The sequence below is a fragment of the Capsicum annuum genome, chromosome 7, assembly GCF_002878395.1.
Source record: "Capsicum annuum cultivar UCD-10X-F1 chromosome 7, UCD10Xv1.1, whole genome shotgun sequence".
Lineage (NCBI taxonomy): Eukaryota > Viridiplantae > Streptophyta > Magnoliopsida > Solanales > Solanaceae > Capsicum > Capsicum annuum.
Window position 1 is genome coordinate 179,984,597 of NC_061117.1, and position 72,089 is coordinate 180,056,685.

General features: G+C 35.4%; 1 protein-coding gene, 1 non-coding gene and 2 pseudogenes across 2 annotated transcripts; all 4 read left to right on the forward strand.

Moving 5' to 3' along the window:
• Nucleotides 1-19,140: 19,140 nt before the first annotated feature.
• LOC107876642 lies at nt 19,141-19,847 on the forward strand (annotated as a pseudogene).
• Nucleotides 19,848-20,347: 500 nt separating this feature from the next.
• On the forward strand, nt 20,348-21,371 carry LOC107876643 (annotated as a pseudogene).
• Nucleotides 21,372-42,059: 20,688 nt separating this feature from the next.
• Nucleotides 42,060-42,170, forward strand: LOC124886288. The gene has a single exon (XR_007043374.1). It is a non-coding gene; the product is annotated as a small nucleolar RNA R71 (small nucleolar RNA).
• A 16,936-nt stretch (nt 42,171-59,106) lies between these two features.
• LOC124885829 lies at nt 59,107-60,701 on the forward strand. Its single transcript, XM_047394072.1, has 3 exons — nt 59,107-59,148; nt 59,250-59,487; nt 60,541-60,701. Exons 1-3 carry the CDS (start codon nt 59,107-59,109, stop codon nt 60,699-60,701), a joined length of 441 nt encoding a protein of 146 aa, XP_047250028.1.
• Nucleotides 60,702-72,089: the final 11,388 nt, after the last annotated feature.

Sequence of the window (72,089 nt, forward strand, 5' to 3'; positions counted from 1 at the left end):
TAGACATGTTAGACAAGAAATCTTAAATTATTTACTTGGTATCATAGAACAACTGAATAGCCCAAAAGATAAATTGAAAGTCAAATCCTGAAAAACTCTAAAATTTACCATAGCTCCTCTTAGTGCTTGGTGATGATAGCAAAGACACGAATTAGGGTAAGAAAGCCATAAAGAAAAAAATATAAACAAAGAACACAAATGCATTCCAAGAAGAATAGTGAAATATCATAGAAGACAAATTAAAAAGAAAAACTTATACAAAAAAATAAAATATCTACAAAAAATTAAATAAATAACAATAAAAAGTCTAACGTAGATAACAATCAATTTCAAAGTCCCAGCAACTTCGCCAAAAACTTGTTGCATCCAAACACACACGCAGGTGTACACGATCAAAAAAGTAATATAGGATTTTTAAATCTGAATATCGTACCCGAAGGGACCTTGTCAATTAACTATTTCAATAAATTAGACTAATGCTAATTATTTATTCAAGAGGTGAATTTCAAGATATATTTATAAGTTAACTAAACTAAACTAAAAAATAAAATAATTAATTAATAATTAGCCAAGACAAGAGCAGATTCTTACATCATCAATGGATAAATCGATCTAGGATTATTATTTCGCTAACAATCATCTTTAGTATAAATGTCATCAACTTATTTGGTTATCTAGTTATTACTTTATGGGGTTGATTTTATGATTTGAGAATGATCATCCTCTAATCGTCTATTCAAACTAGCCTCACAACTACATCATTGTATATTTATGAGTGACAAATTCGTCACTTATTTTCATCCAAACTCTTGCACACTAGGATGAAATAATTGTGTATATGAGGCTAATTATCTAAAGTAAAGCACTAATTTCTAGTATTACTAATCTAGCAGGAAACTTAATGAAAACAAATTGATACAAAGTTAGAAGAGAGAACGAGAGACAACAAGAACCAAAGCTGAAAATCAAGCCCAAGAGTTGACCCCCAGGTCCCACAATCACAGCCTGAGGGTCATGATCGCGATCCATCAACAAAATAAAATGAAGGGCGATTGCAAGGTGACCACCACAATCACGGTGTTGCGATCACAGCTGAGGAATGTCGATCACGATAGGGCGGAGAAGTTTCAAGGGAAAAACTGTAATTTCACCGAGCTGAGTCTCAAATCATATAGGGAAAAAACCTCTCAAAATGGAGATTTTTCATCTAATTTCAGTTTTAGAGAAGAGAAAAACACTATAATTTTGAGTTGAGAACAGTTTGTTACTTGGTTTCCAAGAGATTTTAGTTATAAATTAAAATTGAATCTTGGGTTTACTCTTATTTGGATTATTATGGATCAAGTGTATGCCAATTTGAGTATATCTCTTCTCTTTAATTTCACGAGTAGCTAGATCAATATTTTGGGGTTATTCTTTATTAGGTAGTGAATTATGTGTGGGTGTTGATTGTTAGTCCAACTATTAGATTAATTGTTGTAGGTTTAGCTAATACTCTATTCTTGAATTGAGAATTGTGGGTGAAAACCCTAATTGCCTTGGATCTCATATCATCCTTGAAAGAGGGATATGGTTGAAAAGTGATTGCAACACTTTGAAATAGCTTGTTTGTTAGCACTATCTTAGAAATAAGGGTATTAAGTGAATTGGCTATATTTATATGATTCATCTTAAAATAAGGATGCTAAGTTGAGGTTATAGATTGGTAAGATTTTTACTCTCATGAGGTGTTCAAAAGAATTCATGAGTGAAATTTAGTGTTTTATTGACAGGTTAACACTAAGACCCTAAATTTAGCCTACCCAAAACCCCTAGCCAAACTTGGACTAACTCTTGGTTGCGAATGCATGAACACTATTTAGGAGAACATAACGCCAAGATCTTCTTAATTTAGTAATTTAACAATTGTTTGATCTCTTACCAGTGTGATTTTGTAAGTGTATTCAACAAACTTCTACATTCAACCTTCCCTCCAATTTACTTTCATGTTTAATTTTAGTTGCACATTACGAGTTAACACATAGTTAAATCTCAACACACATAGCTATTGAAAGCTAGCTTTCACTCCTAGAGGATTCGACCCTTACTTATGCTGGGTATATATTGATAATGACCTCCTTGCATCAAAATGATGGTGTAAGTCGAGCATTATCAAAAATGGCAATGTTGTCGGGGAGTGAAGCTTAGTTTTCACTAGTGTAGTGTTGTTAGTGAATGCGGGTTACTCTTAGTACTTTTATTTATGTTGTTTATTGTTTTTATTCTTTTGTTAGGTGATTTTCATTGTAATCATGACACCATGAGCCACAATGGGAGAAGTGGAGGCTTATTTGATGGACATCTCGAGGATGAGGATCATCTCCATAATGCGAGGTGTGCTAGTGCCATACACATCCCACTGGCCGAGGGTGTTCCATATCACAAGTATAATGCTACATATGTTACAAATAAAAGGTCTATTTGGGGGACAAGCACATAAAGATGGAAACCTACATGTAACCAACTTCATTAATGTGTGTGTCCCATTTGATATTGCCCATATTACTCAAGAGTCTATTCAGTTGAGACTTTTCGCATTCCCCTTAATGAGTGAAGCAATTTTGTGTTTGAGATCTCTACCCACCGGGTCTATTACATCTTGGGTTGATATTATGGAGGACATTTTGGATAGATATTTTCCTATACCTAGAATGCTACAACTAAGAGACGAACTCACAAATTTTTTATCAACTTAGTGGTGAGCTCCTATTTGAGGTGTGGCAAAGGTTTAATGACAAACTCATGCAATGCCGAAACCATGAAGTGCTGGATAAAATTCTTCTACAAATATTTTATCTGGCACTAGACCAATTGAATAAAATCGTTGTCGATAACGCATCTGAAGGGTCTCTTGTCAAGTTATCCTATGGGGTTGCATAAACTTTGCTCGACCAACATACAAAACAAAATAGAGGATGGCACACTCGGGACTCCGATGTATCCATAGGGTCCCCCACCGCATCTTATGTCAAAATATGGACAAAGTAATGACCCAATTAGATCTCCTCACCAAGCACGTGATGGGAACACCTTCTAAACTGTCAATATCGTTGCCTCTCAAGGTGCCAAAATTTATAGTGAGGATGAATCTAAGTCACTTGATGTAGAGATAATATTCTTGGTGAAAAATTTGGGGGGTTCCCGCCCCTCCTACCAAAGGCAAGATGGGAATTAAGGTTGGAATAATCGAGATAGAGATCGTGATTGGCATGATAGAGAGAGAGATAGAGATCGTGATTGAAGGGATAAAGAAAGAGGATATAATAGATATGTGCCCCCTCATTATCATGTTACGGACAAGGAATAAAGCTTAATGGATTCAAAAAAATTTAAAACCAAGGATGTGCTTGGATAAATCTTAATACGTGTTGAAGGTACTGACAAAATAGTAAGAGAGAGAAGAGCAACTTTTCTCAACTTAACCAAATGGTCATTTTATATTTGGATTTCATCAAGAAATTGACCATAAGTGGGGAAAATTTCAACCCAACTCAATGCTAGACCAAAAAAAGGCCTACCTAGTGACACAGTGGCAACTCTAAAGAACGATGCCCAAGTTATGGACATAGTTACTAGAAGTGGTAGAAATATTGGTAAGCATGTGGTCCAAGTTGAGGAAAAGCCTATTGATGATCAAATGAATGTGAAGAGGTAGCAGCTCAAAATGCCAAGTGAGGGTGTTTCAAAGTCTCTTGAAGTGGGTGATGAGTAACCAATCATAGTTGCAAAGAATGGTGATAAGGAGGAAACTCCTAAAGTAAATGATGGTGACAAGAAAATAGGGAATGAACCTAAAAGTGTTTCATTGCCACTAAGAGACGAACTCACAAATTTTTGTCAACTTAGTGGTGAGCTCCTATTTGAGGTGTGGCAAAGGTTTAATGACAAACTCATGCAATGTCAAAACCATGAAGTGCTGGAGAAAATGCTTCTCCAAATATTTTATCTGGCATTAGACCAATTGAATAAAATCGTTGTTGACAATGCATCTGAAAGGTCTCTTGTCAAGTTATCCTATAGGGTTGCATCAACTTTGCTCGACCAACTTGCAAATCAAAATAGAGGATGGCACACTCGGGACTCCGATGTAACCATAGGGTCCCCCACAACATCTTATATCAAAATATGGACAAAGTAATGACCCAATTAGATCTCCTCACCAAGAACATGATGGGAGCACCTTCTAAAGCGGTCAATACCATTGCCTCTCAAGGTGCCAAAATTTATAGTGAGGGTGAATATAAGGCACTTGATGTACAAATAATATTCTTGGTGAACCATTTGGGGGGTTCCGGCCCCGCCTACCAAAGGCAAAGGGGAATCAAGGTTGGAATAATCGAGATAGAGATCGTGATTGGCATGATAGAGAGAGGGATAGAGATCATGATTGGAGGGATAAAGAGAGAGGATATAATAGATATATTCCCCCTCATGATCGTGTTAAGGACAAGGAATCAAGATTAATGGATTCAAAAAAAATTAAAACCAAGGATGTGCTTGCCCAAATCTTGATAAGTGTTGAAGGTACTGACAAAATAGTAAGAGAGAGAAGAGGAACTTTTCTCAACTTAACCAAATGGTCATTTTACATTTGGATTTCATCAAGAAATTGACCACAAGTGGGGAAAATTTCAACCCAACTCAATGCTGGACCAAAAAAAGGCCTACCTAGTTACACAGTGGCAAATCTAAAGAACGATGCCCAAGTTATGGACATAGTTACTAGAAGTGGTAGAAATCTTGGTGAGCATGTGGTCCAAGTTGAGGAAAAGCCTATTGATGATCAAATGAATATGAAGAGAAAGCAGCTCAAAATGCCAAGTGAAGGTGTTTCAAAGTCTCTTGAAGCGGGTGATGAGTAACCAATCATAGTTGCAAAGAATGGTGATAAGGTGGAAACTCCTAAAGTAATTGATGGTGACAAGAAAATGGGGAATGAACCTAAAAGTGTTTCATTACCACTAAGAGGCGAACTCACAAATTTTTGTCAACTTAGTGGTGAGCTCCTATTTGAGGTGTGGCAAAGGTTTAATGACAAACTCATGCAATGCCGAAACCATGAAGTGCTGGAGAAAATGCTTCTCCAAATATTTTATCTGGCACTAGACCAATTGAATAAAATCGTTGTCGACAACGCATCTGAAGGGGCTCTTGTCAAGTTATCCTATGGGGTTGCATCAACTTTGCTCGACCAAGTTATAAATTAAAATAAAGAATGGCACACTCGGGACTTCGATGTAGCCATAGGGTCCCCCACCACATCTTATGTCAAAATATGGACAAAGTAATGACCCAATTAGATGTCCTCACCAAGAACGTGATGGGAGCTCCTTATAAAGCGGTCAATACCATTGCCTCTCAAGGTGCCAAAATTTATAGTGAGGGTGAATCTAAGGCACTTGATGTAGAGATAACATTCTTGGTGAACCATTTGAAAATATGATAAGAAACCACCATAATCAAGGAATTTCGTGAAACTGTTTGCACCAAAGGGATACAATTCTCAGTAAAATTTAAAAATAGGCTCAATCAATATGGGACAACCTAAAGGTGTACAACTGATTATAAATGAGCAGCAACTTGAAAATTTTCATAATACTAATGGATTAATGAGGTTTGGATGATGAACATGAAAAATAAGGCAATGACCTAAAAGAGATAGAAGCCATGGTGGATGTGGATTTAGAAAAAATTGCAGATGATGTTGGAGTTTCCATTTAAAGTTAAAAGATGAGTTGGTGATAAGGATTTGACAGTAGTAACACACAAGCAAGTCGTGGGCACTGTAGTTGACACTTTTGATCGTGAACAATGAGCCAAACTTTGAAATGGATCAAGGTGTTCTATCAAATTCCTTCAAAGGAAATTGTTTTTCCTAACTCTTTTGATGCTCTTTCAGTTAGAGGAACAACAACCTTGTCTGAAAGTCCTGTACTTCATGTTATACTAGCATGTTGCAGACATGCTAATACAACAACATGTTCCTGGTTTGGCTTGTCCCCTCCCCATTTTGAAGCACTTAATGGATACTTTGAACCATTCCACTTATGAGGTGCCAAAATGACCAAAATACAATGATGGCCTCAATTCCAATGCATTCAACACACTATGAGTGGGCAAAAAGGTGGTACAAGTGAGAAGAGTTGGGCAACATGGCAGAGGGGGAGGAGCAGTTTACATCCCCTCCAATGCGCAGCAAATTGAATCCAATAGCCTAGGAATTTTTGCCTAGTCGCGTATAGTAGTTCCATCGCTAGCCGTCGGATAGCCTATGGCTCAAAGGAGTGCTCTAAATAGTAATGTTACGGGCAGAGATCTTCATAATGACCTTGTAAGTAATAAAGTTAGATGTATCCACTCTCTTACTCATATAACACTAGTAAACAATTACAAGTTATTGGGAGTCTCACAAAATTCTCTTCCTAAACAAAACTCTCAAATTTCTTGAGACTACATTGTAGATGTTACTAAACTAGAATAAAGGAGACTATTTATAGAGTCATGAATCATTTCCTTCAAGAACAAAAATTAGCCAAATATGAAAAATCTGTGTTTTACTTTTCCGAAGAGGAAAATCCAATTATGATAATAAAGTCGAGTCAAACACCCAACAATCTGTTCAATCCACATGCAAAACTAGAAGCACCCTCTAGCCTGTGCGGGACAAAATTTTAGGATTTTTGTTCTAATTTTCTTACCAAATTTGAGTTTCTTTTCTTGAAGTAAAGTCAAAGTAATACCATAATTACTGTTACTTTTTCTATAGGAAAATATAATTCTCTTCTATATTTAGCTAACCTCTTACTTGGAGGAAAAATTTTGGACCTCTATAAATAGAAGGCCCCTCTTCTCGTACAATAACACAATAACATCCACAATGTAGTTGTTTAAAAGAGTTCTCGTACAATAACACAATAACATCCACAATGTAGTTGTTTAAAACAGTTTTGTTTAGGGGGAGATTTCTCCCACAATAATTTAGGTTTTATATTATTTTCTTATATATAGGTTGTCTGACCAAATCATTTTAATAATATGATTTTTCATTTATTTTTCTCTATCACTTGATTTATTGCATTCATGATTTGCAACTAGAAGCTTTCGCATGACACCCTCTCAATTTTGAACCCGACACAAAAACCACTTAGGTCAGAAAAAGGTCTCGTGTATCACAAAGAACCTGATAATCGGCTACATATTCAATGTGACGTTAACAAAAACAGCTTTCATCGACTACCCACTGCTGCAAAGCACGGGCCACTTCTGGAAGCCATGTTCAAATTTCCCCATCATCAACAAACTTCTCAAGGGCATCCAAAGGACCACATTTAGCTAAAGAAATGTAATGCATTAATATGTTTCACCAATATATTATGTTTCACCAATTTATTAATTCGTAGAAAAAAGAAAAGACTTCCCATTCATTGTTCACATCAAATCAGGTAGTACTGCAAGTTAGTTCTTCAAAACAAGTGTTAGTTATTATAATGTGCTATTTCCGCAATGATATTAGCTAGAATATCATAGCCTTAACAAATTTCAAGGTAAAACGAACAAACCAACTACAAATGCAAACTGATCCACATTTGGAGAAAACTTAAGAAGTTTTATTTCCAACAAATTAGATCAATTGAAATAGTTGGAGCTTTATGCCAACATGGAAAAGTTTTATTGGCTTTTCAAGTAGGTTCAATTTCATAATTGAATTTCTACACTTCTTTTAGAATTTCCAAAATGACAAAGAACATAAATTGCATCTAACCAGTTAAACAATAATTAACTCAGTAAATGAACTACACAATCAAAATTGTAGTGTTAGACGAAGTTCACAAATTTGAACTTTGAACTTCCAATTGTTGTCCGTGTAACTTCTTATTTGAATTGCCTAGAAGTTCCACAAAATCGTTGCCAGTAACCACTCTTGTAACTGCTCTTGATGGTTAAGCATTATAAGAGGATAACGCCGGTTGGTCCCTAATCATAAGAAATCTTCTCAAAACTTACACCATCTATAGTGAGACATTCTGAGTGTTTAGATGACTCACCGAAAGTGGAAAGTGGACGCCGATGGCGCCACACTCCGACAATGACAGGAGGTATGCCAATCTCTAATTTCGCTGTGCTATTGCTCTATATTTCTAATATACACCACTTGAACTGCTTATAGAAATATAAAACATAGAAGAAAAAGAAAAAAAAGCCATTTTAGTATAAAATCTAAGAAAAACAGAAAGAGCTGAACCCTATTCATCTAACAGCAAGAGCAAAAAAGTTTCAACTTTATCTCGCAAGAACCTTGTTTCATCCAATGGCCAATCGAGTTCTCCTAATTGCAGACTAATCACGTGGGAGGAGTGAGTATTGTATACGTATAGACTAATGAAATTGGAAAAAAGATGAAATTTCCTGCTGAAGAAAGTTGAACAAAACAATTCCTAAATTTGCTAAAATGCAGCTTCAAAAACAACCTGGAAAAGCAGCCTAAATGCAAAAAAAAAAAAAAAAAAAAAAAAAAAATGGCCAAAAGGTCACTTTGCCTTTGCCAAATTATATTTGACATTTAGACACCGTTTTGAACGTTATGTATCAATCTCACTTTCAAACCTACTGTTAAAATTGGTTTTGGGTCTAACTCACATCCTAAAAGCTAGCTCAAAAGGGGAGGATTGTTCAAGCCTTATAAGGAGACCACTCATCTCATTAACCACCAATGTGGGACTTTCTTCTCTTTCTTCTAGCATCCCCTCACGCCCAGAGCTTAACTGGACATGGAAAATCTCTCCCAAATCTCAATACGGAGGCCTAACATTAAATGAGATGGATCTGGCTCTAATACCATATTAAAAAGAAGAGTAGTCATCTTTTTTGAAAAGAGATTAAAAAGAAAAGTAGTCATCTTTTTTGAAACAAAAGGACTAACTAATACGAATAAATTCCTACCTCACTATGTTTTGAAAAAATACAAAACACCCTCACCCCAATCATCACCAAAAATGGTCTAATTAAATTGCCAAAAATTAAGAAAAACCCATCCAAAATAAGAACCCCCTTCCTATTTGCCTCCAAAACATCCCTTTTCTTCAACTATAAACTCCCTAATTTGAGCCAAATTACCATGTTTTCTGGCCCAAAATAAGACACTTTCATTATTAAAAGTTGAAATTCACCATTTTTACCCTTGAATCTTTCAAATTTTTGGCAAATAGATCTTGAAGTTGTTTTCTTTCTTCTTGTGAAATCTTTCATATTTCTAACTCATTTAGCTACATTAGAGGGTATTTTTGCACTGCTAAATACTACATTATATCAGTATCCATTGCGGTAGGTGCAATCGTAGTTGGTAAGCCCCAATTCACGATCCTTTTTTGTCTTATGAGTTTTAGCTACAATCATCGACCACTTACAATCCATTATATGCCACATTCCTAGTATAGGCATCGACTTGTGTTCGTTTATATGATGTCGATTGCAGAATATATTGTTGTTGCTGGGGATTATATGGTTGAATGAGAGGAGACTTCTAAATATTGAACTAGGAAATCGTGAAGCAAGGTTACAATTTTTATTGCCCTATGTTGCAATAGTTCGTATAATGACATGATTACGAGTGTTACGGAGAGTGGGGAGTTAACTTCTGATCCTAGCGATGTTAGCATTGACTATGTCATGAATGAATAGAGAAAATACATTCATCCTGGGATTTTACATGCTTGATACTACCTCTAATGGATATATGCCAATTATACGGATAAATATTATTGCAATGCCTAGAGGAGAAGCTTTAACATTAGCCACACTCTGATAGACCCCCGGCTTAGGACACACTGAAAACATAACATAGAAGAAATTAAATTTATTTTACCCCATTATATCCTGTAGACAACTAATATCTTTAACGACAACTACGAAGAAGCTACACGCGGACACATAATCATGGAAAGCTCAACTGACTCCATCTCAGAAACTAATGTTACCAGCTTTATAACATAGTGCTGAAGTATAAGATAAGACATGGGTCTCTTTTCCCCCAGATTCTTAAAATAACAGCCGAACACACATAGAAGTTAGAAATCACAGTAGAGAATTTCAAACAGAGCTACATCTTCAAAACAAATTTCTCTCCTCCATGTTCTAAGTTAGTTTGACAACAACTATATGGAATACAGGTTATCAAAAAACAACTGTATGGAGTACAACCCTTTTCGCATAGCGACAATGACAATTCATATACCCTATCAATTTTGAAAGTTCTGTTTCAACAAAGCATCTGGTCCTCTCGGATCATATATAAACCTCAAAAAACATGTTTATAAATATTCTAAATATGGTGTTGACTGTTCATCTATAGTATCCCATTGTCAATGTTGACTACAAGTTCTATTTCAACTTCAGAAAAATCACAAACATTCATACTATATGCTTCACAGACAGAAGAATGTGGTTACACTTGTCAACTCTCGTGTTCCAATTATGGTTGATTTTACCAAAACTCAGAAACTATCAAAAAGATTTCTTCCGCAGCCATTTCTAAGTTGCTGGAAGTTGTTATTTATTCTCAAATAGATTTTTAAAAAAATGATAATAAATAAAAATAAAAGAATAGCACTTAAATTTGAGGAAGCAGAATAGTTATCTTTCGTTGAAGTAGTTATGGAGGTTTCACTAGAGAGGACCAACCAAGGTGAAAAAGATAAATACGGTATGGAGGGGTCGTGGATGACTACACAAACTAACAAACCTCATGGATCCAGCGTCTGAAGATCCCTAAGGACCTTATGGCCATGTTGCTTTAACAAGTTGAGTTTCTCTCTAAAAGATGGTAGGAAGATCAAATTTATGGACGAAAGCTACTAGCAACTTTAAATAGAACTTCTCTAATATGATTTTGACTTGTGCCTATAACATGAAGCAACAATGCAGAAGCTATGGTCTACACAGGGCTAAAACATCACCTTTAGAAGAGCTTTCCATAACCTAGAATCACCTAGAATCACAGAATTCTTCAATACTCTAGAACTATGCTAAGGATTGCAAGAAGGGGAAAGGTCACACAGCTAGCAGAAACATAGCAGTGGGTTATTCACAACCAAATCAACTTATGAAGACATGAACCAGAATGGACAATAAACTATCTTATGGACATGGAAACACATCTGCAGAGTTAAAAATACCATATAAAAAGTGGCATGCTCCACCTGATTTTATGGCAATAGGAGTTAACCTAACACATGACAACCTAAGGGAAAAAGAAATTCCTATAGTATCAAAGTGTTGTCTATGTGGGCAAGAGGCATAGCCAGCCAACCACTTATTCTTTCATTGCATTCTCACTAGACAGCTGTGGGATTTGTTCATCAGTTTCGGGGGTATTAGCTCGATAATACCAGGAAGCACCCTTGAACTTCTGTCTTGCTGGAATACAGGGATAAACCGTAACACTAACAAGGACAGATGGAAAATTGTCCCAGCTGCTATTTAGTGGACAGTTTTGAAGGTACTCTAGATGCTTAGAAAATACAGTAACACTACCAATCAATAAGGTACAAGAGCGGAACCAAGAGGGTGCAACGGGCGGAAAAAATTACACTGTATATACGAAGTTGAAAATATTTTTTATGTATATATACTAGATTTTTAATCCCCTTGGCTTCTTGTTTACTTATTCATATTTTAAACCCCATAGTGAAAATCCGAGGGAACTCACATTATTTCTCATATTAATAGAGCAGTAATATCTTATTCAATCTGAGTTTACAAAAAAGGTCCACAATCAGAGAAATGAGATACAACCAGGGACGGGATCTTAGGTTCAGGAGAAATCTTAATGATTGGGAGATCAACAGAGTAACTAAATTATTTAACATTCTGGAGCAGCACAAAGATCTAAACTCAAGTGAGGATAATCTGTTTTGGTTACCAAACAAGCAAGGAAGGTTTACAGTTGGCTCGTCTTAAAGAAAATTAAGAGAGCAAGTTCACATGTCGATGGTTGGCCTTCGAAGATGATTTGGAAAGTCAAGGTTCTTTGAAGGTAGCATGCTTCACTTGGCTTCTAGCCAAACAAGCTTTATGATTATATTACAAAGTATTAGACATTTTTCCTTTTTGAATTTATACTTTCACTATTGACTATCAAGATGAGGATGTGGCTGAGATTGTGTGAAGGAAAGCATGAGCCATTATGTAGCCTAGGAGGACTTGGGAAGCAGTAGTAAGGTGTAAACTGTCTTTATGTAACGGTAAGCCCTTGGCATTAACAGCTACTACATTAGCAAGCTCAGGATTTATCTATGCTTCTCTAACTATCACTATGTAATGCTTTCCTCCTGAAGCTTGAGCCACCTACAGAAGTTGGATATGTCTCTTTTTTCTCCTGGTGTATGATCGAAATAAAAATAGGTTTTCTTGTCACAATTTGTGGTAATTTTGTTTAAGTTTGATGTTTTTAGGTTGCAAATATGCACTATGGGAATGGAATGGTAACTCGGGATAGATATGTTTTGGAGAGTGAGTTCAATTACTGTACCAACCTCAAAACTACTCAATTCTTGAGGAAAATTATTGACATTGAAAAGCCAGACTTGATTGTATTTACTGGTAACAATATTAACTTCCCCTTCTGTTATTATCGGAGTTCAAAACTACATGAAGTATCTATTAATTGTTCTTTCCTTTTTTGAACCATTGGAAACTATAATCAATATGTACATGGCACTATTTCATCACGGGTATGAGACAGAAAGAGAGTTAATATTTTGGCATTACAAGTGGTGTGGGTACAACATTCTGAGAGATGATTTCCGAAACATGCACAAAATCTTATCCCAGAAGGATTTGGCAATCCAATAAATTCAAAAGATACAAGGCGGAGAGGTTTTCTGGGACATGGATTCAAGAGGAATTTCCATAACTCGGAGGTGATTGAGTTCCAAAGATTGCTAGATTTGTTTCACAAACAATGTAATCAATCGAGAGCCATGATGGCCGGAGGTGGGTGTTGGGAAATAATTGAACTCTATTTGTTAATTCTTTTTATGAAAAACATTTTGAGTAGGGAGATGATCACATTTTCATATAATCTAAATGGACGGAGGGAGTGATATGGTATTAACTAACTATTACTACGGTTAAGCGTATATCATTTTCTTGTAAGGGCCGTTGATAACTATTACTATGTTGAGCTCTTTTGGTCTTTTTTGGCCTACATCTAGCTGTGTGTTCTCGCTCCCATTCAAATAAGAATCCTATGTGATGGCCTAGACATGAATACTGCATATGTAGTGCATCTGCTAAATAATAAAAAATGGATGTGAACATTAATCATACGGAAAAGGGTCAAAAATACCCCTAAACTATTTGAAATGGATCAAAAATATCCTTCATTTAATTTTTGGCTCAAAAATACCCTTCTGTTTGATTTTTTGGCTCAAAAATACCCCTCAATTAGTTTTTTGGTTCAAAAATACCCTTCTCTCTAACGGAATGCCACCAAACATGCCACGTGAATAAAAAAAGTCACTTGATCAGTCCACGTCAACATACACAAATGAAAAATCACGCCATTTAATCTATCTAACCATCAACCCATTTTTTTTTAATTTAAAAGACCCAACCCCACTCATATTTAAAAAAAATCTGGCCCAAGAGGAAAAAGATTGAAGAATTTGATTACTTCCATGTGATGGGTTCAAATATTTTGGATTGATCAAGGCGAAAGATGAGGAAACAATTAGGTCCTTAAATTGTTGATCCGAAAGAATCGGATTTTAACCGGGTCAACCCTATTTTCAGGAGCTCAGATTGCTACTGGATATCCTATCCGAATTTGTCTAATGAGAAACCTGATTGTAGTGAGAGGAATGGTAATTCAGAGATGAAATTGGAATCTGGAGAGTGAAAGTTTAGTGGCAATGTAGGACAAACCACAAGTTGATAAAGTCAAGAATAGCTCGAGCGAGTTTTGTAACTTTGAAAATGTAAAATAATAAAATATAAGGCGGTGAAAGGGATGATATGAGGAAAAAAATTGAAGAATTAAATTTTGCCTCTTGGTTCGGGTTTTTTGAATATGAATCGGATTGAATTTTTAAATAGAATAAAATTGGGTTGATTGTTAGGTAGATTAATTGGAGTGATTTTCCACGTGTATGCTGATGTGGGCTGATTAAGTGACTATTTTTTATCTACGTGGTGTGTTTGGTGGCATTTCATTAGAGAGAAGGGGTATTTTTGAGTCAAAAAATTAACGGGAGGGTATTTTTGAGCCAAAAAAAACAAACAGAGGGGTATTTTTGAGCCAAAAAATAAATGAAGGGTATTTTTGATCTATTTCGAATAGTTCAGGGGTATTTTTGACCCATTTTCATTAATCATATACTATAAACAAATATTGTATGTCGTTTAGCTAACAAGAGTGTTCCAACATTGGGCCCGTGCTAGTATGGGCCATCACTACAACAACAACAACAACAACAACATACCCAGTGTATTCCCACCTAGTGGGGTCTGGGGAGGGTAGAGTGTATGCAGACCATACCACTACCTCAAGATAAGTAGAGAGGTTGTTTCCGATAGACCCCCAGCTTAGGACCAACAACAGTATAACAAATACAAAAAGTAAGCGAATACAAACTAGTATGGTACACAAAACAAACTAACAGTATAACAAACACAAAAGATAAGTACATAATAAGCTAGTACGGGATGCAAAAAAGCCAACACCACTAACCCCAAAAACTACAGCCCCAACACTACGAACCAGAAACTCCAGACCCAAAGGAGCACTCCCCTATTACTACCGCTGCACTCCCACCCCTAACTCTCTACCCTAATCCGCGTCCTCCACACCTTCCTATTAAGGGTCATGTCCTCTGTAAGCTGTAATTGCTTCATATCATGCCTAATCACCTCCCCCAATATTTTTTTGGTCTACCTCTAGCTCGCCTAAAACCATCCATAGTCAGAGTCTCACACCTCCGCACTGGAGTATCAGGGCCCCTTCTCATCATATGCCCGAACCAACGTAGCCTCACTTTCGCAACTTATCCTCCACCGAGGAAACTCACACCTTCTCCCGAATAATCTCATTCCTCACCCTATCTTTCCTAGTATGTCCACACATCCATCGCAACATTCGCATCTCCGTCACCTTCAGCTTTTGGATATGGGAGTTCTTAACTGGCCAACACTCCACTCCATACAGCATAGCCGTCCAGACTACCACTCTGTAGAACTTACCTTTAAGCTTCGGGGGCATCTTCTTATCACAAAGGACTCCCGAAGCGAGCCTCCACTTCAACCACCCTGCCCCAATACGATGCGTGACATCCTCATTAATCTCACTATTACCCTGAATTATAGACCCCAGATACTTGAAACTCTCCCTCTTCTGGATGTCCTGAAAGCATCTTCTTGCGACATATTACTGAACTTACACTCCAAGTACTCCGTTTTTATTCTACTTAACCGAAACCTTTAGATTCAAGCGTCTGTCTCCAAACCTCCAACCTATCATTAACTCCACCCCGAGTCTCGTCGATCAGAACCACATCATCTCCAAATAACATACACCAAGGCACCTCTCCTTGAATATGTCACGTCAAAACATCCATCACCAAGGCAAATAGAAACAGGCTAAGAGTCGATCCCTAGTGAAACCCTATCATAACTGTGAAGTGCTCTAAATCTCCACCTACCGTCCTCACACGAGTCTTCGCACCATCCTACATATCCTGAATTGACCTAATGTACGCCACGGGCACCCCTCTAGCCTCCAAGCACCTCCACAGAATCTCCCTAAGAACTCTGTCATATGCCTTCTCTAGATTAATAAACACCATATGCAAGTCCTTCCTCTCTCAAAACTGCTCCACTAATCTCTTCACAAGGTGAATGGCCTCAGTGGTCGAGTGACCAAGTATGAAACCGAACTGATTCTCAGAGATCGTTACGATCCTCCTCATCCTCAACTCTACTACCCTTTCCCAAACCTTCATAGTATGACTCAACAACTTAATACCTCTATATTGTTACAACTCTGAATGTCTCCCTTGTTCTTATACACTGGAATCATCATGCTCCACCTCCATGCTTCAAGCATCTTAGCAGCTCTAAAAATAATGTTAAACAGCCTTGTCAACTACTCCAGACCTGCCTCGCTAGTGCTCTTCTAAAAGACTATTGGAATCTCGTCTGACCCCATCGCCCTACCCCACCGCATCCTGCAAATAGCTCCCTTGACCTCTTCAACCTCGATACACCTACAATAACTATAATCGCGAACCTCCTCAGATATCTCCAAGTCTCCCAACACAGAACCTTTGTCCCCCTCATCGTTCAAAAGCTTATGAAAATAGGATTGCCACCTCTCCCTAATGAGGGCATCCTTAACCAACACTATACCATCCTCTCCTTTGATGCACTTCACTTGGTCAAGGTCACGAGCCCTCCGCTTCTTGGCCTTGGCCATCCAATACAACTTATTATCTCTGCCTTTCTCCTCTAAAGCCGCATACAAACTCTCAAAAGCTGCTTTCTTAGCCACCGTAACCGCTAACTTAGCCTCTCTTCTAGTAACATTATACTCATCTTTATTCTTCTTTCTTTCCTCATCATCCTTGCTCCCAACCAACTTAGCATAAGCCACCTTCTTAGACTCCACCTTTTTTTTGACCTCTTTGTTCCACCACCAGTTTCCTCGATGTTTACCAGATCGACCTCTCGAGACACCCAACGCCTCTTTAGTGGTCTCCCTAATGCAACTGGAAGTCATCTCCCACATATTATCCACCCCCCTCTACTCTTCCAAGCCCTCCTACTCTTCAGTATGGGCCATCACTATCAAGTATAATATAAGTTACCTTTTTGAAAAAAAATATATAGTTGAGTTGAATGTATTACCAGTATTAACAATGAGAGTAGCGCTATTCGATTCATCTGGTGATTGAGTTGCTTGAATAGTCCCCCCGGTAAGTGTAGTTTGCCTAAGGACACCCCCTCCCGGTGCCATTGATTTGCTAAATTCCGCTCAAAGCATTATGAATGAGATTTTAAATAAGGAAAAACAAAGAAGCTATGTTCTAACATAAGTAAGACTATTATAGGAAAACAAAAAGTAATTGCAATATGATAAGTAGTTTAATTGAAAAAAGAAATATAACATAAAAGCAGAGAACTCCTAGAACCTCTTTAATCTTGAGTGCTTGACCTTATCCATTTACATTGTTGTTGGGAAACAGCAGAACAATAACAATAATTGATGAATTTATGTTTTTCAATTATGAGATTTGTTCTTGTTCTTATTTTTAAGATCTAAAAAGACTTTTTTTAATATTTTGTTAGACATATTGGAAGATATTCACATGATACCCTGCAGGCCGGCAAGAATAGAAATATTGCTAATATATTCCTCGCATACTATTTATCATCGTAGAGCAGTGATGTTCAGAACTAAGAAATTCACATGATATACTCCCTGCAGGTTGGTAGGTAAGAACAGAAACATTTCTAATATATTCCTCGCATACTATTTATCATCGTAGAGCAATGATGTTCAGAACTAAAGGGTTGAACCCACTAAATATAAATCGTGGACACAAGGGGAGATGTAATATAGACTCAATGGATTCGAGTGAATACATTATTTTCTACTCAGGTATAAATATACTATACATGCAAAAAACTACTTATTAAGTTACGAACCATAATTGTAGAAGTAATGTATTTAATTGCGGGAACACAAAAGTTGAACCTACTTTAATTTAAATTCTAAATCACTATATAATTTAATTTAGGAGTACAAAAAGTGGGTCATACAACGAAAATTGACAGCAATTGCAATGGAGGACTATGGATGGTCAGCTTTTGGAAATTGTGTGTGCTAGGAGTAGGACATTGGGAGCGTCTTTGAATTTCTCTACTAATGATAAGTCATTTCAGCATGTTAGATCAGCTTTGTTCTTTCAAAGAATGACAGGACGCGAAGGACAGAATATCCCCTACCTATATTCCTACAAACAATTGATTTGAGGGTGAATTTCTTCTCGTACTTGACTTTGCCAAGTACTATACAAAAGCTTCAAACTTGCAGAACTTATATTTGCCCCCTTCACATCAGAGCACATATAAAATAAAGAAGATCTGGGGTGTATTCGGTAGCATGGACACACTTGTAAAACTTGTTTCTATCTAGCACTACTTGATAAGTCATAACTTGGAAATGCTGAAGAACTTCGATATAGGAGATTTTCCTAACTAAATACAAGAGATCTTCGATAATAATTATGCTGCCAGCATAAGATACGAGTGAAGCTTCAATATGAGTGAAGCTTCCTACTGGAAAACAAAAAGTCATTACTGAAGTAAGGCACCATTACAGTCTATAATAAAGCGATACGGTGCCTTAAATAAGATAAGAATTCTTATGAGTAAATTAATCAATCAATCAGCTAAATCTCAACCCCAAACGAGTAAGGTCAGTTACACGGATCATGTGTACCCATTCTGCTCTATTACTGAGTCCAGAATCAAGATAGCAAAAACATATCTAGGAGTAAGAACAACAGTAGAAAAGCTATTATAATCAATACTTAGAACTAGTTGCTAATAAGAAATGAGCGTTAATGATTTACAACAAAAATTATGCATAAGTGCTATTGTTTTAATGGTCGTTCGATTGAAGGTCAGCAAAGAGTTATTATTAAAACTCGCATAGGTGCTTGCTGGACTTTTGGCTAGAAGACCAAAAATAGATGAAAGGACAAGAACGAGTCAAAACCTTAACGTAAACATGAGTGGTGAAAGTTTTAAATATGATGGAGGAATTCATAGTGTCTTGGCTTTAAGTTATTATGATTTACCATATCAATATAAGCCGTGTTTTCTGTACTTGGACAACTTTCTAGAGGATCAAAAGATTTCAGCGCGAAGGTTATATCAGCTATGGGCTGCTGAAGGTATTCTATCATTGAAAGGTAACCAAGGAGAGGAGACAACATTGATGGAGAGAGGAAAAAATTATCTGCACGAGTTAGCTATATCCAATGCTCTTTAGCCAACCCAATAAAGCTTACAGCTTCTCTTACACTGCTCAAATTCCTAATAATGGTTGTAGCTTTCTCAAATCTCCATACTAAATCTGGTGTCAAGTCTGTTAATGACCATCTTTCTAGAAAAACTTATGTCTCTGGAGATCAATTGACAAAGGATGATATTAAGGTGTATGGGGAAATCTTGGAGCTACCTAGTTCAGATATTTATCCCAATGCTAGTAAATGGTACCAAGCTATTACTGCTAAACTTGCATCAAGTTTTCCCAGGAAAGTTGTCGGTGTGAGATTTAGAAGCCAAGTTGCTCCTGCTATAGCTACACCAGCTAAGGAAGCTGCTAGCCTTCCAATGATAATGATGATGATTACATAGATCTTTTTGGAGAAGAGACAAAGGAATAAAAGAAGGCAGCATAAGTAAGAGAGGCTACTAAGGCATCTACCAAAAAGAAAGAGAGTGGAAAGTCATCCGTTTTTATGGACGTTAAGCCTTGGGATGACGAAACTGACAGGAAGAAACTTAAGGAGGCTGTTCGCAGTATTGAGGTGGAATGTCTTCTCTGGGGAGCATCTAAATTGGTCTCGGTTGGCTATGGGATTAAGAAAAAGCAGATCATACTTACCATCATTGATGAACTTGTCTCGGTGGATACTCTAATTGAGGAATGTCTAACGGTAGAGCCTATCAACAAAAACATGCAGAGCTATGCTATTATTGCCTTCCAACAAAATTTAAGGTCAATATACCAGGGAATTTTCTAAGTCTCGAGCCTTGTAAGGTTGTAATTTTACTAGTTTTCGAGTTATGATACTTTATTACTAGTGTTTTATCTTTCATCTTTTGTTCAAGTACGTTTAGTCATGAAAAATAGGCATTTAACTGTGAAAAAAACCTATATTTGAATGTCTCTGCAATAATTTCACAATGTTGAGGGTTTTGCAACTTGGAAATACTGAAGAACTACCTTTCCATGGATTTTCTATTTGATAGGGCTATCCAACTCAGCACCTAAAGCCAATAGCTTGGTCATTGAGTTATATAACACCAACTATAAAGGATAGGAGAGATGGTACCCCTTGTGTATAACAATGTCACTTAAAACTAAACTTAGCAGCTAACGGATTGTATGACATAACTAACCACATTTTCTATGCGATGCATTCAATGTTCATAGAGGTAGGAGATTTTTTTTATAGACCTCAGTTCTAGAAAAAAGATCATCCAAAGCAATATAGAAAAAAAAACGAAAAACGAATAAGTCATGGCAAAGTACTATAAAGTATAAACAACCTAACAAATTATCATGAAAAGTAATCACAACAAGATAATTTGATAAATGAAGTACAAAAATAACAGATAGTAATCAAACACAAAGGACAAGAAAGTACCAGAGTAATACAATGACAAGATAATCTTTCTATACAACTATATAACTTACAAGCTAAGGTAATTAAGGAGGACGATTCAGGTTGCTTCTCTTGTTGCTTTATGTGGTCTGCGACACAAAAACTAGAGCATTGCAATCCCTACCTATATCCAATGCTTTTTTGCCAACCCAATAAAGCTTACAGCCTCTCTCACACTATTCAAATTCCTAACAATAGTTGTAGCTTTCTCAAATCTCCACACTGAATCTAGTCTCAAGTCTGTTAATGACCATCTTTCTAGAAAAACTTATATCTCTGGAGATCAATTGACAAAGGATGATATTAAGGTGTATGGGGAAATCTTGGAGAAACCTAGTTCAGATATTTATCCCAATGCTAGTAAATCGTACCAAGCTGTTTTTGCTAAACTTGTATCAAGTATTCCCAGGAAAGTTGTTGGTGTGAGATTTGGAAGCTAAACTGCTCCTGCTATAGCTGCACCATCTAAGGAAGCTGCTAAGCCTTCTGATGATAATGATGATGATGATGATGATATCGATCACTTTGGAGAAAAGGTAAAGGAAGAAAAGAAGGCAGCTGAAGCAAGGGAGGTTGCTAAGGCATCTACCAAGAAGAAAGTGAGTGGAAAGCCATCCGTTTTTATGGACGTTAAGCCTTGGGATGACGAAACTGACATGAAGAAACCTTAGAAGGTTGTTCAGTATTGAGGTGGAAGATCTTCTCTGGGCAGCATCCAAATTGGTCCCAGTTGGCTATGGGATTAAGAAAAAACAGATCATGCTTACCATTATTGATGAACTTGTCTCGGTGGATACTCTAATTGAGAAATGTCTAACAGTATAGCCTATCAACGAATACGTGTAGAGTTGTGATATTGTTGCCTTCAGCAAAATTTAAGGTCAACATACTAGGGAATTTTCTACATCTCAAGCCTTGTAAGGCTATAATTTTACTAGTTTTCGAGATGTGATACTTTATTACTAGTGTTTTGTCTTTCCATTTTCTGTTCAAGTACGTTTAGTCATGAAAAATGGGTATTTAACTGTGAAAAAAAGCCTACATTCCAATGTCTCTGCAATAATTTCACAATGTTGAGGGTTTTGCAACTTGGAAATGCTGAATAACTTCGATACGCAAGTTTCTCCTTTTAAAGATCTCTTCAAGTTAAAAAAATCACAGAAACTAGGAACTAGCTACACATCTTTGGCTAATCCATTGCTAAGTAACTTGTAACTAATAGGATTTTCTGATAATCTGTTGCTAAATAAGATTCACTAGTATGTGTTAAGACACCAATTAACAAAGCATTCGATATATGATTGTTGCAAGCAATTATCTATCTAATTTTGTTCAAAGATAAAGTGTGAAGACAATTATACATACCTGGTCTTCTTGTTCGGGTTCAGAAATTTTGCTTCGGTTTGAAATGAAACTCCTTCGTTTGTTTTCTCATATATATGGTGGTTTTCCTAAAATTGTTTTGGAGCCAAAAATCTAAAAAAACAAGTGCCAAAAAATGGTTTTTTCTCTATTTTCCCTCTTTCTGTATTTCTCTTTGGCGCGATAGTGAAGGAAGTAGTGTCGTAGTGCCTCAAATCAATCCAGAAAACTGTGGAAGCTGACTAGTTCTTGACCAATTTTATCCTTCCCCGCCTAATTATAATTACACATAAATATATTACAAGTAAAAAATTCTATTCTAATCCTAAAAATACCTGAATAGGATTCCAAATATATTATTCAATCTCAATTCTTTCAACATTTCATGGATGTTGTATGAATTGTAGTAGCTACAATATCTATTGAAAATATTTAGAAATGTTGGGAAATTTTTTTGGGAGGTTGAATGTTTGGAAATGTTGAAGTTTCCAGCAAACTAACTTTTGTTTGTATGTACTTTGGTATGTACTTTGGGTTTAAAAAATAAATTTACTCGTATATATTTGGTATATACTTTGGGTTAAAAAAGTATTTATATTTTTTTTATGTATTTTGTGGTTCACATCTAAAAACAATTTATATATATATAAGTAAAAATTTATTTTTGCACCAAATGATTACACCAATTTAATAAACATACTACAGTGTATTCACAAATAAATTATCATAAAATTATAATTAATTAAGATACACAAATTTTTATTTAATTATAATTAAATATGATTAGCTATAAATAAATATTTTTAAAAAAGAAACTATAGGTAAATTAAGGGGTTCTTTGGCAGGGTGTATACGAATTATACAAAATATGGTCTATTACTCATACTTGAGTAGTTATGTTTGCATATTATTTAGGCAGTTTTCGTTTGGTGTAAAAATTAATTGCATAACTTCTAAAAAATATATTTTTACTATTTTGACATTGTCACTCATAATCTCTTTTTAAAAATAATAAATTAAAAAACTCTTAATTTAAAAATATTATTTGGGTGATTTTATTTAAATGTTGGATATTCTCGACATTAAATATGATAAACTTTTATATGTGTAAAAAAACAAGAATAGAGAAAGTAACATATATAATACATAAGCTATTTTAAAAGCACTATAAATTATAATAATTAATAATTAAACTTTTTAAGAAACATATAAAAATTTGGCTAACGCCAAATTATATTTTTCTCTCATAATTGGGACTAAATATTACTCCCTTCATTCATATTTACTTGTCCATTTTATTAAAAATAGATGTGCATAATACTGTTCGATTTGAAAAATCAATGGATAATTTTTCATTTCTGCCGATTTTACCATTTTTATTAAATACGATTCATTATCCAATAAATTTTCCAAAACATTAAATTTATTATATTCAAAAGATAACATAGTAACATTATCTCTATCGTTTACTATTTTTAAACATATGTGTCAAAGTTAATGGAGTCCAACGTACAACCCACGTTGGGGAGAGTCGTCCTATCCTTGCCATCGAAGTTGGACTATCCATATCAAATCCACACAAGCTAGTGATCATAATATAAATCAGCCTCAGGATCACTCCTATGGGGGCACGTAGTTCTAGGGAAGTAAGGTCACTTTATACCTCCCACTTGGTGCTAAAGATTTTTTCTGGACTTAGCTCAGATCATTTCAAAGATAATCCACAAAAAAAACAATTTCAGTAATATATGAATATACATCGAGAGTCATCATGCTTTCCATCTATCAAAATCAACCACATTGTGGATTTCTTTCACACTTGAGTTCAAAACAACTCCATTAAGACCAAAAGGTTAAATCATTCAAAATATCTCAAATATTCAACATCAACGTGCTTATAATACCCATTTTCACAAAAAAACACAATTTCTAATGGGGATTCACGACCCAAATATCAAAATCATGATAAATATCATTCAAGATTCATGCTTTATATCTCCTCACATGTAAATTCATCTTTCAAAATCATAAACATCAAGATTTTATAATAATCATCATAAGATATGGGCTCATGCTTCAAATTCATAAAAATCAAATAAAAATCATACCTTTGTAAAGAAAATTACTTTTGGGCACAAGAACGAAAGAGAGTTCTTGTTGAAAAACCCTACATACCTTGAATGATGAAATTTAGATTGATACTCATTTTTGAGATGTTAATCGTTCCTTTAAATGATGGTTCTTGGAGTTCTTGAACTAGGAACTTGGAATCTTGAATAAATTTGCAGAATTAATGGTGAACTTTGGAGGTTCTTGAAGTTGGATGTAGGAGCTTAGGGTTTTCTTTTTGAGGGAATTTGATGAAATATAACATATAATGCTTCTAATAGAGTTTAATATAGGGTTTGGACGGATTTTGGGTGAGGGGAAATGACCAAAATGCCCCTAAAAATCAAATAATTCTCGAATCTGTCCTTTGGTAGACTATTTTGATAGTCTGAAGTAAATCAACCATAACGTTTTACTCTAATATCCAAATTGGATGAAATCAATTTCATTAGAAAGAGGACTCTCATATCTTCCCGTTGATATATAGCATCTCACCCAGATCATTATGTACAAGGAGTTATGATCATTTGAAGTTGACCCAAAAATTCACTTTTGATAGGCTGAAGTAGATCGACCATAACCTTTTGCTCCGATAGACAAATTGGATGAAACCAATTTCATTGGAAAGAGGACTCGTAGAGCTTTCCGTTTATATATAGTAGATCACCCAGATCATTATGTACAAGGAGTTATGATTGTTTAAAGTTGGATCAAAAATACGCCAGGCCTCAGTACTTTTTTCTACACGTTTTACTGTTCACTACTATTCACGGTTCGATCGAAATGTTCATAACTCGTCACTCAGGTGTCCGTTTGTGATGACCCACATATCATTGGAAAGCTTATTTGATACTCTACGTAATGGTGGGTCATAATCTAAGACATTCTGCACGAAAAAATTATAATTCATTCTAGAAGATAGAACCCAACACATTTACGCACAAAATTTCAATGAAAAGTTTCTCAGGGTATTACATCTATCCCACCAGAGGAAATATATAGGGAACTCTCCCTATTTATGGAGTGTAGATCTGGTCTAGGATTTCTGCTCCTGACTGTACCACTCCACGTGTGGTTCTGCCAGACCCTACTATTTCTTTTCGAGATTCCCAAGCTAGGGGTACTTATGCTTAGTTGCCTCAGGGAGATATATCTAATATAGAGTGTTACCATTCTATTAATATGACCCAACTAGTGGCATCTTCATCCCATTGACCTGATCATGTTAGTTCTATTGCTAATCCATCTGAGGTTACCTAGGTTAACCAGTTTATGAGGTTGAATCCCTCATGCTTTATAGGTTCTAAGTTTGAGGAGGATCCTCAAAGGTTTGTTGATGAGATAGAGAAGATTTTTAAGGTTATGCATACTAATTTTGAAGGTGTGGAGTTTGTTACCAATCAGCTAAAGGATGTGGCTTACCAATGGTACGAGGAGTAGGAAGGAATAGGGGTGATGATATTAAACCAGTGATACAGGTAACTTTAAAGATATGTTATTTGATCATTTCTTTCCTCAGGAGTTGAGAAAAGCTAAGACAGAAGAGTTTGTGAACTTAAAGCAGGGTAAGATGAGAGTTAAAGAGTATGCTCTTAAAATTCTAGAAGTTTTCCTGTTATGCTCCAGAGTTGGTATGTAACATTTGGTACATAATGAGGAAGTTTGTTTCTGGTTTGTCTCATGATTTGGTGTTGGAATGTAAGGCTTCCATATTGAATAACGATATAGACATCTCCATATTGGTGGTTTATATGCAACAGGTGAATGATAAGAAAATAAAGTGGGTATAGATAGGAGAAAGGTAGAATGAGAAGTTTAGACATATAGAGCAGAGAGAAAATCAAAAGAATAGTGGAAGAGATGGTAGACAGTGGACTAAAAAGAAGAAATGGTAAAATCCATATTTGACAGCTAGTATTCCTTATCCTAATCCTTTAGGTGATCATCGTTTTCAGGGTAGTAGTGGTCCTAAGGCACGGGGTGCCTAGTCTCAGGTGGGTACCTAGTCTTAGGTCATGGAGCTCAATCAGCCCCACCTTATCCTCCTTACCATTTTTATGGAAAACTTTATTATGGTCATTGTAAGGAGGGGAGGAATTTGTGTTTTAATTATGGTTAGAATGGTCATCTGTAGTGAAATTATCCTATAGATAAAGTAGCCATTGGAGATAATAAGGTTCTGATTTCCACTTCTTTGGCTCCTCTACTTGACAGATCCACTTTAGGTACCAACAGTGGCCGAATTCATCTCTATGCACTTGCTATTTATTAGAAATCTGAGGCATCCCCAGATGTTATCACTAATATGTTACAACTTTTTTCCCATGAGGTTTACTGTTTGCTTGATCTGGGTTCTAGCCTATCTTATGTAACCCTATATGTGGCTGTGTAATTTGGTTTTGGCCCAACAATATTTTCAAACCCTTTTTTGTGTCTACTTTGGTGGGTGATTCTATTGTTACTAGAAAAATCTAGAGGGGTTGTATGGTGTCTATCTTTCATAGAGAGACATTGATGGAATTAATAGAACTAGATATGGTGGATTTTGATGTTATCTTGGGGATAGATTGTCTTCACTCGTGTTATTATTCTCTAGATTGTATGACCCAAAAGGTTAGTTTTTATTTCCCTAATGAACTGGTGATTGAATGGTTCCTTAGTGCTGAAGGGGAGGTTTATTTCCTTTAGAGATTAGAAGTTAATTTCCAAGGGATGTCTATATCATCTAGTTTGGGTTAAGGATTCAAACTATGAGAGTCCCTCTTTGCAATCTATCATGTGGTTAGTGAATTTCCTAAAGTTTTTCCTAATAATCTTCCTGGAAATCCTCCTGATAGGGAGATAGATTTTGGGATTGATATTCTACCAAATACCCATACCATTTCCATTCATTCTTATAGAATGGCTCCAGTTGAACTAAAGAAGCTAAAGAAGTAGTTGAAGGATCTTTTTGATAAGGGTTTCATTTGTCCTAGCATTTTGCTGTGGGGTGATCCTATGATTTTCGTGCAAAAGAAGGATGGGTCCCTTCAGATATGTGTAGGTTATCATTAGTTGAACAAGGTTAAAGTGAAAAAATAAGTGTCGTCTTCCTAGAATTGATGATCTCTTCGATCAACTTCAGGGTGCTAAGTGTTTCTCTAAGATTGATCTACGTTTGGGCTACCACCAGTTGAAAATTAGGGAGGTTGATATTCCCAAGACTATTTTCTAAACTTGGTATGGCCATTATGAGTTTTTGTTATGTTTTGGGTTGACTAATGCTCCGACTGCTTTTATAGATCTTATGAATCAGGTGTTTAGTAAGTTTTAGGATTTGTTTATTATATAGTCTTCATTGATGACATCTAGGTGTACTATGATAGTGAGGGGGATTATGTCAATCACCTCTGAATTGTGTTGTAGGCTCTTAAGGACCAAAGATTGTATGAAAAATTTAGGCATGAATTCTAGTCAAGTATTGTGACCTTTCTTGGGCATGTTGTTTCTAGCAAGGGGATCAAGGTGGATCCGCAGAAAGTTGAGAAAGTTAAGAAGTGGCATAGACCCATGATGCCAATTGATATTAGGAGCTTATTGGGTTTGGATGGGTATTATAAGAGGTTTGTAGAGAGTTTCTTAATCTCATATTGCTCTATTGATGAAGTTAACTCAGAAAAAGGTTAAGTTTTTGTTGTTTGATGTTTTTGAAGCTGGTTTTGAGAAGTTGAAGGATAAGTTGACTTCTACACTTGTTTTGACCCTACCCAAAGGTACTGATGGGTTTTTTATATATTGTGATGCATCCTATATGGGACTGGGTTGTTATTTGATGCAACATGGCAATGTTGTAGCCTATGCTTTCAGGTAGCTTAAGGTTCATAAAATGAATTACCTAAGTCACGATCTAGAGTTGCCAGCTGCAGTTTTTGCATTAAAAATTGGTACCATTATTTCTATGGGGTGCATGTGAATATTTATTCAGACCATAATATCTAACAGTATGTGTTTACACAAAAGAAACTGAATATCAGGCAGAGGTGGTGGCTCGAATTTCTTAAGGACTATGACATGCGCCTTTACTACCATCCAAGTAAAGCTAATATTATTATTGATGCTTTTAGCAGGTTGTTTATGAGGAGCTTATCTTATGTTGATGAGGGGAAAAGAAGGTTTGTGAAGGATATCCACAGACTAGCTAACTTGGGAGTTAATCTCTTGGACTTTGAGGATGGACGAGTAATTATTCAGAAAGTGGTTAAATCATATCTTGGTGCTAAGGTGAAGGATAAGTAGGCTTTGGATCCCATACTTATGCTGATTAAGGATGATGCGGGATAGAAAAAGGTTTTGGAATTCTAAATTAGAGGATATAGCATACTGAGGTATCACGAAAGGTTGTTGTTCCTAATGTTGATAGGCTGTGGCAAAGGATTTTAATCGAATCTCATGAATCTAGATATACAGTTAATATTGGTTCGACCAAGATGTATCATGACTTGAAGGAAATTTACTGGTGGAATAATATGAAGAAGGATGTGGCAAATTTTGTTGCTAAGTGTATGGTTTATCAGTAAGTCAAGGTTGAACATTTGAAGCCTGGTGGCATGTCTCTAGAGATAGAAATGCTCGTGTGGAAGTGGTAGATGATTAATATGGATTTTTATGGGACTTCCACGGTCTCAAAATTAGTACAATTCTATTTGGGTCATTGTGGATAGGATGACTAAGTCTGCTCATCTCTTATAGGTGAGGACTAACTACTCCAGAGAAGACTATGCCAAGTTGTTCATTCAGGAAATAATTAAGCTGCATGGGTAGTCGGTGTCCATCATTTGAGACTGAGGTACGCAATTCTCTTCTCACTTTTGGCATTCATTTCAGAAAGGTTTGGGTACTCAGGTGAACCTTAGCACCATTTTCCACCCTTAAATGGATGGACAAGTGGAGCGTACTATTTAGACTTTGAAAGATATGCTAAGGGCCTATGTGATTGATTTTAAAGATAAATGGTTTGATCATTTGCCTCTTACTGAATTTGCTTATAACAACAGTTTTCATTTTAGTATTCAAATGGCTCTATTCGAGGCTCTTTATAGTAAAAGGTACAGATCTCCTATTGGGTGGTTTCAGATGGGTGAGAGTAGGTTGTTTGGACCTGACTTGGTTCACCAAGCCATGGAAAAGGAGAAGTGATAGAAAGACTTTAGACTGCTCAGAGTCGCCAAAAGTCTTATATGGATGTGAGGCAGAGGGAGTTAGAGTTTGAGGTTAGTGATTAGGTATTCCTAAAGGTTTCTCTAATGAAAAGAGTTATGAGATTTGTGAAAAAGGGGAATCTCTGTTCTCGTTACATTAGTCCATACTATATTGTAAGGAGAATTGAGAATGTCACTGATGAACTAGAGTTACCAGAGAGTTTGTCTTCAATTCATCTTGTTTTCCATGTGTCTATGCTGAAAAGTGTATGAATGATCCTTCTTTGATAGTTTCGGTTGAGGATGTTGGTGTTTTGGATTTGTTGTCTTATAAGTAAGTCCCAGTTGAGATATTGGATAGCCAATTTTGTAGATTGAGGACTAAGGATGTAGCCTCGGTAAAGGTTCTTTAGAGAAATCAAAAGAGGAAGGAAACTATACAGGAATATGAAGAAGACATGAAAGCTAAGTACCTGCTCTAGTTTCCAACGATGGATGGAAGTGCTTAAGATATGAATTTTGTTTCCCTCTTATTGCCTTTTAAATTTATCCTTGGATTCTGCTTTCTTTCTTTCTTTTATCATGCTACGAGTGGCCTAACTTCCCATTTAGGGATGAATGATCCAAAAGGGAGGATAATGTAGTACCCTAATTTCTTGAGCTGTAGACCCTCCATGAGATAAATAGTTAGATTAGATTTCCAATGCCACTGTCTCACTGTAATCCAAGATCAGGGTAAAAAGTTATGGCCAAATTATGTTGGTGATGTCAAACTGCCAGTGGCAACGACTTTGACAATGACTTGTTATCAAACACATTGAGTCATCAGGAGGACTCATTGTCACAATAGTGAGGAAGCCCAGGATTTGGTCCCTTAACAACGAGTCTAGGGTACAACTCATTGTGAGACACAATGAGTCATTAGGAGGGACCCTATTATCATAATAGTTAAGGACTAGATTTTCGATCCTCGACTACAACTCCTGGCCAGGACTCGTGGTCAGACCTCATAGGTCGTTACCCAAATCATGACAACTATTTCTAGACTTTTCCTGAACGATTTAATTAGGGTATTTTTGTTTTCTTCCTCCCTTCAAACTCTTTTCCATGACTAAAAACACCCAAATGACCCCTCTACCATCAGTTATCAAAATCAAACACTATTTTTTCCTCTTTAACTCTCAAGGCAAGAGATATAGGGTTTTACAAGGAATTCAACGTTCTGGCTTCAAACTTTGAATTCTTTTCAATTTCTTCTATACTTCAGGCATGTTTCTCATTACTTAACTTGTATCTTATACTTTGGTATAAATTTATCCAACACACATGTGTTTAAATTATTGGGTTTGAAATTGGGTTGAGGGCATTTGGTTGTTATCACTTGAATTGTTTTTCCATGTTTTAAATGTCTTATTCATTCTTTAAATTGATGGTATTGGGGCTGAATTAGTTTATGATCATAATTATTGGAATTGGGAACATGGGTTTCCCCAAATTGATGAAATCTTGATTTGATAATGTTATACCCCGTATTTTTCCTAGCTCAGTTTAACTCCTAGAATGTCAATGGTTATCTTTGAAAATGAATAACTCTTGATACATGTAGAATTTTCCAGATCTATACCCACCAATATGTACATAATTAAACCATCTTTCCAACAATACCAATTTTGCCTTAATTCGATACTCAGTTGAGAAGTTATGGCGGTTTTAGTGAAAACAGTAAGGCATTTCGACAGGAAACGCGTGGCGGTGAAGGAAATATTACAATTGTCCAATTCAAGTGGAGCACCGCGATTACCCCGCTTCGCAGAGAAATTCTAGTTTTCGTTTGTCCCATTCCAGTAGCTCATCGTGATTAGCCTGTATTACGCCAAAATTTCCAAATAGATAACCACCGCGTCGTGGTGAAGTACAAAATGACACTCGTCCTTTTCCAGTGACGCAACGCGATTAGACCGCGTCACGCCAAAGGCCAAAATGGCGATCATCCTTTTTCCAGTACGTTGTGGTGTGTGGCAAAATCAGGATTTTCAGTTTCGAGTAAAATTTTAAAAGGGCAATTCAGTCTTTTCCTAAGCCCCCAAATTGTGAATAACAGAGGATTAAACTTATTCTAAGCCTATTATGCTCACTTTTCATCAACTTTCTCTCAAAGAAATCCTAGAACATCAAACCTTCATCCCCAAGAAATCCAAATTCCACTATTCTTTTTCCAAGATAGCTCAAAATTAAGGTTTTCCAATTCAAGAACTTCAAGAATCTATCTTCAAGAGCACAAATAGGAACTCACAGTTCAAGTTTCTTCATCTAATCATCAATTAAGGTATGTGAGGTTTTTCAACAAGGATAATCCTTTCATCCTTGTGCCTAAATTAGTTTATGGGTTGATTTTTATATGAATTTACATAAGATTAAAACTAGGGTTCATACCCAATATTGCTATTTGCAAGATTATGAGATTACAAGTGATTTAGATGTTGAATAGCATGTTTTCTTTCGTATTTTCATGCATATGATATAAATTTCCAGATTTCAAATTGAATTACCATTATTCTCATTATCAAGCATAAACTTTATGATGATTTAACAAGAATCAGAAGGATGGGTTATTAAGCCCTAGTTTGAATGTTGATATTTCAAGAATGACTATGCTCTAAGCATCCCGTGAATAGTTATTTTCAAATTTTAATAAAGATTTGATCTTTTGATCTTAGCTTAGAGATAAAATCCACTTTATAGTTTCAGTTACAGTTTAAATTAATAGATATACAGTTGGTTTTCATTTTAAACCATTTATACTAGTTTTAAAGTGGATTTCCTATAGAATGAGCACACAGATTAAAGGGAGTAGTATTTAGCACCGAGTTTGGTATTTTATATGCCCCAGAACTATGAGCCAACGTAGGTACAGATTATCAGATTATTCCCATTTCTATATGGATGACAGTTACAGATGTGATCACTTAGATTAGGTTATACTCCTTGGCAAGAGTATGACACATCTCCCCAACATGAGGTTTTCCCATAAGGGAACTAGACACTGGACACTATGATAGCTCACATAGTGTATGTCTGTTAGAAGAACCTCCCTACATCTTATAGAAAAGAGTAAATAATAACAAAAAAGCTTTTAGAAATTAAGTGTAAAGGCTTATAAAATTTATTTAGATATTGCTTTATATGAGGCATTAGTTACAGATGTCAGCTTTTAGATTACAGATATAAAAGTGAGTCCTTTCTACACTTAGACAACATGATTTAAAGATAGAATATAAGTACAACTTTTAGAAGCTAAATGTTATGACATACTAGATCTATGCAACATATTTTGCTATTCATGATTATGATTTTCAATTTTCAGATATTCCAGCTTATGTGAGTCATCTGCATTTAGCATGCATTCTTTTACAAATTATTAATAATATTGAGATATTTATTTACTTGTGCATTTACCCCCATATACTTAGTACAATCCAAAATTAATGATCCACATATACGTTTATATGCTACATCGTCTCATAATGTATGTTCAGGTACTCAGTTTTAGCAGAGTGAATGATTTAGAGCATCTTTATCTACATCCTGATAGTTGGTGAGTCCTCATAGTTCGGGAACTTAGTCATTTAATTTTTCAGCTTATTATTATAGATGATTCAGTATTTTCAGACAGCCCGAGTCAGTTGAGGGTTTGTCCCAGTGACTCTCTAGCATTAGTAGTAGAGGCTTGTCATACTGCTAGATATGATTCAAATTTTCAGTAGTGATTGATCAGACTCTTGAGTTTAGTATTTTCAGATATTATATTCAGACATTTTCAGCTTAGCTCATACAATATTCCGCATTTTAGCTTGATTATATATCTGTACTTCCCTATTATGAATTTCAAATTTAGTAGATGGCTTACAGGGTTAGCTTAAGGCTACACGTAGTCTTGAGCACCGTGTGATGCCTCGAAACCCATTTTTAGGGCGTTACAAGCTGCGTTACATAGAGTCTTGATCATGGGTGTGAAAAGTGCCACATTTATGAGCAAGAGGCTACGAGACATTTTAGAAAATTATCTCTTTCTTTCATAATTTATCGTGCTTACAGTATCTCTATCTGCTTTTAACTCATGCTCTTACATGACAGTTGAATATGCCTCCTCGTTGAGCTAATGCACACAGAAATGATAACTAGCCACCCCAGCCTACTGACCCTCTAAATGAGAATATATCCCATGATAAATTTTAGGCTGCCTTACAAGCGTACTCAAACTGTCAATACTTTCTTATTACATCCCCGCTTTAGCAGCACCATCCCCGCTCTAGCTGCCCATACTTTTGGGTTGCTCTTACGTATCATCCTACGTATGAATAAGAATAGTTCATCTATGCCAGCACTATTTTCAGCTAGTGTTTCCACCCCCAGAGCTAGGCAAGAGCAGTGGGGTAAGACTTCTATGTCCAGATCTCAAAATAGTGTGAGTGAAAAGCAGTTATCCTCCATATGCTAAGTGTGGTAAGAAGCATCCTATTGAGTGCTTGTTGGGACAGAAAGGTTGTTATGGTTGTGGTAAGTTGGGACATGGAATCAAAGAGTGTCCGCATGCTAAGCAGGGAAACAGGGATGTTCGTCCCCAGACTCAGGCTACTAGCGTTGATCTGAGGTGGTTTTATACACTTTTGTATCATTATTCTAGCTTATTTCGCCTTGTTTAGAGAGCAATTCGTATGCTTTATGTGTTCATATTGATATAAATAAGCATTTCAGTGTCCAAGTGTGCAATTACAATGTCCAAAGTATTTTTTAAAACAAGTTGTGCTTAATTGAGTCTTTGGAATTCAACCCAACAAATTAGTTTTACTAGCTTGAGTTTGGAGTGTGTCTAATTGATCTCGGTGAATTCTAATGTGTTTAATTTGTTCCAAATATTTTAAATGTGTAATTTTATGTGGAATAACTTATTTGTAATGTGCAAAGCTTAATTTAATTAAATGAAAAGTTGAAAAAATAAGTGGAAGATCATTGTGAATTTGCCTTATCCAAGCTCTTGTTTTGATTTGTTGTTGATAATATTGTGCTGTTTTGATCTTTAATATATGGTGTATGATATTGTAGGAGACTTGGTGAACTAAATACGGTGATATATTGATGATAAAAAGGCTCAAAATTCATTAAAAAATACACTACAAAAGACATGGAAAAAGAATAGAACGTTCTACACTTAACCATATTTTTTAACGCAAATTTCAGTGAACGATGCAAAGTCAACACATTGCATCGATGTACCCAATGCGTTGGTGCGATGTGCCCAACGTATTTACCAACGCGTCGCGTTGATAATCTTTCATGGCAATTAAAGGCAGCCGACACGGACAGGACAATATCCTATTTTAATTCAAAAATGGCACAAAGTAAAAAGGGGGCTAATGGAAAATCCTTGGGAGCCGTGCATGGCTTTTAAATCCTATATAGATTATGATCAATATAATATATTATAATTGTAAACAAAATCAAATTGCTGTTCAGCTGGACACAACTATAAAGTTGGTCAATTCTTGGATACAAAGACTAGGACGGAAACAGTGGACAAATTTGAGAATTTCCACGGCTGGGGAGAAAATATGGAGGATCTGCTATACGGTTTTATTAGGTTTTAATTATTCTATTTGTTTTTAATTTTTCATATCATGTGTTCAATTATTTGAATCATGAATATAAATATTAGTGACTAAAACCCTTTCTTCTGGGGTTAAAGTGAAGAACATGAGTACTATTATTTTGAATTAATTTTGATTAATTTTTTATTATCATATTTGGTTGTTTGTTTATTCTTGTTTTAATTATTTTAAGGAAGCAATCCTTAGAATACATATATTGTCAACCTTTTAATCTCGAAAGAGGAAATAGGGAGATAGAACACGGAAATAAATAAAGTTTGGATTTTTATTCTTTTATAAAATAAAGAATTAAACTTAATGTCTAGGACAGGGATGTACTTAGATGTCTTACTTAATTCATACGTAGGATGATAACTTTAATTAACTTAATTGGATTATTACATCCCCGCTCAATGATATAGTTGTAATATCTATATTAGGTAAAAGATTAGAGGTTGGAAAACCATGATCATGCAATTAACCTTGCGAATCAAAAACCAAGATAAACAAGTTAATGAAGGAAATTCAATAAAATAGTATGATTGTTCGAAGTTCTTTAACCCTGGGCTTTTCTCCATTAATTGTCCTAAGACTTTTATTTTTACACTTTACATATTTTATTTTTAATTTACAAAATTACAAACTCTTTTCTTGTTTATTTTTTCTCAATTAATTAGACTAGAATTAGATAGGCAACAAACGCAAGTCCCTGAGAGATCGATACTTGGGCTTTCTTGAAGCCACTATATTACTTGATAAGACCATGTACACTTGCGTGTGCACTTGAGCGCTGTCAAGTTTTTGGCTTTGTTGTCGGGGACTTGTGACTAGGCAACTATCTTATTTTTAGTTTAGCTATATTGAGTTGTAAATAGTTTTTGTTTAGTTTCTTTTTATTTTCTTTTATTTTACTTTATATCACACTTATTGACATGGTAGCTTAAGATAGATGGTTTTCAAGTGATGACAATTCTATATGGTGTATGATTTGTAGTCAAAGTGGTAAAGTTGAAGATATGTGTGCTGTCAACCCTGGTTCAGTAATGTTTGTGGGCTATGCTGAAAGGCAAAATTATATAAACTATTGCAATCGAGCGGGGCTGAATCAGTCACAAATGCAATTATGGACCAACCAGCAACAGTTTCAGCAGCAACAACCAAACATGCAGGCATCAACTCAAACGAGCAATTTGAAAGAGTTGATGAAACAAATTTTAGTGTCTCAGAATGAGTTGTTGGCATACATAAAGAACTAAATGGAGGCTGCAGAACAAGTAACCCCCAACCAGTTCTAGAGAAAGTTGTTGATAATTTGAGAAAGTCTGAATACTTGAAAACTAAAATTATTGAACAGGTTGAGGAGATACCACTGCCACCATGTTTATAGTGGCTAAGCAAAGAAAAATATGAGAAGGATATTAGCCAATGTTTGAAAAAAATACAAGAATCGCAACCACTCATTTGCCATCTTTTTCTTTAGACTGAATTAAGAAGGTGAATAAAAGTGAGTGTGTAGTACATTGTGTAAATTTTGAAGTAGGATTGGTTGGGCCTCACTCGAAAAACTTTTCTACATTATGTTTAGATGATGTCTTTTCTATGGAATTATTTAAAATAGTGAAAGAGTGTGAAGATGAGGAAGAAGAATCCTATATTTTTGATTTTATACTATTTAAGCAACATAAAAACACACCGCACTTGAAGGCCGAATGATTTACCATGTATATTCTATTACTCAGTTTATTAATTTTTGTATCATCACCCTATGAGCGAGGCAAGAAGATGGATGCGATATTAGGGTGAAATTTATATCCTCAAAGTGGAGAAAAAAATTGATATGAGTCGTTCCGTGACACTAAATTAGGCACTTTTTGCGAGGCAACCCAAGCTAAGGTATGTTTTCTTTTTAGTTTTTAGTTTTTTTTTACTTCACATAGTTTTTGTTTTTGGTTGAGTCACAGGTTAATGAGAAGTCTGAGTACTATAATCTTGATCTTGAATCATGGCAATGATTGAGTGTGGGGTTTCGCAGATCTCCTTTAAGTGTTAAGATGCTACTAGCTAGGCCTAGATGCCTCAGGGAGTATTTTTATCTTTTACTTTAAAAGTTCACTTTGGGAACAAAGTAGATTATTAAGTGTGGGATGGAGAAATTTTCAATTTTTGACTCAATTTATTTTTTTTGTGAGATATTTTTATTGGTGCTATTTTCTATTGCATGATGTAATTGGGTTTGTTTGTATAAGCACGTTGAATTGTGCGAATTGCTACTTTTGAGACTCTTAGGCTCAAGTTTATGACTCCTGTAATTGTGACTTAATTTTGAATTCATGCTATTGTTGGTTTAGAGTCGATGATGATCCTATTGAGTTGAGCATGTGCCATGTGCGTGTGAGATTTTTGTATATTCCTTGTTGCATGTGATGTCTAGAACTTGTCCAGTGTGTGTGTGAAGCGAAATAAAGAACGTGGGTTTAGGAGATAATTTAAGCATTTCTTTGATAGCCTTATTTTATACCTTCTATTTATCCTAACATTATGCATTATCCTAGTTAACCTCCATTGAGCCTTTAGCTTTTTATTTGGTAGCCATATAAGTAGCCTAATCCCTTCTTTGATAGACCATAATTTGATCTAAAAAACTCCTAAGTGCTTTAATGAAAAATTAATTTAGTAAGAAGTTGAGAAATTAAAGAAGAAAAAGGTGAAATTGGTGCCCCAAGTTAATAGTTATTGGTGTTTATGATTGATTTGTGGTGGATGGTTGTGATGTAATTTATGCTAAAAATATTTCCATGATTGTGAAAAATGAGAAAAAAATTGATTCTTGTGTTACTAAACTATGTGTCCACTAAGTGTTTGTGAAAATTCTTAAAAGAGATGGGACAAAAACAAAAGGTATGGATGAATGAATAAGTGTAATTTGGTTGTTGAATATTGGTTTTAAATGCTTAATGTAGTGTATTAAAGGGCTTAGAGAGGTTAGCCACTATTCCCAAATAGTTCCTACCCGTCCGTTAGCCTATATTACAACCCGAGAAAGTCCTAATTGATCTTAAACTTTACATTCGACTATTAGTAGAACATTACACTAAGGTTAAGCCTATGGTTCATTGTATGTAACTTGTGAATTCTTTGTGAGGGTGAGCAAAATTTAATTCTTGTACCCATTATGTTATAAATTGCATTATTGTGAGTAATTATAGGTAACTCTCTTGTTGTGAGGGCACATGATTGATAAATGTGGGTGATTTGTATGATGTTCTTGATTGAATGATAAGCATGAGTTTGCCACTTAGGTGAGTCAATTCTTGAGGGTAGAATTTTTTGTAGTAATGTTCATGAGCTATCAATTGTGTAAATAGTGTGCTTTGTGTAGAAACTTGCATTCTGTGTAGTTATTGTAGTACTAGCTTGAGTGTCTTGCATTTAGTAGAAGTGTAGCGTCACCTCAGATTTTTATACTTAGAGTAAAGAGTTGTTCGAGAACGAACAATAGTTTAAGTGTGGGGTGATGATCTGAGGTAGTTTTATATACTTTTGTATCTTTATTCTAGCTTATTTCGTCTTGTTTTGAGAGCAATTAGGGTGCTTTATGTATTTATATTGATATAAATAAACATTTAAGGGTCCAAGTGTGCAATTACAACGTCCAAAGTATTTTTTAAAACAAATTTGTGCTTAATTGAGTCATTTAGAGTTCAACCTGGAAAACTTGTTTTACTAACTTAAGTTAGGTGTGTGTCTAATTGATCTCGGTGGATTCTAATGTATCTAATTTGTTCCAAATATTTTAACTATGTAATTTTATGTGGAATAACTTGTTTGTAATGTGCAAAGCTTAATTTAATTAATAAAAGAGTCGAAAAAATAAGTGGAAGATCATTGCGAATTTGCCTTATCCAAGCTCTTGTTTTGATTTGTTGTTCTGAATATTGTGTTGTTTTAATCTTTAGTATGTGGTGTATGATATTGTAAGAGGCTTGGTGAACTAAATACGGTGATATATTAATAATAAAAAAACTCAAAATTCATGAAAAATACACTACAAAAGATATGAGCAAAGAATAGGACATTTTACACTTAACCAGATTTTTAGATGTAAATTCCAGTGAAATGATGTAAAGTCAACGTGTCATCGCTCAACCCGTTTAGAAACGCGTCGCGTTGATAATCTTCCACGGCAATTAAAGACAGCCGACACGGACAGAACAGTGCCATTTTAAGTCAAAAATGGCACAAAGTAAAACGGGGCTAATGGAAAATCCTTGGGACCCGTGCATGACTTTTAAATCCTATATGAATTGTGATCAATATAATATATTATAATTGCACACAAAATCAAATTGCTTTATAGCTGGACACAACTATAAAGTTGGTCAATTTTTGGACACAAAAACTTGGACGGAAACAGTGGACAGATTTGAGAATTTGACACGGCTGGGGAGAAAGTACGGAGGATTTGCTATACGGATTTATTAGGTTTTAATTATTTTATTTAACTTTTAATTTTGCATATCATTGTATTCAATTATTTGGATCATGATTATGAATATGATTGGCTGAAAATCCTTCTTTCAGGGTAGCTAAGAACATGAGTACTATTATTTTGAATTAATTTCGATTAATTTTTGCTTATCATATTTGGTTGTTGTTTATTCTTATTTTAATTATTTTAAGAATTCGCGACCTTAACACATATATATATTGTCAACCTTTTGATCTCAAAGAAGGAATATGGAGATAGAACATGAGAATAAATAAAGTTTGAGTTTTTATTCTTTTATAAAATAAACTTAGCTTCTAGGACATGGATGTACTTAGATGCCTTACTTGGTTCATACGTAGGATGATAGCTTTCAATAATTTAATTGGATTATTATATCCCCGCTCAATGATGTAGTTGTAATATCCATATTAGGTAAAAAATTAGAGATTGAAAAACCATGATCATGCAATTAACCCTACTAATCAACAACCAAGATAAACAAGTTAACGAAGGAAATTCAATAAAATAGTATGGTTGTTCAAAGTGCTTTAATCCTGGGCTTTTCTCCATTGATTGTCCTAAAACATTTATTTTTACGCTTTACATATTTTATTTTTAATTTACAAAATTACAAACTCTCTTCTTGTTTATTTTTTCTCAATTAGTTAAACTAGAAATAGGTATGCGGCGAACGCAAGTCCTTGAGAGATTGATACTTGAGCTTCCTGGAAGCCACTATATTACTTGATAAGACCACATACACTTGCGTGTGCGCTTGGGTGCTGTCATGTTTTTGGCGCCGTTGTCGAGTACTTGTAACTAGGCAACTATCTTATTTTTAGTTTAGCTATATTGAGTTGTCAATAATTTTTGTTTAGCTTCTTTTTATTTTCATTTTTTTTATCACACTTCTTGACATGGCAGCTTGGGATAGATAATTTTCAAGTGATGACGATTCTATATGGTGTATGATTTGTGGTCAATGTGGTAAAGCTGGAGATATATGTGTTGTCGACCCTGATTTAATAATATTTGTGAGTTATGCTGAAAGACAAAATTATATAAACTAAGCAATCGAACGGGGTTGAATCAATCACAATCAAGTACCTTTTAACATGTTGGGAATCAGTGGTTTCATCTTAGGCCACTCAATCAAGTAGTCGGAAGAGGTCTTTAGTGGCTTAGGCACCCCACGCGCATCCCTTTCCAACACATTGATCATGCACAAATCTTTATATAAGGGATTTTCAATAAGGGCCTTATAAACATCAAATGCTACCTCTACATCAGCTACCCTAGTCTTAAGCGTTCCTTCTTTAACATCAATTAAAGCCCCTCCAGTTGCTAAGAATGGGCGCCTCAAAATAATTGGTACCTGTTCGTCTGCCACAAAATCAAGAACCAAAAAGTCAGCAGGAATAATAAATTTATCAATTTTTATGAGGACATCCTCAATTATTCCTTTCAGATATGCCATGGAACTGTAAGCTAGCTGCAAAACCACGGTAGTCAATCTAGGCTTTCCCAAGCCCAATTTTTCAAACAGAGATAGGGGCATCAAATTTATTCTTTCCCCTAAATCACTCAATTGATGAACCTCTTTATTCCTAATTTGAATAGGGATGGCAAAATTCCCTTGATCTTTCAATTTCTTGGGGATTTTCTATGTCATTATCGTACTACACTCTTAAGTGAGTGTTATTGCTCCCACATCCTGCAATTTCACCTTTTTCACAACCACATCCCTCAAGTACTTTGCATACTTATGCATACTCTGTAAAATATCTAGCAAAGGTAGATTAATATACAACTCTTTGAATATGTCAATGAACTTTTTGAACAATGCATCCTCTTTTGCTTTTATGTACTTTTAAAGAAAGGGTAGTGGCAGCCTCTTCTTTACTTCTTCTTCAGCAACTTTTTTCTTCAAGTACTCAGACTTTCTTGAATTTACAGCAACTCTATCAGAAACCTGTTGGGTCACCACCTCAACATCTAACTCTTTTGTTGCCTTGGGAGGTTCTTCATGAAGCTCTTTACCACTCCTCAAGGTGATTTCCATGACTTATTTTGGATTTTCTGTATTAGCAGGCAAACCACCTTATGGTCTGGTATTTAACACTTATTGTATCTGCCCAACTTACAACTCTAAATTTCTCTAGGCCACTTTCTAATTCTATAATTCTACCCTTTGACTGTTCAGATCCATAATCAATTGTGTTTGACCAGCCATGAGTTGTTTCAACATATCCTCCATGTTGCTAGTTGATTAACTTGATTGGGCCTGTGGCTGTAGGATTTGCTATTATTGCGCGTTCCAAGGCTGAGTTTGCCACTTCATGTTGTAGGCATTACCATAATTTGGCTTTTGAGCACTACCTACATACATCACAGATTCTGGATTTGATGCACATATGGCCGCTGTATGTCCACTATTTCCACATACCTCACACCAACCTGTGGCTTATTGGATGGAATTGACTGTGGCTGCAGGTTGTGTTGCTCCCAACTTTATGTTACTGAATATTGTGTTGATCAAATTCTGCAATGCAGAAACCTATGCTGATAAGGCTGTGAATTGGCCCACCTCCAGTACTCCCATAATTCTTTTCGTGGCACTTCTAGAATCTGAATGCCACTCTGGATTTCCTTGTGCTATACGGTTTAACAATGTGTACAGCTCATCATAAGTTAGCTCCAACACTTGGCCACCTGTGACTGAATCTAGCAAAATCTTTGTATTGTGATCAAGAGCTTCTACAAAAGTATGAGCAATTATCTCATTAGACTGTTGGTGATATGGACAATCTCGAAGAAGAGCCTTAAAGCATTCCCAAGCATGAAAGAGATTTTCATCAGGCTTCTGTTTAAAGCTTACTATCTCACTGTGAAGTCTTACAATCTTTCTTGATGGAAAGAATCTGATGAGAAACCTTCTAGTTAAGTCATCCTATGTTCTGATTGAACTAGCCAGCTCCGCACTCAACCATCTTTTAGCTTCCCCCATAAGTGAATAGAGGAAGAGTGTCAGCCTCACTTAATCTGGAGTCACCCCGGTTGGAGTGAATGTATTTGTAAGCTCAATGAAGTTCTGCAAGTGGACTTATAGATCCTCATGTGAAAGCCCAGTAAACTGTCCACTAATAATAAGAAGCTACACCATATTGTATTTCAAATCAAAATTTCTCCCAGCTGCCGATCTTTGAATTAGGGAAGTCAAGTTCATTGGAAGTGGGACTGCCACTTCCCTAACCTTCCTACCAGCTGCTTGTTGTTTAGCCATAGAAATTGTGTTATCTTAGTCTTCTTAGAATTGAGGAATTTTGGGGAGAAGGATTACTTTGCTCCTTTGTTGATGCTAAAGTTGCTTAGGTTCGGAGCTTGGTTCAACCAAGTCATGATCCCTTGACAGCTTTCTACTTTGAAAACCTATTTTCTGCAAAAACAAAAGCAAGTCCAAGCATAAAAAACACCAAATAAATCTAAAAGTAAAATTAAAATAAACTTAATTGTTTTAGCCCCTCTAGGTCGCTCAATCCCTCTTCAGGGCTCATCATTAAGTACTAGTGGCGGTTAGTGCCAATATAAATTTTATGCTTTACCATCCTGTCAGGAGAAGGAGGATTCACCAGATGTTTTTACAAGTATGCTTCGTGTCTTTTATGTTGATATTTATGTGCTGTTAGACCCCAGGTGGAATTTATCTTATGTGACCCCACTAGTTGCAGTAAATTTTAAAATAGGTCCTTAAAATATCCCTAAGCCATTCTTAGTTTCTACCCCAGTGGGTGAGTCAGTTGTTGCCAAATAGATCTATAGAAAGTGTCCTATCATCGTCCTTCATAAAATCATGTTAGCAGATTTAATAGAGTTAAATATGATTGACTTTGACCTTATTCTTGGTATGGATTGTCTCCATTCCTGTTATGCATCCATAGATTGTCGCACCCGAGTGGTGAAGTTTCAGTTTCCAAATGAGCCAGTCTTTGAGTGGGAAGGTAATTCAGTGTCTCCCAAGAGTCATTTCATATCCTATCTTAAGGCCAGAAAGTTGATCTCAAAAGGGTGTATCTATCATCTAGTTCGAGTCAAAGACACTAAGTCTGAGATTCCAATAGTTCAGTCAATCCGAGTAGTAAATGTGTTTCTAGATATTTTTCCCAAAGATTTGCTAGGGGTACCTCCCAATAGGGAAATAGAATTCGGTATTAACCTTTTTTCAGATACTCAGTCCATCTCCATTCCTCCATATTGTATGGCTTTATCTTAGCTTAAAGAGTTAAAAGACCAGCTTACAGACCTCTTAGATAAAGGTTTTATAAGGCCCAGTGTCTCTCCATGGGGAGCTCCCGTCCTATTTATGCGAAAGAAAAATGGTTCTTTGTGAATGTGCATTGACTATGGTCAGCTGAATAAAGTCACAGTCAAAAATAAATATCCTCTTCCTAGAATTTATGACTTATTCAACCAGCTCCAAGGTGCAAGTTATTTTTCCAAGATAGAACATACATCCGGCTATCATCATCTTAGAGTAAGGTAATATGATATCCGAAAGATAGCTTTCATAACCTGTTGTGATCATTTTGATTTTCTAGTCATGTCCTTCGGGAAAACAAATGCCCCAAAATCTTTCATGGACTTGATGAACCGAGTGTTCAAATAATATTTGGACATGTTTGTTATAGTCTTTATAGATGATATTCTTATCTATTCTCGTAGTGATGGTGACGACTATGCAGACCATCTTAGAATTGTGTTGCAAACTCTTAAGGATCACTAGTTGTTATCCAAGTTCAGCAAATGCAAATTTTGTCTAAGATTAGTAGCTTTCCTTGGTCATATTATTTATAGTGATGGTATTAAAGTTGATCCCCAAAAGATAGAAGCAGTAAGAAACTGACATAGACCTATTTCTCCATCAGACATTAGAAGTTTTTTTGGTTTAGCTGGATATTATAGATGTTTTGAGGGTTTTTTTGTCTATTGCGTCCCCTATGTCTAGATTAGCCCAAATGAAAGTTAAGTTCCAGTGGTCAGATTCTTGTAAGAAGAGTTTTTAGGATTTGAAGACTCGACACACTTTAGCCCCAGTCTTAGCACTACCTGACGGTACAAATAGATTCGTTGTATATTATGATGCTTCTAGAATCAGCCTTGGTTATGTTTTGATGCAGAAAGGTAAAGTTAAAGCCTATGCCTCTAGACAGCTTAAGCCTCATGAAAAGAACTACCCTACCCATGATCTAGAGTTAGCCGCTGTTGTGTTTGCATTAAAAATCTGGAGGCACTATCTTTATAGTGTGCATATTGATGTGTTTACGGATCATAAAAGTTTGCATTATATGTTTACTCAAAGGAAGTTAAATCTTCGTCAGAGAAGGTGGCTGGAATTGTTGAAGGATTATGATATGAGTGTGTTGTATCATTGAGGAAATGCCAATGTAGTGGCAGATGCCCTTAGTAGATTGTCTATGGGTAGTATTGCTTATATGGAGAATAATAAGAGAGAACTAGTTCGGTAAGTTCATCGGTTAGCTAGATTGGGTTTGAGGTTAGTTGACTCAGCTGAAGGGAATGTTTGGGTTTAGAGTAGTTCAGAATATTCTCTAGTTCCTGAAGTAAAAGAGAAGCAGGACAAGTATTTTAGTTTGATCAAACTAAAGGTTTTAGTTAAAGACCAAAAAGTAAAGGTTTTCTCCTAAGGGGGAGATGGTGTGTTGAGATAACAGAGTAGATTATGTGTGCTATGTGTTGATGATTTAAGGCAGTGGATTATGGCAGAAACGCATGGTACGTGTTACTCCATTCATCCAGGAGCCACCAAGATGTACCGCAATTTGTGGGAAGTCTATTGGTGGAGCGATATGAAGAGAGATATAACCGAGTTTGTAGCTAAGTGTGCAACTTGCCAATAGGTTAAGGTAGAGCACTAAAAACCTGGTGGCACATTGTAGGAGTTTGGTATTCCCACTTGGAAGTGGGAAAAGGTGAATATGGACTTTATGACTGGACTACCCCATTCACATCGACAACATGATTCAATATGGGGTTATTGTAGATAGATTGACCAAATCATCTCATTTTTTTCCAGTTCACAATCCCACACAGTTGAAGATTATGCTAAGTTGTAAATCAGAGAGTTGGTTAGATTATATGGAGTTCCTTTATCCATCGTCTTAGATAGGGGTACTTAGTTTACCTCCCAGTTTTGGAAAGCCTTTCAGAAGGGTCTTGGTACCCAAGTTCATCTTAGTTCAGCTTTTCATCTGCAAACAGATAGTCAGGAAAAGAGGAACATTCAGACTCTAGAGGATATATTGAGGGCATATATTCTTGATTTTAATGGCGGTTAGGATGACCATTTACCATTGATCGAGTTTTCCTACAATAACATTTACCATTCTAGAATTTAGATGGCCTCGTTTGAGGCTCTTTATGGGCGGAGATGTATATCACCAGTCGGTTGGTTCAAAGTGGGTGAGGCCACTTTGATTGGGCTAGATATGGTGTTTGAAGCCATGGAGAAATTTCAATTGATTCGAGAGAGATTGAAAGCATCTCAGAGTCGTTAGAAATCTTATGCAGATGTAAGAAGGAGAGATCTTGAGTTTAAAGTAAATGATCTTGTGTATTTGAAAGTTTCACCCATAAAGGGGGTGAAGAGATTTGGCAAAAAGGGAAAGCTTAGTCCCCGATATGTAGACCCCTACTGGATTTTGAGTCATGTTGGGAAGGTAGTGTATGAGCTTGAGCTACCCGCAGACTTGTCATCAGTTCATCTAGTTTTCCATGTATCCTTATTAAAGAAGCGCATGGATGATTCAGCTGTTGTAGTCCCTCTAGAAAGCATGGATATTCAGAATAGCCTTTCATATGAGGAAGTTTCAGTAGAGATCTTGATCATCATATCCGTAGACTAAGGAACAAAGAAGTTCCCTTGATCAAAGTTCTGTGGAAAAATTAGTCTGTTGAGGGTGCTACTTGGGAAGCAGAAGCAAACATGTGTACCAAGTATCCTCATCTCTTCTCCACGAACTCAAATTCAGCCGAAAGTAGCAGTCTTCCTTAATTCATTTCTTTTCCAGCCTCAGATTCAACCATTTAGTTATTTATATGTAAATTCATACATTTGCATATTAGTTCAGTCGTTTAGTATGTTTTAGATTCAGTCATGCAACTTGTTTCAGTTGTATATGCCAGCATATAGCCTCAGTTCCTCAGTATCTTCAGCTTAACTAGTCTCATTCGAGGACGAATGTCCCCAAGAGGGAGATAATTTAATACCCCGTATTTTTTCTAGCTCAGTTTAACTCCTAGAATGTCAAGGGTTAGCTTTAAAAATGAATAACTCTTGATACATATAGAATTTTCTACCTCTAGACACACCAATGTGTAGATAATTGAACCAGCTTTCCGATGATACCAATTTTACCTTAATCCAATACTCGGTTGAGAAGTTATGGCGATTTTAGTGAAAATAGTAGGGCATTTTGATAGGCACCGCATCACGGTAAAGGAAAAATCGCAATTGTCCGATTCCAGTGGAGCACCGCGATTAGCCTGCATCACAAAGAAATTCCCGTTCCCGTTCGTCTATTCCAGTATCTCACCGCAATTAGCTTGTATCACACCAAAATACTACTAAAAAATGCCAAAAACAATGGCCAAAAGCGATGGCAAGCGTCACTTTTTTGGCCAAAATCAACGAAAATCCGTCGCTTTTTTTTCGTCTAAAAAAAGGGGCATTGTTTTTTGAAAACAACGGCCTGTGTCACTTTATACGATGGGCAACGTCGCTATTAGAGCAAAAAATTTTTTAGTTATTTTTGGAAAAAGCGACGTTGTGCGTCACTTTTTGTTCTTCATGTGAAGAACACATGATGAACAAAAAAGACAGACATCGTCGTCTTACTGAAAAAAATAATTTTTTTTTCAGAAAAATTGACACTGTCCATCGTAATTTGAGAAAAATAAATTATTTCTTTTAAAAAAAGCGATGTTGGTTGTCGCTTTTTGTTCTTCGTAATGAATAAAAAGCGATGTTGGTCATCATTTTTTGTGCTTCATATTGAATAAAAAGCAACGTTGGTCGTCACTTTTTGTTCTTCATAGTGACAAAAGCGACATTGGTTGTCGCTTTTTGTTCTTCATAATGAAAAAAGAGCGACGTTGGTCGTTGCATTTTGTTCTTCATAATGAATAAAAAAGCGACGACCGTCGTCGCTTTTCTGCATTTTTTTATGCAGAAATTTGCATTTTCTGCATCCCAACTTCCAAATAAAAATGCAATTCAATAGATACATCTCTTATGCAACACACATTATTACAATAATCATAAAACACACTACATCAAAAAATCATTTAAGCAATTCAAATCAACAACACTTAAACAATGAATCCAACAGCATTCAAAATACTTAAACACTCCTAAAGATTTTTCACTAATTTCAAGAACTACGTTAAACCATTTTCAAGTTGTTAATCCACTTTTCAAGTGACTAGTACATAGTTCAAAACACTACACTTAACTATTTTCAACTCATTCACTTCTCAAATGACTAAACTTAACCATTTTTAGGTCATGAATTCATATTATAAGTATCAACACTAAACTAATTTAAAGTCATGAATTCACATTTTGAAGTGATTACACTTTACGAATTTCAAAACCCAAGTTCACCTTTCAAGAACTACACTAAACCATTTTCAAATCGCAAATCCACTTTTCAAGTGACTAGTATATATTTCAAAACACTACACTTAACCATTTTCAACTCTCTTATTCACTTCTCAAGTGACTAAACTTAACCATTTTCAAGTCATGAATTCACATTTCAAGTATTAACACTAAACCAATTTAAAGTCATGAATTCACATTTTCAAGTGATTACACGTTACAAATTTCAAAACACAAGTTCACCTTTCAAGAACTACACTAAACCTTTTTCAAGTCGCTAATCCACTTTTCAAGTGACTAGTACACATTTCAAAGCATTACACTTAACTATTTTCAACTCTCTAATTCACTTCTCAACTGACTAAACTTAACCATTTTCAAGTCATGAATTCACATTTCAAGTATCAACACTAAACAAATTTCAAGTCATGAATACACATTTCAAGTATCAACACTAAACCAATTTCAAGTCATGAATTCATATTTTCATGTGATTAAACTTTATAAATTTCTAAAACACAAGTTCACCTTCTAGAACTTCATTAAACCATTTTCAAGTCGCTCATCCACTTTTCAAGTGAGTAGTACACATTTCAAAACACTGCACTTAACCATTTTCAACTCTTTTATTCACTTCTCAAATGACTAAACTTAACCATTTTCAAGAAATGAATTCACATTTTAAGTATAACACTAAACCAATTTCAAGTCATGAATTCACATTTTCAAGTGATTACACTTTACAAATTTCAAAACGCAAGGTCACCTTTCAAGAACTACATTAAACCATTTTCAAGTCGCTAATCCACTTTTCAAGTGACTAGTACACATTTCAAAATACTATACTTAACCATTTTCAACTCTCTAATTCACTTCTCAAGTGACTAAACTTAACCATTTTAAAGAAATAAATTCATATTTCAAGTATCAATAGTAAACCAATTTCAATTCATGAATTCACATTTTCAAGTGATTACACTTTACAAATTTTAAAACACAAGTTTCACCTTTCAAGAACTACATTAAACCATTTTCAAGTCGCTAATCCACTTTTCAAGTGACTAGTATACATTTCAAAACACCACACTTAACCATTTTCAACTCTCTAATTCACTTCTCAAATGACTAAACTTAATCACTTTCAAGTCGTGAATTCACATTTCAAGTATCAACACTAAACCAATTTCAAGTCATGAATTCATATTTTCAAGTGATTACACTTTACAAATTTCAAAATACAATTTTAGCTTTTAAGAACTACACTAAAGCATTTTCAAGTCGAACAATGCTTATACCTTATTTGACTTCTAGAATTATCTAAGACACTTATGAGATCATTTACTTAACTTTTACTTCATTATATCCATTATGTGGTCCTAAAATTCTGTTAACTCTCAAAATTTTCAAAAAAAATTACCACAATTTTCTTTATAAATAGGCCTATCGAAACCCTGTCAGCTAACCAGAATACATATAAATACGCTTCACAGAGCATTACAATAAATATGCTACTCAACTGATAATACACGAGGATCCACTTGGCCTTATAGTCAAATATTACGTACAATCAACACAAAATGGATCCATATAGAACTTTAAACTCATTGGCACAAAATCCATCACATGATGTAAAGGAATCAATTTTTCTTTTAACATAAACATCAAGTATCAAATCTGTCATCATTTATAGGAGAGTCGAAATTTAAGCTTACTAATCACATTTTATCAACAATCAGACATGAACACTAATTTAAAAAATAAATAGCAATCAACTACCTATTTAAAAATTGAAGGTAAAATTAAGCATCAACGTATGATAGCACGGATAATCAGACAAACAAAAATCACCAAGAGATTTAACGAAATCCTCAATCACATGAGTTGTTGGTTCAATATATTAGAATTTATATATATATAAATTTATGTTAGGGCCTATATAATGTTTAGGTTTAATTTAGTGGCCATAAGTACTAAAAAGTAATTCTAATGTTTGACCTACTGACGGCCCGTAAAAGATGTCGTCACATCTTTACTGGAAACCAGCATAATCTGCCTCCAGTTGATGGCCACTTTGATCGCCCATCCCATTCTTGACGGCGCTTTTAAAACGTTGTCATATTTCATCTCAATTCCTCAGGTTCTATCTAAATTTGACGGCAACTTTGATAGCCTGTCATATGTCTGACGGCGCTTCAGAAATGGCGTCAACTTCACTATAGCTTATTTGCACCAGATTTCAGCTGATTTATTCTTATTTTCTTTTGTTTCCTCCCCGATCACTTGTATCTACATTAAAACAATAAAACAATTAAAGAAACAACAAAAGTTGCTTAAGATTTCGCAATTATTCTAGGTTAAAGGCCTTAAATATGTTTGCGATTGTGCACATATCAACACTCTTAACTTAAAGCAATTGCTTGTCCTCAAGCAACTTAGTCTAACTAAGAAAACACATAGCACATTCAGCACGCATAGCTCAACACAAAGTTATCCTTTCAGTGCCAAACCAATGGGCATATCATTGAAAATAGTACTGTAACACAAAGGAATCAAACGGCAGTATCAAATTTGGCCATGATAACCATTCACATATCAATACCACATTTTTAAACAAGCAATTAGTTAGTGACGATACCCGTGTGCCCTCACAACAAAGAAATCCCTCTCTCCTCATACGAGAAGGCCAGCCATACGAATTGGGGGTTATCATAAGACTCTCACTCTCATAAGAAGGTTCTAGTCAATGTATGCCAAGTACCATAGGCTTGCCCTTATTTTCGTTACCAGATCTCAGATAGGCCAGTCAGGATCACTATAGGGCTTCTTTTAAGCTTGTAATATGGTTTGGGGCTGGTATGATATTTAAGGTTATTTAGAGTGACTATGCCTCCTTGACACTATATTTCTTTCTTGGACTCACTAATTATCCTCTTTCGTTTCTCCTCTTCTCTCGATTACCCATATTTAAGTCGGGTGCTACAACAAACTCTTTTTTTAACATTATTAGCATTATTAGCAACCAGCTTTAGTTCATTCTCTTTTATTTCACCCTTCTTCATACTTCTTATCTTACACCATGCACCCCTATGATAGCCACCCTCAACTTAGGTTGTTTACCTAAATCAAGGTGCTCAGTGTCCAAGGAAGCCCAGGGGTAAATATGTTTATTATGGTATAAATGGGAAGGTGAACAGTGTCATACAAAAAAAATGGTCAAACTAGGCTCTAAACAGGGATCAAAAGGGTGTTATACATACAGGGAAGGATATTTAGGCTAAAAGTGAGTTAATCAACGATGACCTTTGATCTTGTCCAGACTCCTATACTAAGACCATGGCAAGACTAACCAAGAAAGTTCTGGCTTTAGCATACAGAGGGAAATAAGTAATAGATCGCACACACCTGGCACACAAGTGTATCACATATCACCACTTATCTAGTTCATGTAATTGTTCAGTAATGATCATCTTGCAGCTATAATTAATGCCACAACAAGATTCACAATGGTCACAAGTAAATGTAATCCACACAGTTTATCAATCAAGACATTGGAAGGATGGTTAAATGTTGAACAGGGCATGTCACTGCCTTTTGTTTTTTTTCTTTCCAAAAACTATGTTGTAACAGCAGAATACTAGTCACCCTCAAATTAGAACTAAAAAAAACTAGATTAAGACTTAGAGCATACCTGGACTGGGTCATTCTCAAGGATCATAGGTTTCCTCCCATGCAACGCTTGATTTAATGTCACGACACGACTCAGGTGTCTCGATTACCTTATACTTCATCAAGACAGATAATGGTGATGCTTTTCACTGATTCTTCTGGGCCAATGTAAGGCTTTACTCGTTGCCCATTTACCTTGAATGTACTTCCATCTTCATTTTCGAGCTCCACTACTCTAGATGAGTGGACTTGATTTTCCTTAAAAGGACCTGACCACTTAGATTTCAGCTTCCCTGGGAACAATTTGAGTCTGAAATTAAACAGAAGCACTAAGTTCCCTTTTTTGAACTCTCGTTTCTCTATTTTCCAGTCATGGTACCTTTTCATCTTTTCTTTATACAAATTTACTCGTTCATACGCCCTGAGACGAAATTCATCCATCTCATTCAGTTGACCTAGTCTCATCTCTGCAGCTTTCTTCCAATTCAAATTCAACCTCTTGAGCGCCCATAAAGCCTTTTGTTCCATATCTAGTAGCAAATGGCACGTTTTTCCATAGACCAGCTTAAATGGTGACATGCCAATAGGTGTCTTAAAAGCAGTTCGGTATGCCCACAAGGCATAATCAAGTTTTCAGGACCAGTCTTTTCGACTAACATTCACGTCTTAGCTAGGATGGCCTTAATTTCATGATTCGACACCTCCACTTGTCCACTGGTTTGCGGGTGGTATAGAGTAGCCACTCTGTGTTGTTTCACTCCATATTTTGCCAGAGGTGCTAAAATAATTTATTGTAAAATTGAGATCCTCCATCGCTTATGATAGTACGTGGTACTCCAAAGCGAGAGAAGATGTTCTTTTTGAGAAAAGCAACGTCTCTCTTTCCCTTATTTTCAGCCAAAGAAACAGCTTTGACCCATTTAGAAACATAGTCAACAACAACTAAAATATACTTCATTCCGTAAGAACTTACAAACTGTCCCATGAAGTCAATGACCCAAACATCAAATAATTCCACTTCAAGCATCTTAGTCAAGGGCATTTCATGCCTTTTAGATATTGATCCCTGCCTTTGACATTGGTCACATTTCTGCACAAACTCGTGGGCATCTTTGAATAATGCTGGCCAATAATAGCCACTCTGCAACACCTTCTGGCCGTTCAGTCACCTGTATGGTGACCCCTAACTGGGGAAGCAGGACATGCTTCCAGTATGCATAGTACATCTACTTCAGGCACACATCTTCGTATGATATTATCTGCACATCGCTGAAAAAGATAAGGCTCATCCCAGAAGTACTGGGTTATATCATGCAAGAATTTCTTCCTTTGGTGGAAAGAAAGATTTTCTGGGATGATTTCACTCACAACGTAGTTTGCGTAATCCGCGTACTTGGGCAATGTTTCCACAGCAGTTGCCAGGATCTTCTCATCAGGAAATGCATCATTTATCTTTGTTTCATCATTAGCTTCCTGTTCACCTTCCATTCTAGATAAATGATCTACAACCTGGTTTTCACAGCCTTTCCTATCTTTGACTTCGAAATTAAAATCTTGTAGTAGCAATACCCATCTAATAAGCCTTGGTTTAGCATCCTTCTTAGCCATCAAGTATCGAAAAGTAGCATGATCAGTATAGACTACCACTTTAGTCCCAAGGAGATTTGATCTAAATTTCTCAAAATCATATACCACATCTAGCAGTTCCTGTTCAGTTACTGTGTAATTCTTTTATGCTCCATTCAGCGCTTTGCTGGAATAATGTATCGGGTGAAACAATTTATCCCTCTTTTGTCCCAATACATCTCCTAGTGCAACACCACTTATTTCAAACAATTTTGCCCAGTCAGGTACAATAACAATGGGGGCCTCAATCAACTTTTTTAAGGCACTCAAATGCCTTTAAGCATTCATCATCGAAGAGAAATTTCACTTTCTTCTCCAACAGCTTGCAAAGTGGATTTGCAACTTTTGAGAATTCTTTTATGAATCTTCGATAGAATCCCGCATGGCCAAGAAAACTACACACTCCCTTTATTGAAATAGGGGGCAGTAATTCTCGATAACTTCCACCTTTGCTCGATCAACTTCAATCCCTTTTTTGGAAATTTTTTGGCCAATCATGATACCCTCCTTTACCATAAAATGATATTTTTCCTAGTTGAGCACTAGATTAAATTCCACACATCTTTGCAAGGCCACGTTCAGATTCTCCAGACACATTTCAAATGAATCACCTACCACAAAGAAATCATCCATGAATACCTCTATGGTGTATTCTACCATGTCAGAGAAGATAGATATCATGCACCGTTGAAAAGTGGCGGGTGCATTGCATAGCCCAAATGGCATCCTCTTAAATGCAAATGTGATATATGGGCATGTGAATGTCATCTTCTCTTATCTTACAGAGCAATACAGATTTGGTTATACCTAGAATAACCATCCAAGAAGCAATACCACCTCCTACCAGCCAATCGATCAAGGATTTGGTCCATAAAAGGCATTGGGAAATGGTCCTTTAAAGTCTAAGAGTTTAACTTATGGTAGTCTATGCAGACTCTCCACCCAGCTACTGGTCTGAGTAGAATCAGCTCATTCTTTTCATTAGCAACCACCGTCATACCCCCTTTCTTGGGCATCCATTGAACTGGACTCACCCACTTGCTGTCAGAAATAGGGTAAACTACTCCTGCATCCAACCACTTAATAATATTTTTTTTAACCACCTCTTATATTGGTGGATTAAGACGGTATTGATGCTCAATGGTAGGAGTACAATCTTCTTCTAGTTGGATTTTATGCATACAGATGCCAGGGGGAATGCCAATAATATCTGCGATAGTCCATTTGATTGCTCTCTTATGCCTCTGAAGTACTGAAATAAATACGTTTACCTACTGTTCTTCCAAATCAGCTACAATAATAACAGGTAGCGTACTCCCTTTCCCTAGAAACATATATCATAAGTGACCAGGCAGCTCCTTCAACTCCAACATCAGAGGTTCTTCAATAGATAGTTTGGCTGGTGGTGTCGGTCGATTAGCCAGATCAAGGTCAAGTTTTTTAGGAGCATAATAATATGAGCCTAGGCCAGTCAGTTCATAAACTATCTCTTCATACTCTTCAATGCCTTCACTATCATAGTTTATCACAACCGTGGCTAAAGGATCAATAACAAGCTATTCAGTTCTGACCACATCCTGTTCGTTCTCAAAATACACATCAACTACTGAAAATACACTTATTTCCTCTTGCTGTTTCATTGATTTTCCCATATCAAACTATGTCACTTCATCATTCACGCTGAATAAGAGTTTATTTGCTCTTAAATCGATCAATACACTTCTGGTTGTGAGAAAAGATCGACCTAAGATTATGGGCACCTCGAAGTCCACCTCACAGTCCAGAATGATGAAGTCTACAGGGAATATAAAATTTGAGACCTTTACCAACACATCATACAAAATTCCAATAGGTCGCTTTACCGATCTGTCGGCCATTACCAACCTCATGTTGGTAGGTGTGAGATTCCCCAGACCTCACTTTTTATAAATAGTCAATGGCATCAGGTTAACACTTGCACCAAATCACACAGTACCTTAGTGAATTCCATGGTTCCAATTATGCAGGGAATAGTGACTGCACCTGGATCCAACTTCTTCTACGTCAAGGTCCTTGTGGAAATAACACTGCAAAGGTGGAGGTCTATTTCCAGTTTGCAACTCACTGCTCATTTCTTGGTAACAAGGTCTTTCATGAATTTTGCATATCTTGGTATTTGCTCAAGTTCTTTGATCAAAGGCACATTTATTGTCAATTGCTTGAGCTTTGCCAGGAACTTGCTGAATTTTGCATCATACGCCTTCTTTCTCAGTCGTTGAGGAAAGGGATATAGTGGCCTTGGGATGGGTTTTAACACCACTTCCTCTTCTTTCTCCTTTCTAATATATCAATAGAACTATTAGGCTTCTCAGACTTCTCTAGGTATTACTCTGCTGGTTCTTCCACAACTTTCTTATTATTTACAAATTTGCCCACAGAAGGGCCAGATAAAATCTTACCACTCCTAGTAGTGATAGCCAGACATAAACTATCTGTCTTCTGATCCTGATCCATTTGATTAAGTAAAGTACCACTTCTTCCCTGGTTTAGTATTGAGGAAAGTTGACTCATCTGTTACTCTAACTGTAGATAGAAGTTGAATGTGAACTAACCAACTGAATAATAGTAGAGAATTCACTCTTTATACTAGTTAATCCTGCGTTGGTAGCCTCTACTCCTTTCAACAGTTCTTTCATCATATCCTCCATAGAACACTTTCCCAAGCTAGTTGCAGTAGCTTTTTGATTCCTTATACGAACATACAACCCACTTATGCCAATACTGCTTCTCCAATTTTTTGCTCCCTATCTCCGTGATTAGGACTGTCATACCCATTCTGACCTTAATTACCTTGGCTATTGCCTCGAATACCCCCCTGATTAGTAACATAGTTGACTTCTTCTTTAGGCTCCATATCAACCCAGTCCCGAATCATTACAGGTTTCACCTTTTCTGTCCTTCCTGACATTAAGTTCTTGGTGAGCAGGTCCATTTGAGTCTTTAGATGGGTCATATCTTGATCCTTCTCCTCATCTTGTCTACGCTGTTCATCACTCATTCCAATAGGAATAATTGAACTTGCGACCACAAAATCGCTGGTGTACCAAGCGCTACTTATTTTGGTCATCCTATTTAGCATATCTGTAGCATCTTGAAATGACAAAGAAACAAATGACCCACCAGCAGTGTTATCTACCATTGGCTTTGTCACCGAGTTAAAAGCTCTATACAAAATCTCCATCAAATATATGTTCGTCATGTTATGGTTCGGACACTAGGTCAGATTCTTCTTGAACCTTTCCTAAGTTTCATGTAAAGCCTCATCCGGGAGCTGTCTAAAATTGTTGATCTCATCCCTCAACTGTACCCTCCTGGAAGGCAAAAATAACCTTTCTAGGAAAGCTCCTCTCAACTGCCTCCAGTTGGTTATAGAGTCAGGCATCAAATCTTTTAGCCATAATGTTGCCTTTCTGAACAGAGATAACGGGAATAGCCTCAATTGAATAACGCTCTGGCTTACCCCCGGGTTATTAAAAGATTTGTAAATGGTGATAAAATGCACCAGATGCAGGTTGGGGTCATCCCCAGGAAGGACTCCAAATAATCCCTTCAGATTCAGGAGTTGGATCATTGTGCTTGTAATATTAAACTTTGCTCCAGGTACCAACGGAGGGGGAATAATTACACCTGTTGCACTTGCTCCATCTACATCACCATCATCATCAACCTCATACCACAACGATTATTCTGTCATTCTGCTTATGCTGTGGGGTTCCGGATTGAGTAGTTCTTGGCGTAACCTATAAAAATCCTACAAATAAACAAAAACAACAACCGAACGTAAATTTGGAAAACTTAACTATTAGCAAATTTTGCGTACAAACTTTTAGTCTACAACCGTATTCCCCGGCAAAGGCACCCTTATTTGATAACGCTTAAATTACACTCTTGAATGGGTGTAAGCGATCGTTGTCAATATAAAACCCAACTAGGTTGGGGTCAAATCCCATAGGAAATAGGGTGTGAACTTCGATTTGTTTACGAAATACTTTACTGGTAGTTTACTGTTTCTGAAGATGGAGGTTTAAGTTTCATAGAGTCAATTGTCACTTTCAATATTTTAGTGTTGTAATCAAGATAAATGGGAAACCAGAGTTATTTTCACCATGGGTTTCGGGAATTTACAAATACTAAGCAATGATTGGGATTCTTGGAGTAAGTAGAAATAGCAGAATATCCCTGACGACTATACTATCTGACTTATCTCTCGACCTCACTAGACAATTTATTATCTAATTCTCTCAAACTTAGATAACTTATCTATTTCCAATAGGATATTATCTCAGGTAGATTAATCTAGTTACGACATCAATCATTAAATAGAAGGTTGGTAGCTTCTGAGTCCCTATTGATAATTCATAACCTCTAGTCTATTTCTCCATTAGAAGCAAATAAAACCCAAGGCATAATCTAATGTTTGCAAACAATAGATTTCAGTTAAAACAACAAAATTTTAAGACGTCCTACTACTCTTTGAATCCATTAAATACCTAGTAACCTATCAAACTTTAATCCATAGATCCCATAACTCCGGTTAATGGAATTAGCCGCTCATGATTTGATGAACGAAATAACAAGGTAAATTTATGATAATAAGGATAAACTTACGAATGGATGAAACTCAACAAGTTTTTCTTCAATTCAATCACAAGATAGAAACCCAAAATAGTTGATAAGTTTTTGTAAAGAAACAAGAAAAATATCTGATGGTAAAGATGAAGCAATGTTACGTGCCTCTCTTTAGAAGTTCTTGTCTGATAGATAATGATCGATCACCCCCCCCCCCAAAAACACCCTCCTACAGGTCTTTAAATAGTCAACCCTGAATAAGGAAATAAAATTAAAATTTAAGATTTTCTTCGGGATGGGTGATGGCATTCTTGACGGCGTGTCATAAGTATGACGGCGTGTGCGGGATGCCGTCAAAGTTTCCAGTGAATTACTATCTTTTAATTTTTTTGATGGAAAATCTAACAGCGTGTCAAATATATGATGGCCCGTGAAAAATGTCGTCACATCTTCATTGGAAACCAGCATAATCTGCCTCCGATTAACGACTACTTTGACCGCCCGTCCCATGCTTGACGGCACTTCCGAAACATCATCACATTTTATCTCAATTCCTTAGGTTCTGTCTAAGTTTGACGAAAACTTTGACAGGCTGTTATATGTCTGACGGTGCTTCAAAATGGCATCAACTTCACTATAGCTCATTTACACCAAATTTCAGCTGATTTATTCTTATTTTCTTTGGTTTCCTCCCTGATCACTTGTATCTGCATTAAAACAATAAAACAATCAAAGAAACAATAAAAGTTGCTTAAGACTTCACAATTATTCTAGGTTAAAGGCCTTAAATGTGTTCGCGATTGCATACATATCACCTGCCAATAGAGTTGCCATATTTTTTTAAGGGAAAGGGGTCAAATTTACCCCTCTACTTTCAAAAATTGGTTAAATATACCTCTTTTCACACCATTGGGTTAGATTTGCCCTTGCTGTTAAGAAAGTTTTGTTTGTACCCTTTGCCTAACCTTCATCTAACGAATCAAACGGAAAAGCAAAAATAACTTTTTTTAAGAAGAAAATCATCATCATTCGTCACTCAACCCTTATGAAATGAGTGCAAGAATGCGATAAAGAACAATAAAATTGTGTGGGGTAAGTGTGTAGATTCTAGTTCCATTACAAGGATAATTTTGAAGTCATTTCTTTTAACGTTCTTAACTAGCAAGTTTATAATCATTCCCATTTGTTAAAGCTGCTGTTTGAAGGAATTGAAGTCTGAATTTCTTATTATGTCTTAGATCTTTGTCTTGAAACTATGGGGTCGAACTTTCAGACTTTATCTGCTCAACCCCGTATGGTTGCTTTTTTATCATGAACATTGATCCAGGTTATTTTTCTTTCGAAACTCCTAATTTTATTATACTAACCTGTTTCTTCAACTGCTAAAAATTTATGTAGGTGGGGATGATTGCTCTCCTTGCTTTTACAGGATTGCTAGTCTTTATGGTTTTCTTTATCACGGCAACTATGAACGCCATTGTGATCTCTCTTCTCATGTTGTTAGCGGCTATAGGCGGATTCTTGGCTCTTTTTTTTGCCGTCCTAACATCTATTTATATTGGCGCTCTATCAGTTGATGTATTTATCATTTCCACTACTACAACCATAGCAATTTTTGTTGTGATTGTGGCTACAAGTATACAGAAGGGAGTTTGTTTGCTGCTTCAGTTTGAGTACCTTATATTATTTTTTGCATGTTGTAGCTTTCACATTGTGTTGTTTAGACACAGTTTTAATTGTCAGTTTGTCTTTTACCATCCTAAGTGCGGCTTATCCTATTCTTACCGTGTCAAATAAATGATTAATCGAGATAATAAGAGTTGAAATAACCATCCATGTTGCATTTCAGTTTTAATGAGATTTCACTCTAAACATTATCATGAAACTGATATTTTGTCTTTCGTGATGTCGGTAATCTGAGTAGGAGATTTTCTCCTTCTTTGTTTGGAGAAATCATGGAGGAAAGACATTTGAGGGTATTTTGATATGAATTTTTTTTTAAAAAAAGGGTATTTATGCTTTTCTGTTAATTAAACGTTAGACAAAGGGTACAAACGAAAACTTTCTTAACAGCAAGGGCAAATCTAACCCAGTAGTATGAAAAAAGGTATATTTAACCAATTTTCAAAAGTAGAGGGGTAAATTTGACCTTTTTTCTTTCTTTTTTAAATATTGCTTTCATTCAGACCCCTTAGGTAATAGCTAGAGCTATATTAATTTGTACTTTTAATTTACAAACACACATAGTAGAGTAGTAGACTAGCTGAGGAACTTGATAAATCTTCTCATCTACTTGTTCAAAATCATATGTAGCTTTTGGTTATTTCTAAAAAAATGTTCCCTCAGCCACCCTACTAGGCTTCAATTTGGTAGTTCTTGGGTACATAAAACCACCCTTATTAAAAACAAACAGTTCAAAAACTATATGCATAGTGTGTGTCTTGTTTAGGATAAATTTAAAAAGAAATTTGACATGAATTATTAGGCCAGGTATAGCATTGCATATTTTTTTTTGTTTTTCTTTTCAGTCGGTATCTTGTACCTGTTAAGGGACTGATTTAGGCAATTTGCAACTAAGGAAAACAAATATGCAGGCTGAGGTATTGAGAAATCAAACCGGATAAGGGTTGAGTTCACCAAAAAGACCTCGTCGGTCATTAATTTCGGCAAGAACATGACCGGTGCATAGGAGGCAGCAACGGAGGTTATGAAGGCGAAAATGATAATTTGGCTGTTGGAGCAGCGGCGGCTGGGGTGGTTTCTTCTCGAAGAAGGAGAGAGGAGAGGGTAGTGTTGCTGGAGCATGAGGAAGGCGGTGCTATGGCGGTTTGGGCTTTTGCGCAGCGGTGAGCCAGCTTCTTTACTGGTCGGAGCAGTAAAGATGCAGAGAATGAAGCCATTGAGAGAAGGAGAGAGAGGGAGGATATGCGGTTCATTTTTTTTGAGTGAATGAGGATTAAGGTTTCTATTGAATTTTAAAAAGGAAGGGGGATTGAAACGATCTTAGCTGTTGGATTAGTTTTGATCAATGACTGAGATAAAAATTATTTAAAAGAGGGTCAACAATTGGATTTTAATTTGGGAGTTTAAAAAATTGAATCAATTTTGGCTATAATTGCAATATATTGAATAGAATCTAGTCGAGAATTGGTATATTGTGATAAAAATTGGATCAAAAAATAAATAGATCAAATAAATTGAGTAAATTTAGGCTGTTATTTAAATAATAGTAAGGATAATAATAATAATTTTAACAATAAATGATAACAATAATATCATAATAATAATAATAATAATAATAATAATAAAAACAAAAAAAGCTAGACAATGTATTTGCAAAAATATGAATGTGCATAATTACGCGAAAAATAATTTAATAAATATTAATAAAATTATATAAAATGTCGTATTTGATTATAAAAATGATACTAAAAGATAATAAAATAGTTTGTGCATTTTTCTAAATTATGACTGTGAAACGGCAATATGTATTTAAAATTATGTGTAATATGTATTTAAAATCATGTGTAATGTGCAGAATAATGTGTAAAAATATTAATAATTGAAATTAAATAATTTTGATAAAATAAAAATATTAATAATTAAAATTAAATAATTTTGATAAAATAGCATCCTAAAAGTAGTATCGGGAGGTCAAAATTGAGTGTCAACATCAACCGTTGGATCAATTTTGATCAACGGCTAAGATTAAAATTACTTTAAAAAGGGTCAAAAATGAAATTAATATCAATTTGGTTAAAATTGACATTAATTGTGTACAAGATGGTTAGAAAATAAATACATTGAGAAATTAAATTGAATTAAATTAGGTCCGCTATTTTAATAATGTGATAATGATGAGAAAAATAATAAGACATCGATATCAAAATAAACTAAGCATGTAAAAATTAATGTTATATAAAATTATCGATAGTAGTAATAATAAAGACAATGCATTTGTAAATTACGAGTGTGCACATTTACGTAAAAATAAATATATATTAATAAAAATTATGTAAAATATTGAATTTGAATTAATAAATTGTGAAAAATGATAATTTAATAACTGTGGAAATGATGAGTTGCTACTATTTCTATTAGTTGTTAATGCGATTAAGATTATACTGTTCTTTGTCTTGAGTCGGGGGTTTATCAGAAACAACCTTTTTACTTCTTTAGAGGTAATGGTATGGACTGCGTACACTCTACCCTCCCCATACCCCACGATGTGGGAATATACTGGGTTTGTTATTCTTGTTGTTGCTAATATGATTAAGATTTCATTTTTTTCTTGTTAATTAGCTGCTACTATTTCTATTTTATGCTTATTTTCTTATTGGTTAAACCAAAAATCGAACCGTTAAGGAATAAAAATCGATAAACCAAAAATCGATTAAAAAAATACCTTATTGATTTGATTATTGATTTAACTTATTTAAAAATCGAATAAAATCAAACTGAACCGACCGATGCACACCCCTAATTTCAAGAAAAAAATAGTGAAAATTGATTTTAACATTGACCATTGATCAAATATGATGAACGATTGAGATTAAAATTAAGGAGATGAGTCAAATTGGGTTTAAAAAAGATTAAATTGGAGATTTTGATTACATTAATACTTCTTAATATGATGACTTATTGGTTAATTAGCTTCATCATTATAACTTCAATAGTGTATTATTACCTCGATCATAAGATGTTAATGTATTATTGAAAATATTTGTATATATAGATTCAGTTATAGCTAGCTTTTAACTTACTATGTACATCACTATACGAGAGATACGTATTTATACACACACACACACATATATTTGATTGACTATCAACTTTGTAATATGTACTATATACATCACATACACGAGTGTATTACCTCGTAATACAGCATATTTTATTTCTATTTTGATGAATTATCGTTTAATTTAGCTTACATTATTATATTATAACATCAACAATATATTATTATTTTGATTAATCGATCGATGATATCAATGTATTCAATATGTATAGTTGATTGACTATAATTCATAATATGTACTAGATACATCACATACAAATGTAAATTACCTCGTAATACTACATTTTATATATATATATATACAATGATAAATTATCATTTAATTTAGCTTATATTATTATATTATAACTTCAACAGTATATTATTTTTTTGAGCAATCGATCGTATGATATCAATGTATTCAATATACAATTGAATACATGTAATTTTTTTAAATATAAATAATTATTTACTAAATAGTAAATTAAAAATATCAAATATTGACGAACAATGTATTTTTCATAAAGTTAATTTTTATTTAGTTTAAACAAAAGCGACATAGTCCGTCGCTTTTTGTAAAAAATAAAGAAAATTAAAAATTACAAATTGTGACGGACAACGTCGCTTTTCTAGAATTAATATTTTAAAAAATAAAAATTATAGCGACATTTTCCATCGCTTTAAATAAAAATAAAAAAAATAAAAATTAAATTTAAAAAGCGATGGACAATGTCGCTTTTCAAAAAATTAATTTTTATTTAGTTTTAAAAAAAGTGACACTGTCCTTCGCTTTTTGTAAAAATAAAAAAAATAAAAATAGTTACAAGTTGCGATGGACAGAGTCGCTTTTATATAATTAATATTTTTGAAAATAAAAATTATAGCGACATTGTCTGTCGCTTTTAATAAAAATAAATAAAAATAAAAATTAAATTTAAAAAGCGACGAACAACGTCGCTTTTCAAAAAATTAATTTTTATTTAGTTTTAACAAAAGCAACGCTGTCCGTCACTTTTTGTAAAAAAAATAAATTACAAATTGCGACGGACAATGTCGCTTTTCTAGAATTAATATTTTATAAAATAAAAATTATAGTGATGTTGTCTGTCACTTTTAATAAAAATATATAAAAATAAAATCAAATCTAAAAATCGACGGACTACGTCTCTTTTTAAAAAATAATAATAATTATTTTTTAATAAATTACGACGTCCACCGCTTTTATTAAAAAAAATAATAAATTATTTTTTAATTACTTGGCACAAAAATCCGCAAAAAAATGACGGATATTAAGACATTGGCCGTCGCTTCTAATAAAAACTAAATAAAAATAAAAATTAAACTAAAAAAGGACGGCCAACGTCGCTTTTCTCGTTACTTTTTAAAGCGACACAATATGTCGCTTTTTTTGGTCGTTTTTTTGGCTATTTTTTAGTAGTGAAATTTCTAATTGGACAGGCACTACGTCGCGATGAAGTGCAAAATAGCACTCATCCTTTTTCCAGTGACGCAACGTGATTACACCGCATCGCGTCAAAAGCCAAAATGACAATCGTCCTTTTTCAGTAAGCCACTGCGATAGCAGCGCATCACGGTGGGTGGCAAAATTGGGATTTCCAGTTTCGAGTAAAATTTTAAAAGGGCAATTCAGTCTTTTTCCAAACCCCCAAGTCGTGAATAACAGAGGATTAAACCTATTCTAAGCCTATTATGCTCACTTTTCATCAACTTTCTCTCAAAGAAACCTTAGAACATCAAACCTTCATTCCCAAGAAATCCAAATTCCACCAATCCTATTCCAAGATAGCTCAAAACTAAGGATTTCCAATTCAAGTACTTCAAGAATCTATTATCAAGAGCATAAATAGGAACTCAAAGTTTAAGTTTCTTCATCTAATCATCAATTAAGGCATGTGGAGGTTTTCAACAAGGTTATTCCTTTCATCTTTGTGCCCAAAATTAGTTTTTGAGTTGATTTTTATATGAATTTACATTAGATTCAAATTAGGGTTCATACCCAATATTGCTATTTGCAAGATTATGAGATTACAAGTGATTTAGATGTTGAATTTCATGTATTCTTTCGTATTTTCATGCGTATGATATAAATTTCCAAATTTTGAATTAAATTATCATTATTCTCATTATCAAACATGAACTTTATGATGATTTGATAAGAATTTGATGCATGAGTTGTTAATCCCTTGTTTGAATATTGATATTTCAAGAATGACTATACTCTAAGCATCCTATGAATAGTTATTTTCAGATTTTAATAAAGATTTGATCTTTTGATCTTAGCTTAGACATGAAATCCACTTTATATTTTAAGTTACATTTTAAATTAACAGATATACAATTGGTTTTCATTGTAAACCATTTATACTAGTTTTAAAGTGAATTTCCTATAGAATGAGCACACAGATTAAAGGGAGTAGTATTTAGCACCGAGTTGGGTATGTTTACATTTCCTAAAACTATGAGCCAACATAGGTACAAATTATCAGATTATTCTCATTTCTATATGGATGATAATTAAAGATGTGATCACTTAGATTAGGTTGTACTCCTTGGCCAGAGTATGACACCTCTCCCTAACGTGAGATTTTCTCATAAGGAAACTAGATGTTGGACACTATGATAGCTCACATAGTTTATGTCGATTAGAAGAACCTCCCGACAGCTTATGGAAAAGAGTAAAGAATAATAGAAAAACTTTTAGAAACGAAGTGTAAGGGCACATAAATTTTATTCAGATATTGCTTTATATGAGGCATTAGTTACAGATGTCAGCTTTCAGATTACAGATATAAAAGTGAGTCCTCTCTATAGTTAGACAACATGATTTAAAGATAGAATACAAGTTCAACTTTTAGGAGCTAAATGTTATGACTTACTAGATCTATGCAGCATATTTTGCTATTCTTGATTATCATTTTTAGTTTTCAGATATTCCAACTTATGTGAATCATTTGCATTTAGCGTGAATTATTTTACAAATTTATAATGATATGGAGATATTGATTTGCTTGTGCATTCACCCTCATATACTTAGTACACTCCAAAAGTACTGATCCACACATACGTCTATGTGCTACATTATCTCATCATGTATGTTCAGGTGCTCAATTTCAGTAGTGTGAGTGATTTCGAGCATCTCTATATACATCTCGATAGTTGGTGAGTCCTTATAGTTCGGGGACTTAGTCATTTAGTTTTTCAGCTTATTAGTATAGATAATTCAGTATTTCCAGACAGCTCAAGTCAGCTGAGGGTTTGTCCCAGTGACTCTCTAGTATTAGTAGTATAGGCCTGTCATACTGCTAGATATGATTCATATTTTCAGTATTGATTGATCAAACTTTGAGTTTAGTATTTTCAGATATTATATTCAGTCATTTTCAGCTTAGCTCATACAAAATTTTGTATTTTAGCTTGATTATGTATCTATACTTCGCTATTGTGAGTTTCAGATTTAGTATATGGCTTACATGGTTAGCTTAAGGCTACTCGTAGTCTTGAGCACTGTGTGACACCTCGAAACCCATTTTTGGGGTGTTATAGATAATGACATTAACCTCAACTCACTTTCCAATCTTAGTTTTAAATATGAATGTTCCCATAGTTTAACTTGTTCTTTAGAAACATTGCATTGCATTAAAGGACAAATAAATAAATAAGTTTTATAATGCCCTTGGTGGCTAGGGTTTTGGATTTTAAATGGAGCTTAGGAGTCAATGGTTAAATGGACTAGTTTGGCATAATTGAATTAGATTGCAAGCATACTGGTATAGATGCCATTTTGGAAAACTCCTTAATAAAGACTCCTTGGTTAATGGTTGGGTTTATGTGTAAACTATTTTAATTTTCACTTAAATAAAATTGTGTAGATCACTATGAAAATATAGTTCTAGGGGGACCAACACTGGAGACCACTTTTGCCGACATGGGGGTCTATGTGACCGTGTGCTCGGTGCATACATTATATTTTGAATGGATATCGCCTTGGTGTCTTTAGCCTATCCTCGCTTTCCTTGGTACGTGCAGCTAAAATGTACTGGCGCTCTTCTGGTAGGGAGAGTCGGACCCATATAGCCCATGAGTGCTTTAGGATAGAGCGAGCTACATAGTTTAGGTTAATAATTTAAACTCTCATGTTCATGGCCCTTGTTCCAATCCAGGCATCCTATATATGTATATAAATATTGTGCATGTGGTTTTGGACTAATCTTTGACAAGTTGTAACACCCCGAGTTAGAACTCCGAATGCTACACGGTGCTTACGACCCCGAAGGACCCTAAACTAACCCATGACTGGTACTTACTGTGAGCACTGACTAATAATATTAAAATAATACGGAAGTTAGCATGAAGTGCCATAAGGTTCAAAAATTGAATACTGATAAATATAGCAACTGATAATAACATCTGAAAATTGAATACTATCTGAATAGTCTAGTCTGAAAATCGTTTAACTGAACTATAAGAAATGTGGAGTTTATGGAAAAAGCCCCCCAACTAACTCCGACTAATAAAATACTGAATCTACTATAATACTAAAATAAAGGAATATCCTTGATAAATGAGGACTTACTAATGAATTTGCTGCTACTGACTGAATCTGGCTAAGCGCGGTCGAGAACCTGAGTGTTCGAACCTATGATATAATACATCATAGCTCAAGAAAAGAGTATGTGATTAGTACGTGGAATGTACTGGTGTGCTTGATGAGGTAAGACTAAAATGAATGGGTTTATATGCATGAACAATAACTGACTGAGTGATACGAATATAACTAAACAAGAGTACATAGATAACTGGAGCTACTGTAAACACTGGTTATGCAATACTGTGCATATACATATATACTGTGTCTGAGATTTATACTAAAACTGAGTACTGAGTTCTGATAGCTGAGTAACTAATATCTAAGATTACTGATAACTGAATTACTGATAATTGGGTGACTATTTCTGACAGTCCTGTTCTGTAGAACAAACTGAGTTCTATCTTGAGACTGAAATTAAAACTGTGGAAGGTAATCATCTAACCGACATGCCCCTCTCTGAACTGATTGGGGTCCGACATGTAACCCCAGTTGGAAGGGTGTCGTACCAAGCCACGGGTACAAACACTGGTTGTGGATCCACTGAAATGTCATCTCGAAGGACTAAGTTCACCCTCTACTGGAAGGTTCCCTGACGAGAGTAGTATTACCCTCAATTGTCAGGCAAACACCTTACCAACCCTCAACTGGCAGGTTGATATCTCAACCTACACTGGCTATGTAGTTCTGGAATACAAGGATTGCTAAAAAGGATCACACCCTCTACTGATAGGTAAGCCCCCATCCTTTGGTTCTCCTAGTGCTGAATCCTACTCTCAACTGAATGACACTGATTATTAGACTGAACTAAACTGGACTGAGTTTCACTGAGTTCTGTAACTGATTAAGTACTACTATTTGTGACATTACTGAGAATATTCTATAGCTACTGTGATCTAGGTAAACAACTAGATTTTCGGATATTGAATACCCCAGGACTCGATAGCATTAATAGTAAAACATGGCTCAATCTTGAAAGCCTACTAATTAGTCACTTAGTCATGATTCATTCATTGAGACATTTTGTCAAACACTTGCATGGAATGAACTTGTACATGAATGGGAAAACATGCTAACATGTCATGATTGCACTATTGAATTCACATAGGCATTCTAGCAAACACTTGGGGAGCATGATTATTTCACATAATAATAAACATATATAAATATCATGGCTACAACCTTCAACTCATAAATTCAAGGATTTAATATGAGAATCACATAATTCATCACTCATGTTATCTTAATTTCATAAAACTTGTAATTAATCATGGATTGAAACCGAAACAACATCATGAAAAGGCACACAATCTAATCAAACATGGAAATCATAAATCTTGAAAACATATATTTAAAAAAAAAAAGGTTCTTGGACTCCGTGGGAGGTAAGGGCCCAAAAATGAACACCTAATATACCTGAGAAATTAATTCCTTAAAGACTCTTGATAGTGTTCTTGGGATTTGACCTTGATTCTTGAAGGTTAGGATTTTGCTAATTGAGAGAATGCTCTTGAACTTTGAGAAAATTGAATATAATAATAACTTAACTAGGTTATTAGGGATTAAATCACGTGTTTAGAATGATTAGGGCCATGGAAAAAGACTAAATTTCCCCTAATAAAAACAAAATTCATGTAGTTGGATTCTCGATTTTGGCCTTCACCAAGATGCGGTGGCATCGCAGTGAGCCACTAGATTTTGTCGAATAGTTCAGTCTAAGGAAGAGTGCAAAAATGCACTTTAGCGTGATGCGGAGGTATTACGGAGCCTCACTGGAAAGTGACAAATGCAAATTGGCACTCTAGCGCAACGCGTCATTATCGCTTTGACATACTAGAAAAAGCCAATTAGGAATTGGGACTTCACCATGATGCACTGGAATCATGATGTCTCACTGGAAACTAACGAATGCCATTTTAACCCTCACCAAGATGCAGTGCTTCTGAATTTGACATACTATTTCACTAAAAGTGCCATAACTTCTTACCCGAATATCAGATTTGGGCGAAATTTATATCATTGGAAAGCTGACTGAATTTCCTACACTTTGGTAAGTCTTAAACTATAAAATTCTGAGTACATTAAAAGTTTTATATAGAAAATATGGGGTATTATAATATCTCTCCCTTGGGAACATTCGTCCTCGAATGAGACTGATTATGCTGAGAAATACTGATAGACTGAGTTTACATACTATACATGCACAACTGAACCATGATTACATAATTGAAACTACTGATAAAATGAGTTTTCATACTGAAACATGATTACATGGATGAACTAATTCATGAATGTATGTCTGTCATGAAGATGATATGCAATGGTAACTGATACCAAGTTTGTAACTTTAACTAAACATGGAACTGAGTAAATCTAAGAAATACTATTACCTCAAGCTGAGTCTGAGTTTGTGGAGAAGCGGTGAGGATACTTGATCTGCATATCTACTTCTGCTTCCCAAGTAGCTCCCTCAACGGACTGGTTTCGCCAAAGAACTTTGACCAAGGGAACTTCTTTATTCCTTAGTCTGCAAATCTGACAATCAAGGATTTGGACTGGAACCTCTTCTAAAGATAGATCATTGTGAATATCTATGCCCTTTAAGGGGACTACGACTGCTAGGTCACCTATGCATTTCTTTAGCGAGGAGACATGGAACACTAGGTACACTAAAGCTAAGTCTGAAGGCAACTCATGCTCGTAAGCTACCTTTTCAAAATGGCTTAGAATTCTATAATGACCGACATATCGGGGACTGAGTTTCACCTTCTTGCCAAACCTCTTCACTCCCTTCATAAGAAAGAATTTCAAGTACATAAAATCTCCAATCTCAAACTCGAGATCCTTTATCCTCACATCTATATAAGATTTTTGTTGGCTCTGGGATGCCCTAAGTCTTTCTCTGACCAACTGAACCTTCTCTAAGGCATAAAATGCTAAATCAGGCCCTACTACTATGGCCTCACCTACCTCAAACCAACCAATTTGAGATCTACATATCCTACCATAAAGAGACTTAAATGGAACTATCTGAATACTAGAATGATAGTTGTTATTATATGCAAATTTGATAAAAGGTAAGTGGTCATCCCAACTACCTTTAAAATCAACAATGCAAGCCCTTAACATATCTTCTGGAGTCTGAATGGTCCTTTCTGCTTGACCATCTGTCTGAGAGTGAAAATTTGTACTGAGGTAAACTTGGGTATCAAGGCCCTTTTGGAATGCTTTCCAAAAATGAGAGGTAAATTGGGTACCTCTATCTAAAATAATGGATACTAAGACTCCGTGTAACATGAAAAACTCTTTGATAAAGTTTTTGGCCTAGTCCTCAGCTGAATAGGAAGTATGGATTAGCAAGAAATGGGCGAATTTGGTTATCTTTTCTACGATAACCCAAATCGAATCATGCTGATGACGAGTACGAGGCCAACCCATCACAAAGTCTATGCTCACATCTTTCCATTTCCATGTGGGAATACTAAACTCCTGCATGGACCCACTAGGCTTCTGGTGCTCAATCTTAACCTGCTGACACATAGAGCACTTAACGACAAAATCTGCTATATCCCTCTTTATCCCACTCTACCAATTGATCTCCCACAAATTGTTGTACATCTTAGTGGCCCCTGGATAAATTGAGTAATGCGCACCATGTGCTTCTGTAAGAATTCGTTGCTTCAACTCATCAATATACGGCACACACAGTCTACCTTAGCAATGCAATACACCATCTCCCTCTTGGGAGAAAATCTCTACTTTCTGATCTTTGACTGACTCTTTTAACTTAACTAGACTAGGATTTTGGTCCTGCTTTTCCTTTACTTCAAAAACCTGAGATGATTCTGAACTATTCTATATCTACACACTACCTCTGCTGAATCGACTAAGCAGACACCTAGTCAGGAAAACTGATGAACTTCCTGAACTAACTTCTTCTTACCATTCTCGACATGAGTAACACTACCCATAGATAACCTACTGAGAGCATCTGCCACTACATTGTCCTCGCTCGGATGAAAAAAACACTCATATCATGATCTTTCAACAACTCTAACCACCTTATCTGATACAAATTCAAATCTTTTTGAGAGAACACATACTGCAATCTCTTGTATCTGTGAACACATCAACATGCACCCCATACAAATAATGCCTCAAAATTTTTAAGGCAAACACAACGGCTGTTAATTCAAGATCATGGGTAGGGTAATTATTTTTATAAGGCTTAAGCTATATAGAGGCGTAGGCTAAGACCATACCCCTCTACTTTAAGACATAACCCAAACCAACTCTAGATGTATCACACTATACAACAAACCCATAAGAACCATCTGGTAATGTCAAAATTGGGGCTGTAATGAGTCGAGTCTTCAACTTTTGAAAACTTTTCTTACAAGAATCTAACCACTAAAATTTGACTTTCTTCTGAATCAATATAGACATAGGGGATGCAATAGATAAAACCCTTCAACAAACCATCAGTAATAGCCAGCGAAACCCAAGAAACTCCTGATATCTGATAGAGAAATGGGTCTAGGCCAGTTTCTCACCACCTTGGTCATTTTAGGATCAACTCTAATGCCATCACCAAAAATAATATGACCAAGGAATGCAACTAACCTTAGCCAAAATTTGCACTTACTAAATTTGGTGAACAACTGAAGGGCTTTGAGAGTCTGAAGTATGATTTTGAGGTGATCTGTGTGATCATTCTCGCTATGGGAATAGACAAAAATGTCATCAATGAAGACTATAACAAACATGTCCAAGTACTACTTGAACATGCAATTTATTAAGTCCATGAAGGCTGCTAGGGCATTTGTGAGACCAAAGGACATGACTAGAAACT

Bases quoted from the DNA above. Each gene is read 5' to 3' on its own strand.
- LOC124885829 (XM_047394072.1), top strand. From the start codon at position 59,107: ATGGGGTCGAACTTTCAGACTTTATCTGCTCAACCCCGTATG. The intron at 59,149-59,249 runs GTTGCTTTTTTA...AAATTTATGTAG, and splicing joins TATCTGCTCAACCCCGTATG to GTGGGGATGATTGCTCTCCT. The intron at 59,488-60,540 runs GTATACAGAAGG...ACCGGTGCATAG, and splicing joins TGTTGTGATTGTGGCTACAA to GAGGCAGCAACGGAGGTTAT.